This window comes from Thalassophryne amazonica, chromosome 10 (assembly GCF_902500255.1).
Source record: "Thalassophryne amazonica chromosome 10, fThaAma1.1, whole genome shotgun sequence".
NCBI classification, from domain to species: domain Eukaryota; kingdom Metazoa; phylum Chordata; class Actinopteri; order Batrachoidiformes; family Batrachoididae; genus Thalassophryne; species Thalassophryne amazonica.
Window position 1 is genome coordinate 16622145 of NC_047112.1, and position 72089 is coordinate 16694233.

Sequence of the window (72089 nt, forward strand, 5' to 3'; positions counted from 1 at the left end):
AGAATTTTGAGGGGAAAAAAATTGATCAATTTTGGAATAAGGCTGTAACATAAGAAAGTGAAAAAAGTGAAGCGCTGTGAGTAGTTTCTGGGTTCACTACATGCACATTATTGAACTCTGAAGCAGGTAGCAGCAAAGCACATCTTCCTTATTTTAGAGATGCGGAGACAAACTGACAGATTGATGGGATAGCCATGAATCTGGCACAGCCAGGTAGAGCACTCCCCTTGGCCTTCTCCAGCTGCTGAGGACCTCAGAAATCAGTCACCTATGCACTGGAATAAGCACAAATGGCTCAAATATCAAAGCTGATGCTCGATCACAATGCAAGTGATACTCTTCATCACAGTCGCCCTGTGTAAACCATTCTTTCGACCAAGTCTTTCCAGTGGTGCCCAAGGATCCACTGAACACACCTAGTATCAAAGGCATCCAATCCACGCCTTAGATTGCTAGTTTGCATCAAGGAATTTAATAATTTTGTAACAAGATAAGAGCATTCAGGGTTTTTCCATTTACGCAAGCTGGTAGGAATGAATGAATCCAGCTACTCGCTGTAAAAAAAAAAAAAAAAAAAAAAAACTACAGTTAGCAGCAAAAGGAATTTAAATCCCATTGAAGTTCTGGAACATGACTCAATGCATAACTCAGAGCAATTTATCCCTTTATTAGTCAGTTGTTCAAGAAAGAAGGAAAATATTTTGTTAAAAATACCTCAAAATAACTCTGAAGGTTTATTAACAGTTGTGACAGGAAAATACAGAACATTTAAGCAGGGATCCATTGCTTGCTTACATACAGTATATACACACACATTAGCACAGTTTCAACTGCCGTTGTCTCTAAGAGTCTGACGTCTTCTGTGTAACATCACTGTCGTGTCGTTTTGTAAGTAGACTGGTTAGACAGTTTTTACTCCAGTGCTGCTGTTGCAGGACTGAGTTCACTTTCTGTATGGACATCATCAGTTATAGCAGATTACTGTATAAAAGGTTAACTCCTGATGGTGGCAATCATATTGGAAAAAGCTTTTTTTTGGGGGGGGGGGGGGGTACTTTCTGAAATGAACAGGTATAAAGTGAACTTGTCCTCAAGATATGAACAGAATACTAAAACATAAACACAGTTCTAACTTTGATTCCCTTCGGCATTGGATTCCTTTTGTGATGTTGGGTGGGGGTCCGTTTTTAGGCGTTGCTCCTCTCCTCCACTGTAAAAGTCTCCATGGGGGTTTTGCTCAAAGCCTTAATGTCCTCCAGGAGACTGTTGGGCGTCACAATGTGCGAAGACCCTGGAATCAAAGCACAAATGAAAACTCTGCTTACAAACTGACTGAAGAGCCTCCGGTAATGTCTGGGAGCACACGCAGGTGCCACCTCTTCCACCACACCACGGAACTGCCTTGGGCCCCTGGATGGCAGGCACACAGGCCAACCGGTCCATTCCACTACTACAAAGTAACCATATAAAACCCAAGGGGACTTTGGACTTGTCCCAGTGATACTCCTCATCTCCCCCTACTGAAATTCCACTTTGTGATTTCAGAATAGATCAACCTGTATCGCACTGATTGATCCATTTGAATTATTTAATCTATATGAAATCATTTGGATTATTTCATATAGTTTGGTAAACAGTGAGTTGGTAAATTCAATTCCACCCAAGTCAGTCTAGCAAGTGAACGGTTTTCCAGTCATGAAAAGCTTTTGCAGTTCTGAATATCTCCAGTAGGGGGAGTAAAGTCACACTGAATTTTAAAACAGTGAATCTGTCAAAATATGCATAACAAACTCGGCAAGACTCCCAACTCAGTCTGAAGTCAAAAATTGTTAAAGCTGCTAATACGTGAACACAGTAGGTTTTTCAACCTGTGGGGCATGGTCCCTCCTGAGGGATGTAGACTGCGGACATGTTAGAGTGCAAAGACAAAAAATGGGAAATAGAAATTAAGCTTATTGCTATGGAACAACACTATAAACACTCTTTATCTCATTGTGGGGATGGACTGGTTTGCCTGGGTGGTTGCCATCAAGGGCCCAAGGCAGTTTCGTGGTGTTGTGGACGCAGCAAGGCGTGGCACTAGTACATGTTTCCATTGATTCCCAGTGATTAAATGTGAATGGCCACCACGTGATAATGTTTGAAAAAAGAAATACATGAAGATCTTCAAGCTACTATTTTCCTTTACATTACTAATATTTAATGAAAAACAATCCCATCCATTAGGGAAGAGAGGCTCTAAAGTGGACGGGGGAACCAAATATTTGTGTAAAGAGTAATTTGTCAGAAACTGTATTAAAACCCACCAATAATGACTTCACAGGATTTCACAGCCTTGGTGACCTCATAGGCGCAGCGCATCTCAGAGTAGCACATCCCACCGATGACAAAGATAATAAGGCGCGAGCCGCTCCGCCGTTCGTCTTGAGCGCTCGCTTTGTGCTTCTGACGGGCACTACAGAGGAGAAGATGGAAACAGAAACTCTTAACACAGAATTCAAATTTGGAGGTTGGCCAGCTGGAAGTCTAAGATTCTAAAATAAAAAACGTGGCACCCCAACAAGAAACAAAGAGAGTGGCACAGTTAAACTCAACAACTAACCATGTTAACTCCTCACTCTGAAGACATTTTCTTGAATGACCTCTGATGCAGTGCTGTCATTCTCATCAGTCTCAAACAGTAAAATGCCACAACTCAAAGCAACCCACAGTCTGCATTAACCAGGCTTGATGTAGCACCCCAAAGGTCATCACGAGGGGGAGCTCAACAACAGTCATACTTTTTACCTGGTTTTGAAATAAACTGAGGGTAAATAATGTTAGTTTACTATGACTGCAACTAATGACCATTTTTGTTACACCCCAATATCTTTATTATTAAGGACACATTTTTTTTTGACAAATGTAACTTATGGTCAGAAAGCACATTACTTTTTAAATCACTTGACACTGTGAGAGGCAGAGCTTCAGTTCTATGGCCATTATGGAGCCTCTGCTGTTGTTCAACTGCATTATATTTCAAGATTTCTCATAGTGTGGTTGCTTCAATGTAAAAACAGTGTGAGAAAATATGAGGCACACATCCATCACAACACATCAATCTCAGTTAAAATGTTTCTGGATTCAGTATAGTCATGTCATATAACCCAGTTTAATGGGTTCAATCTCAAACCCACCTGACCGCGCCGGAGCCATTCCAGGCTGCAGGGCATTCAGACTGGTGTGGCCATTCCTTGGAGTCCAGTTTGTTCTCTACAGCATCCTGAAAGTACAAGATTATGACAATTCCAAGTCAAAATGTGGCTATTGTGAAGACCCAAATGAGAGAAATGACTGCTCGTGTGCTCAACGTCCCATTTATCAGTTAAACACTGCAGGTCAAAACCCAATTTCATTTAATTTCACTATATATACACACATATATATAAACAACAACAAAAAACCAAACAAAAAACTTTAAAGTAAAATGTACGTATGTGTAGATACACCCAAGAACCTCCGGTGGATCAGAGCAGCTCATCTCAAATCAAAAGCAATGCAAAAATAATTTGTTTAAAAGGCTACTGCCTCTACTAAGTAGGATGTATTTCAGGCCCCGTTTGTCTGTCTGCCAATAGGATCTCTCAAAAACAAATCAACATCACTTTTAATTCATATTTCTATTCTATAATGTTCCTTTGATTTCTTCATTATATGCACATTGGGTAAACACCGCCCACAACTGCGCGTCAGGTCAGTTGAGGACAGAAAAAAAAAAAGGATTGGACCATGATGGAGATATGTTCTTTGTGAGTGCCCTCTGGTTATTAAAGTGTGAAAAGTGTGTCATAATAAAAACACTGCCTTGGAGCTAAAAAACTGGCCCTGTGGGTGTTGTTTTGTGATTCAACACATGAACTTTTTACTTTGTATGACAAATAAAACAACAGCAGAGAAAGAGTCACCAGCAAAAACTAAAGGTCATGTAGAGCTGCGTGACAAGACTCCAACTCAGCATCATTATCGTTTCAAACTTTGATCTGAGTTCTCATTAAGTTTTTTTTGGGGGGGGGGGGGGGGGGGGCACTGCCTCACTATAGTTCTCTATAATGTCTAAACCTTGGATTTTTTGGGGGGGGGATTTATGTTTTTGAATGGAGAAGTGTATGTCTTATCTTTATTTACGGCTACTGAGTTGAACATTTTAAAGTATTAATTCCCCCATTTATATTTAACTTCAACATAAATTTAAGAGATAAAGGCATACTGGGATTAGTGCCAAAGAAGTTGAGGGACAAAACTAAAAACAGAGTATCAACTCAGCAAATTAATCATTATGATTGAGATTAAATCAAAGGTTTTGTAGATTTTTATACTTTTTTGGGTGTCATTTCTTGATGTAAATCTGAAAACTATTTGTTTTGTCAATATATCACAAATAAATAGCCAACCAACCATAAACCAGTTAGAAATTCGATCAATTGAGTTACATTATGATGAAATATTATACAAGAGGAAAAAGGTGAATCTGGTTGCAAAGACGACATCTCCTGTGCAGTCAAATATCACAAACACAAAGGATTTCGCTCAGTGGAATACTTCTGAAATGATATTGTAGGATGGCGCCATCTGTCAATATTATAAAGTAATATTGTAGTAACTGTAGTTGTTGTAATATTTCTGGAAAATTCACTCAATTAATAAAGATGCAACATTTTTCAGGTGCAGCAAAAATGTTGCAGATTTCACCTGAAAATAGAGACATAAAATGGATTTTACAAAAGATAAATGCAAAACTGTTTGGGATCATTTTGAAAAAGTTGGGACACTTTTTTTTAATTTGGTACACATGATTGTAGAAAAAGCACATGGAACCATGAAATCGGTCAGGTCTGGAAGCATGCATTGGTGCCATTGTCTCTACATCCAGTACACTATGGAACAGTCTTGGATGAACTGGCTGTCCATTGCCACCTCTCCAAAGTTACCATTAGCAAGTTATTCCAGTGGTACCCAAGGATCCTCCAAGACCTAGCACCAAGTACATCCAGTTATCATAGGTCACTGGTTAGTGCCTAAAATTCACAACCACACTAAGAGAAGAAGCACCAGGACAGTAAAGACTTGGAATTGGTATTGCCAAATACCTCTGTCCAGGAAGCTCAAGTTTTCATAAGCTCTTCCCAGGTGTCTCTCAATCTCAAAGATCCAGAGACAAGAATGTCACTACAAAAGTAACTGAATCTCTCCACAACTTCCAACACTTTCATCATGCACAGATACACTTTTAATGGTCAAGTACTGCCAAGTTGATCTAGGACAATCGCAAACCCGGTCAGTCTGATTCCTCGCTCAACTTCTCAAGTGCTGCAATCAGGGTGTCCATTGATTCCGCAAAGATCACAGCATCATTCACGAAGTCCAGGTTAGTAAATTGCTCAACATGAAACGACCACTCAAAGCACAAACTACAGAGAACATGATGGTAAACTAAAGCATCATTTCTTCAAACTACATGTATTGTTTGATGTGACAACTCAATTTACAGCAAAGCAAACAGTCATCTCACACTTATCAAGCAGTGTTTTTTATTTTTTAGCAACAGACATTTTAAGAGATTTAAACCAGTATTTCTTCTTCTTTTTAATGTTATTTTGGGCAGATATGGCTGTGGTTTGATGCTCCTATGCACAAACCACATCCTCATTCCTGCTGTAAAAGGAAAGCACAGTTTACAGGAAATGACACCTTCAGGTTTTGAGAACAGCTCAGAAAATGCTTCAGGCAACAACAGAAAAACAAAAAACATGAAACAGTTTACCTAAACTGAATTAGGCCGTTATTTCAGAGTGCTACCTGATTTTTATTAATCAACTCTTACTATATTTTACAGAGGTCTTATTGTGATTTTTCTCATAAACTGTTTAGATATTTCCTCAGTGTTTACTAGCAGCTGCGATGTGCCACCCAGAATACTGAGATCCAATCAACTTCTGAGTTTAGAAGCATTGCTTTTAAGGCCTTTCGGAAATTAAGTAATTTTCAGTTCAACACCCACTTCTCAGAAGTGGGCTCAGTGGCAGGGCCTTAAACTGATGTTTTAATTTCTTTCTCACTTGTATTATTTACTTGCCTCAGAAGAAACAGCTAAAACTGAAAAGTGAAACGGTAAATCAGGAAACCATGTGTGTTACATGCCACAAAGAAATCCACAAAAAACAGTGAAGTTAATGGTTCAGCCTCAGGGATCAGTGGATGAATGTCACATTATTTTGTCAGAGAACTTATGGCACTTTGTTTGGCAAATAGAAAGTGTTGCCAAAAACAGAAGCTCGCAAACAATCTGATACCGGATGACCTGAAACTGATATCTTTCTTTTGTGATGCTTTTAGTCTTATTCATCTTGTACCTTATGAACACCAGAGAAGGTTAGAACAGCACAGTGACCTGGAACGAGCTCCACGTGGTGTTTTCAGTGATTTATAATCCAATGTTACCATGTGTCCTCTGAGCATCTGTACCTATTTTCTCAGATTTTTTTTTTTTTAAAGTGATGCTCCACTGCAGGAACCAGATCTGGACTACTGTACATCTGCCCAGCAACAAACCCAGCAGGCTTGCTTCTCTTTCTACCAGACTAAAAACTGACCTTTTAATAACAGCATAGCTGTGACACACAACTGACAGACTGTGCAACTTTCAGCTGCTTACAACTTCATTTGTAGTCATTATGCGCTTAATAATCACTTACAGTGGCACCAACCTAACAATTTACTTCTGCTTCTCTATTACGTCTTCTTGTTCTCTTGACAAACAATAAATACTGTATGTTCTAAAGCAGGGGTCACCAACCCTGTTCCTGGAGGGCACCTGCCTTGCATGTTTTCTAACTCTCCCTGATCCACTCCCAGGCAAATAACTATCAGGTGTGCTCAGCCAATCAAGAGCTGGAAGACACCACTTAAAAAAAAAACAAAACAGGTGTGACTTGAGTAGGTTGACGTGGAAAACATATACAGGGTAGGGGCTCTCGAGGAACAGGGCTGGTGACCCCTGCTCTGTAAGCAACTCTGTAATAAGTTGCATTTTTTTTTTTTTTTTACTTGTTTGGGAGGTCCTGCAACTTACATACTGAAAAATCAAACATTCTTTATTGGTAATAAAAATAAGTATTCATATGGGATTTTCACAGGAATCAAACCACTAAACAAAGTAAACTAAAAATAAAGGACTATATGCCAATAATAAAAAATACACTATAACAATGCATAAAATCCCAAATTAAAGAGCTGATAATACAGAAAAAAAGGTGCATCCTATACTCTTGTGTGGCATATATGGGTTTTTCCTCTTCAAGAGGCATTTCTGAACAAGTGTGACTTATAATCCAGAAACTATACAGTAATACATACATACACACACACATATATATCCATCCATTTTCTTCCACTTTATCTGGAGTCGGGTCGCAGGGGCAGCAGCCCAAGCAAAGCTGCCCAGACCTCCCGATCCACACACACCTCCCCCAGCTGCTCAGAGGGAACCCCAAGGCGTTCCCAAGCCAGCCGAGAGACGTAGTCCCTCCAGCGTGTCCTGGGTCTTCCCCGGGGCCTCCTCCCGATGGTGTCCTGTCTTGGTTGTACCCCGCCTCGCGCTCGATGACTGCTGGCATAGGCTCCAGCCCCCTGCAACCCTTGATTGGACTAGGCGGTTGAAGATGATTTTTTGTGTGTGTGTGTGTGTGTGTATATATATAATACATTCAACTGTTTCCAAACCTTTAAACAGTGATTTACAGTAATAGTCCCATCCTGTCTATGGCTGATGCTGAGACCCTGATTCATGCGTTTGTTTCCTCTAGATTGGGCTACTACGATATTCTATTTTCTGGTTTACCACAGTCCAGCATTAGAGGTCGCCAATTGGTTCAAAATGCTGCTGCCAGACTTTTGACAGGAAGCAGAAAATTTGACCACATTACACCCATTTTGGTGTCTCTTCACTGGCTTCCTGTCCCAGTGAGATCAGATTTTAATGTTCTGCTACTAACCTATAAAACTGTTCACAGACTAGCACCTCCCTACTTAGCTGACCTACTTAAACCCTACGTACCGGCCCGGGCTCTGCGTTCTCAGGTGCAGGACTACTTTGTGTCCCTAGGGTGAATAAAAAGTCTGCGGGTCACAGAGCTTTCTCTTACCGTGCCCCTGTTCTGTGGAATGATCTCCCTGCATCAATAAAACAGTCAGATTCTGTAGAGACTTTCAAGTCCAGACTTAAGACACACTTATTTTCCCTTTCGTATGGCTAGCATATCGGCATAATATGTTACTATGCTTTATACCCTTTCAAATTCATGTTATTAGCAAACGGAGCGGCCGCGGCCTCAACTTTATCTAAAGTCTGGGTCTTTTAGTGAAACTTTCGGCTAGTGGCCGGTGATCACCTTAGTATGTGTTGTTGCTTAATGCTGACAAATTATACTGTATTTAATGTATTTCCGATGCCTGATTCTGTTTTTTCTCTTTGTTTGAGGGGCGGCTCCATCCGGAGATGGGTGTAGTGTCTTCTGCAACCTTCTCATCCTGTGCACCGACAAAATTTCATGGATATTCGTTTCGTAAATGGTTTTGACAGCAGTATGGGCTAAGCAGAGGGTCACCCCTTTGAGTTTGGTCTGCTTGAGGTTTCTTCCTCAAATCATCAGAGGGAATTTTTCCTTACCACTGTCACCGGTGTGCTTGCTCTAGGGGTTGGTAAGGTTAGACCTTACTTGTGTGAAGTATCTTGAGGCAACTTTGTTGTCATTTGGCACTATATAAATTGAACTGAATAGTTTATCGCTAATAAATTTTGTTAGCCAAGTGCAGTTGTGTATAATCACTATTTTGAACATAAAAGCAACACTCACATTCCACCTAGAAACAATACCCCTTCCCCATTTCTGCCCATCACTAACTCACTGAACTTCCACTCACAGTCACTGGATCTAGTTAAACTGCCACTGTTGACCTCAACCTGCTCAGAGTCAAGCCATTAAACATAAACTTTTACTCTAACAGTGTTACAGAAAGTTACCATTTTATAAAAAAAACAGTTAAATATTTCCTTTTGGCTGCTTCCGTTTAGCACAAGGTCGCCACACCAGATGTGGTATGGGCCCACGTTAATTTGGCACAAATTTTACACTGGATGTTCTTTGTTATATAGTATGTGGCCACTGGGGAACAGGTACCCCTGACCCAGAAGCTTTCTTTTTGTTGAGGCAATTGCACTATCTGCTTGTGCCACTGTGCAACAATAAACATTCTGACACGGGTCAAATTTCCAGTAAATCAGCTTAATCTGAAGTAAGCAAGCAGACAACCAGAATTGATTGCAACACAGTTTTTCTTGCCCTAGAGGTGGGGTGAGGACAAAGAACAGAACATCACAACACAATGAAGGATGATCTCAAGTCACTGACCTCCATTACATCTTTGATGACAGGAGTCCACCTGGAAACATTATACGTCTCTTCCTCAGAACGATCCCGCCTTGTAGGCTTGCAAGAGAAGAAACTGGGCTACAGACAAAAGTACAACTAGGATTCAGCTGGGACTGATAACTGAAATCAACAGGACAGTCAACTTTACTTTATTATTGGAATCTGAACATCACTGTGCTTTTTACAACCATCTTTATGACAATCAGTTCATAAAATACCCCACATACCGACGTGATGATCGACACCCCCAGGTATTTCCAGTTCAGGATGAACTCTCTTTGGTCCTCGATCTTTACATGCTGGATGAGTTTGTTCAAGTTCTCGTCTGTTGTTCCTGTTTACAACATGTGCATACACAAAGCATTACCAAACACAAGCATGCAAAAATCTCCTATATTCACTTTTTCCCTAAAGAATCATGCCGTTGTTCAGACATGTGTTGCGGCTCCAACTCTGTTCAATGCTTGCATGGACTAAGTGTTGGGCCAGATTGTGGAAACCACTGACTTAGTTGCCTATGTCAGCAAGGAGAGGTTTACCGACCTAGGCTTCAGGGATAATGCTGTGATCCTATCAGTGGATACCCTGATTGCAGCTCTTGAAGAGCTGCGGGAGGAGTCGAAGTGTCTGGGCTTGTGATTGTCCTGGATCAAGACTAAATTTCATCTTTTCAATGACTTGCTGGATTCAGCCATCAAACGTGTATCTGCATGCTGTGAAAGTGATAAACTTGTCAAGCCACTCATTCATCTCAGCAGTGACAATCATGTCTCTGGCCTTTAAGCTCAAGACAGAGCTGGGAAGACCTTCTGGACACAGGTGGTTGGTGATACTGACACATTTACAGGAGAAACAAATTCCAAGAGTTTTGGCTTTGGAATGACTGTCAAACTAATTATTACTTGGAAAAACGTAGTGGCACTGTGAGGGAACATGATGTACCCTCACAGTAGGATATTTTAGCCATGTGGGGTGCTTCTCTGTCCATGATCCAGCATGCAGGTGTCTCAGTGCTGAGGATCCTAGCAAATAGAAAAGGCCAAAGGAACACTGATGTTTCACCTGACTGCATTCAATAGATGCTACTTTTGAGAAGTGGAGATGGACCACTTGTCTGCCTTAGCTAAGAGACAATTGGTCCACCTCCACTTCTTGAAGGCCAAGAAGATTTTTATAGTTTGAAGGATGTGGTGATTTGTAGCATCAGCACACACTCACTGACTCAGTTTTATCAGCTGAATAATTGGTTGTTATGGTCTTAATTAGGAGTTTAGTAGATAAACATCTGTATGGTCTTATGAATTATTCTGCACTTTTGTGAAATGATAATCACATCCTGGCATCATATCAACATTAACATATACTTTGTATTGACTCAAATTAAATTATACACCATTTGCTGCTTTTGTAGCCCATACAGATGCTCAAAGTGCTTTACAATGATGCCTCATCACCCATTCATACACATCGATGTTAGCGTGCTGCCATACAAGGTGATCATCTGCGAACCTGGGAGTGATTGTGTAAGTTAAGTTAAAATGTCTGTTAACCCTAAAAAAAAAATAAGAGGCACACCATTGATGCTGAAGATGTAGAGCAAGACAGCCCTGATCTTATCATGGATGGTATATGGGTGAAGCAGCACAGGAAGCAAGGTCCTCATGCGATCCTTCACCTTCACCCCTTCCACATCCAAACCCATAGCCAGATCCTACACAGCAAGAAATAAAATGTTCTTCATCTATGAAAAACTAAGTGGTTAAAAACTCAGGTGCTTGCTGGGGGGGGGGGGGGGGGGGGGGGGGGAATCACAGCAGACCTGCTCCGCTTTGCACAGTTTCTCCACGTTGTTGGAGTAATGCTTCATACATTCTTCAGTCAAGTTCAGATGGACAGTTTTCTACAATTCAGAGAGACACACAGACAAAGGGCAGGAGAGAAAACAACTCAGCATAAAATTATTATGAACACTTTTATTTGTATTATTCATCACTGCAAAGATGAGACCGATTCATCCTGACACCAAGACACAGACAGACACAGGGAAGCCTGAATAAGATTCTCTCTTAGCTCTATTATTAGTTGTAGACAAAGCAGGTAACTTTAAGGTAAGGCTAAAAATACCTGTTAGTACTTCTGAGGTGCAGCAACCTCATATTAATAATCATGTGGCACGTCATACCTCAGCCAACTGTTTACGGACGGAGGGCATTTTCTTCATCAGTTGGGCCAAACCGCTAATTGTTGTCTGCCAAAATGGAAACAAACGCACAACTTTAAGGAGGATATGAGATGCAAACCTAAAATAAAGAACTTTGGTATTCAACACAATGGTATATGAGCGACAGAGTTATGTGAAAATATTAAAATAGAAAATTCAGTATAAGGAGGTACCACCTGTGTCCATATAGCACCCCCCCAAAAAACCTCTAGCAGAAAAGCACTGGCAGGGTGCTGGAGTACAATTCACTTTTTTTTCCATTCTAAAATTAAAAGCTATGTGGGCTTTTTTTCTATGACAATACATGCACAGACAGACACAGGCAGATTTCTCAATACACATAACAGCAAGCTTATAATGTGTATGGTGATTAAAAGCATTTAGAGTCCATCAAATCTGCTCCCACAGATGAGTTTTTCTGTTTCTATTGTCATATTTTTTGTGTGACATTTCATACAGAAGTACATGGTGATGGCCAAAACAAGCCTCCACTTTGTTTAATGTCAGAGTGAAAAGCATCGCCTTTTCTAAAAATGCAGTGATTATACCAGGGCCTTTTTAAAAAATTCATATTGTTAACTCAAAGTGCTCAGATTCACCCAAGGGGAAACGTCAAATGTCCAAAATACACAACTCAGATGATGAGGAAACATACAAGAAACCAGAACACTGTACCTTTCCATCTGGCTGCTTCTTGCTAGCAGATATTTCTTTTACCAGTTTGGGAATTTGTCTGTTTTAACAGAGAGGGGGGAAAGGTGTCTGTGATGAGTAAGAAAGACAGACATGAGAGACGTGTGACAACTGTCTGAACACGAATGTCTGATGTACTTACTCTGTCACCTCTGCGATGTGTTTGTGCCTCAGTTTAACCCACAGCATGTCTTCTTCATTCAGCAGAGCCTCCTTATCTGAGCCGTCTTTAGACTTGTACCTGGCATAAAAAAAACAAACAAACATACAAAAAAAAAAACAAAAAAAAAAAAAACAAGCCAACACAATCTTTATACTTTATGTGGCTCCTATTAGCTTCCACTGAGTGGTTACCAGTCATACCAGGGTCCAGAGTGGAAAAATACACACAATTAAAAACAAACAAAACGAAAATATATCGCAAACAACAAACACGGGAGAAAAACACAAAACAAAATCCACTACTAAGAATTATTATTCAGCACAGCCTGTCAAAAGAGTACAACTTTCATAAACAATGGTAACTACTTCAATATCTAAATATGACTCTCAAAATATATCTGTAATGACCTCTTGTGAGAGAATTGGCTATTTTGTTTTCTAATAACCATAGGCAACTTGCAAAAGAAGCTCTATAGAAACAGTTCTTAACATGAAATTGGCATCCCCTTGAGATCAGTGCTAATCTGACATGTTGCATACTTTTTTTGCTTTTGCTAATGAAGTGTGGCGTTTTGTTCCAAAACACACAATGCATGAATTGTAGAAGTTGACAGTCATAATCATTTATGCATCTCTGAAACAGTGCAAACAGGACTTTTAACAGGTACTCGAGCACACGTTTGGTTCCACATAAAAATCTATTGTTGGAATCTGGCAACTGGTTATTTGCCAGTATGCTTAGAAATGATTCAAGAAAATAAATTGGGTTAAAATGTTTTGATTACTTGTAGGTGTCACTGTGGATGTCGATGAGATCATAGGCCATTGCCTGATAGGTCAGCTCGTGCAGGATGGGGCTGACAGGATCAAAGCCTCTTTCCACTATCAGCAGCTGAGCCTGGGTTTTTCCCTGATGAAAGGCAGGAACAAATTACATCAAATTCCACATTTTCAGATTTTATCCAGTCTTGCTGAGCAGACACCAAGCAGGCACTGCTTTCCAGTGAAGCATAAAAATAGTTTAATCTGGCCATGAAATTCCACTGCACTTTGGAACTTCAATGTAGCATATTTATTCCTGCAGATAACACTGTCAGGTTCCCATATACACCCAATGCTCAGGTAATGTTTACTCTGACAACATTCCATACTCACTTTTTTCTTGCCATTGTCATCCAGCTCATAGTATGTTTGCAGTTTTTTGTCCACCAGCTCTGCTAAGATTTTTGCATTCACCATGTTGCTGTCTCTAATAAAGATATAGATCATTCATGAATGATCACAAAGTCAAGTTAATACATCTTATCTACAGCCACATTACCACAAGGTCAGGTTCTTGCCGAAAATAAAGATGAAATTTCAGCAAAGGATTTGGCAAATAATTACATTTTCAACCCAATCTGGACCAAATGTGGCACACACTTTGGTGGATTCAAGAACGGCCCTAGCAAGCTCAGACACAGGTCAAATGTCATTGGGCTCAAATGCCAGCTTGCCACAGCCCTTACTGTGTGCATACTCACAGGTGCCATTACCCAGTCACTTCCATGTATGGAATGCCACATTCCCTTCTAAAAGGTAATCCAGAATTAGGTGAATCTAAAAATTAATGCACATCAATTCAAGTCTGGGAGCATGTGTTGGCGCTGTGCTTGGCCACATCTATGATATCACGGAACCGACTTGGGCTATGGATTACAACCACCAAAGAAGGCAACCAGTCCATCCCCACATCTCTACAATATCCAACTGCCATAATCCAGTGAAGTATGGACATCCCCTTAGCCTTCTCCATCCACTGCGCTCCTCAACCCTCAAACACCTACGTATGTGCTAGATCACGCATAGAGAAACACATCAACAACCAAAAAGTATCTGCTCATTTGTCATTACAGCAGTACCCAAGGATTCTCCAAACAGACCTGGCTGGTACTAAAAACATCTAGTCTTTGCCTTAGGTCACTGGTTAGTGTCAAACTCTCACAAGCACACAGTAAAACAGGAAGCACAAGCAGAACTAGACCTTAATTCTCCTGCAATGATATCGGCATCGCCAAACACCTCTGTCCAGCAACCTCAAGACTCCAGAACTCTTTCCCAGGCTTCTCTTGCTCTCAATCGCTCAAGACCCAGAGACATGAATGCTACTGCAGAGATAAGCAAATGTCTTTAAAAACTCAACATTTTCAAGTGCTCCAATCAGGGTATCCATTGATTCCACAAAGATCACATCATCATCTGTCAATGTCAGTAAACATTTTCTCACCAACAAAAGCACCCAGGGCACCGGTTCTGCAACCCTACTGAACACCCGGACCAACCAAGCATTGCTAAAAATGGTAAACAGACTGCATTTATATAGCACTTTTTCATCTATATCAGAAGCTCAAAGCACTTTACAATGATGCCTCACTTTCACCCATTCTCTGTCACACACCGATGCCAGGGTGCTGCCATGCAAGGTGCTCACCACACACCGGGAGCAACTTGGGGGATTATGGACCTTGCCCAAGGGCCCTTAGTGATTTTCCGGCCAGTTTGAACCAAGGCTCCTCCAGTCTCAAGCCCACTCCTTAACCACTAGACCATGACCTCTCGACATTGAATAATGTAGGAGCCAAAACACATTCCTAATAAACACCAGTTTTGACTGGAGAAAAACTCAGTCTTTGCCACCGTTCCATGCACTTGCCCATCAATCAATATTTTATATATACACTCAACAAAAATATAAACGCAACACTTTTGGTTTTGCTCCCATTTTGTATGAGATAAACTCAAAAGATCTAAAACTTTTTCCACATACACAATATCACCATTTCCCTCAAATATTGTTCACAAACCAGTCTAAATCTGTGATAGTGAGCACTTCTTTGCTGAGATAATCCATCCCACCTCACAGGTGTGCCATACCAAGATGGTGATTAAACACCATGATTAGTGCACAGGTGTGCCTTAGACTGCCCACAATAAAAGGCCACTGAAAGGTGCAGTTTTGTTTTATTGGGGGGGGATACCAGTCAGTATCTGGTGTGACCACCATTTGCCTCATGCAGTGCAACACATCTCCTTCGCATAGAGTTGATCAGGTTATCAATTGTGGCCTGTGGAATGTTGGTCCACTCCTCTTCAATGGCTGTGCGAAGTTGCTGGATATTGGCAGGAACTGGTACACGCTGTCGTATACGCCGGTCCAGAGCATCCCAAACATGCTCAATGGGTGACATGTCCGGTGAGTATGCCAGCCATGCAAGAACTGGGACATTTTCAGCTTCCAAGAATTGTGTACAGATCCTTGCAACATGGGGCCGTGCATTATCCTGCTGCAACATGAGGTGATGTTCTTGGATGTATGGCACAACAATGGGCCTCAGGATCTCGTCACAGTATCTCTGTGCATTCAAAATGCCATCAATAAAATGCACCTGTGTTCTTCGTCCATAACAGACGCCTGCCCATACCATAACCCCACCGCCACCATGGGCCACTCGATCCACAACACTGACATCAGAAAACCGCTCACCCACATGACGCCACACACGCTGTCTGCCATCTGCCCTGGACAGTGTGAACCGGGATTCATCCGTGAAGAGAACACCTCTCCAACGTGCCAAATGCAAGCAAATGTGAGCATTTGCCCACTCAAGTCGGTTACGACGACGAACATGCTGGATGTGGAGGTCCTGGGCTGGTGTGGTTACACGTGGTCTGTGGTTGTGAGGCTGGTTGGATGTACTGCCAAATTCTCTGAAACGCCTTTGGAGTCGGCTTATGGTAGAGAAATGAACATTCAATACACGAGCAACAGCTCTGGTTGACATTCCTGCTGTCAGCATGCCAATTGCACGCTCCCTCAAATCTTGCAACATCTGTGGCATTGTGCTGTGTGATAAAACTGCACCTTTCAGAGTGGCCTTTTATTGTGGGCAGTCTAAGGCACACCTGTGCACTAATCATGGTGTCTAATCAGCATCTTGATATGGCACACCTGTGAGGTGGGATGGATTATCTCAGCAAAGGAGAAGTGCTCACTATCACAGATTTAGACTGGTTTGTGAACAATATTCGAGGGAAACGGTGATATTGTGTATGTGGAAAAAGTTTTAGATCTTTGAGTTCATCTCATACAAAATGGGAGCAAAACCAAAAGTGTTGCATTTATATTTTTGTTGAGTGTATATCCATTTACATTGTTATTGTTTGTTTTTAATGTTTGGCCATCTGGGATGCTAAGCAAAGTGAGTTCCGTTTCCAAATGTCCTTTTCAACCATGACAACTAAACACAAGCAAGACTCCATTTCAGGAAAAGTTGTGCAACATTTTATTTATTTATTTTTTATCATTCCAGCTCTTCCCATAAAACCTTCAGGTGTACTTTGGGGCTGGCATGCAATGTAAAATGAGTAACCAAATCTTCTGTGACTTACTTCCTATACCTGACCCCCGGGTACTCATCCAATGTGGCACAGAGTGTCACAATCTGGTCTGCAATTGTCTCCATTGTCTCCCTTTTGTCACGTCTCTGGGGACTGTAGATGCTTTGAAAAGCATCCGGACGCTCACATGTGAATACCTGAAACATATTTGACATACTGGTGCCAAAAATCTCACATTCTGGAAATATTAGCATCCATGTCCTGGAATTTAACAAGTAAACAATGACAATAAAAGAGGGAAAAGGAGGAACATTACAGAACAGCTTCTAGTCATTTTTACTTTTTTAAGCATGAAATAAACAGAAAACGTTGCATTTTTATTTTAGATGCGAGTCTTCAATTTTACGCTACGTGATTACTTTAACTCTTGAAGAGTGGCTTGTTACACTAACTCTGCTTAAAGAAAGTGGGGAAAAAAGAAAGAAAAAAAACTTACTTGGGCCTCTTGTGGCATAAAGGATATGTTTATCTCTTTACAGACACGTATGTACTTTGCACAATACAGCTTCATATTGTTGAAGAGGTCATCAGGGCAATCTGTGGGACCGAAAACTTAGTCTGCATTTTTTTTTTTAAAAACAGACAACATCTTGATCATATTATTAAAAAAAATATCTTTTGTCTATCATTATGTTAGTACAATACAAAGGTGGTTACTAAATTACTTACAGTCAGTGAAATAAACATATGCTGCCTTATACTTTGGTTTGGGCTTGAAGTCAGCGATGAAGGCATCAACACACTACAGTGAAATTTATGACATCAAAAAAGAGTTTTCAGAATGATTGAAAAGAACTGAAAGAAAAATACAGATATAAAGAGTATAATCCTAATAATAAGAGATTACAGAGTTTACAGTTAAAATATCACACCTTAGCAGCTGGTGACATGAAGTAGATGGCTTTCATTTCAAGGACAGGTTCTCTCTTTTTGTACAGGTCCTCCACAACTAAGAAAGAATTCATTGTCACAGAGCAGCTACAGGAGGTTCACAGTACTGCATATGCAAAATGTTCCAGCTTCAGCAAACACAAAATGCTTTTGCAAACACCCCAAGTTTCACACTACACCTTAAAACAGTGAAAATTAATTTGGCGACTTGGATTCTGCAAGTTGATATTTTCTTGTGAAAAAGCAGCCTACTTGTTATTTTCTCCGACATTAGATTGGACATTTTGCAGCATGATGAGAGGAGCTTGGTGGTGAAGGGGTCCAGAATCAGTATCTATGAAGAAGACAAATGGGGAATATCAATCACCCAACATCTCACACAAATTAAAAATGAAAATTCCTGCTTCAACTCACAATATAAAACTGTGATCAATTGCTTGTTGTTCACATGCAGGTTAACTCAATTTTCATTGGATTTTATTGTGTACTTTTAGGGTAGACTGACCTTCCATACTTCAGATTTTCTGCAGTCTGCAATAATGGTTTCTTGTATTCCTAAAAAAAAAAAAAAAAAGTTTTTAAAAGTTATGAAAAAAGCATCAAACAAGAGGGAAAAGGCTTTAAGTAACCACACTATTTGAGTTACAACACTTCTGGAGGACAATCTCGCAGTCTGAGTTTAATTACAATTAAACTTTTACTTACAACTGAACTTGGACTGCGAGATTGTTTTGTATATTTGAATGCACTCGTGCATTCAGACATACAATACTTAATTAGCTACTGATCAGGATAAACTTGTAGCCATGTGCAAATCATCACAACCATTAGTTGTATTAGTCGTATGTTGCTGTGTATACTGTCAAGATGTAAGTATAGTATTTAGACAGTGAGTTTTGAAATTTTGCCTCTGAACACCACTACAATGGCATTAACATTAAAGAATAAAGACATTCTTGTTGGGTACATGGACTTTTAACTTTATTTAAAGGGGTTTAATACAAATATCACAATAACCATTTTGGATTTACAGACATTTTTATGCACAATCCCTTCATTTTCAGAGGCCATAAGACAAACTATGTGTCTCCTTGTCTTCTGTCCAGATGTCACACCTAGGACCCTCCTAGCTGTCTCCCATACCACATCTACAGTACTTTTTTAGTTGTCCAAAATTTCTTGCCCTCCATCCAGTGCCTCTCTCACCTGCTCACTGAATTTCACACAACAGTCTTCCTCCTTCAGCTTCCACCATCTGATCCTTTGTTGAGCTCTCACTCTGTTCTTCACCTCTCAAGTCATGCTACAAACCACCATCCTGTGCTGTCTAGCTACACTCTCTCCTGCCACCATCTTACAGTCTCCAATTTCTTTTAGCTCGGATCTCCTACAAAGAATGTAGTCCACCGTTGTGCACCACTCTTCTGAACTTAAGATTCAGAATTGATTATTTCGATTCAATTTGGGTTAGTGTTATTGAAAGCGTTTTTCAGCTGTTACCTGATTGTCTAGTTATGCAACATATTAATACTACTTCACAAAATTTGGTCCTCAAAATGCAAGCAATAGTGTTTCAGAGAGTTAATAATTTAAAAATTTTCAGGGGGAAAATGGCCCCAGTCCCCCTACAAAACTCACGCCTGGAGCGCTTGCTGCTACAGGAAAACTTTTCTCCTGCAGCAGCAGAATCCGGCTATGAGAACCTTCGTGTGCTGTCCAACGGAAATGGTACGCTATGAGGAACAAAAAACAAACAAACAAAAGAACTACTGTGTAAAATAAACGGCAAACTATTCTCTTTTCTCGACAGCAGCAACAGACAATTAGAGTGCTGGTTGTCATGACTGACATCTTTAAATGACTCTCACAGAGGCTGACAAATAAATTGTGGACCCGCTGCTTCTAAATCAGAACAAGAGCGTCCACAAATTAACGTAGAGAAATTATCATTTTCTATTACACACCCTTGGAAACAGCGTAGCGGCCAAACTGCAGCATAATTTATTCAGGCACTCTGTTATAGCGCTGGCGAGAAGTGCACACACACACACACACATATATATATATACACAAGGTCTGTTAGAAAAGTATCCGACCTTATTATTTTTTTAAAAAACCATATGGATTTGAATCATGTGTGATTACATCAGCCAAGCCTGAACCCTCGTGGGCATGCGAGAGTTCTTTCACGCCTGTTGGTGACGTCATTCGCCTGTGAGCACGCCTTGTGGAAGGAGTGGTCCAGCCCCCTCGTCGGATTTTCATTGTCTGAGAAGTTGCTGAGAGACTGGCGCTGTGCTTGATCAAAATTTTTTCAAAAACTGTGAGGCACATCCGAGGACACCATTCGAGAAAGTCAGCTGGTTTTCGGTGAAAATTTTAACGGCTGATGAGAGATTTTGGATTGTTTCTATCGCTGTAAGGACTTCCCACGGAGCGGGACGTCGCGCAGCGCTCCGAGGCAATGTCGTCATCCTGTTTCAAGCTGAAAACCTCCAAATTTAAGCCTCTGTTGACCCAGGACGTCGTGAGAGAACAGAGAACTTTCAGAAGAGGTCGGAATCAGCAGTTTATCCGGACATTCCACTGTTAAAGGAGATTTTTTTAATGAAAGACGTGCGGACGGATTGGTGCGTTGGCTCGCAGCCGGCGCGGCCGGCCCGCCCGCCACAGGAAAAACACCTCCGTGTTGATAACCATTTATAAAATCCAGGCGGCTTTTGGTGGCTTTCAGTTGAGTGAGTATCTGAGAAATTGTTTAACAGCAGGGCATGTTCCAACTTGTCCTTAAGGCTTCCAACGGCTTCAAGCACAGCGCCAGTCTCTCAGCAATTTCTGAGACAATGAAAATCCAACGAGGGGGCTGGACCACTCCTTCCACAAGGCGTGCTCACAGGCGAATGACGTCACCGACAGGCGTGAAAAAACTCACATGCGCACGAGGGTTCAAGCTTGGCTGATGTAATCACACATGATTCAAATCCATATAGTTTTTAAAAAAAATAAAACTGTCGGTTTCTTTTCTCGCAGACCTCGTGTATATATATATATATATATATATATATATATATATATATTTTTTTTTTTTTTTTTTTCCCCTTGCTGCTGGGGGTAGCCATATTGGATGGTGAACTAGGAATTCCAACTCCAGGAGCATTCCTGGGCGGACATAACTAGGAAATTCTAATCTCCAAGTACAAATGGAACACACCATAAGTATGGCCATTTCGGGCTACTGTATCAACATGGCGGCCTCCATGAGAGGGGCCCTCATCCATCTAGATATAAAAGCTTTATTCTGAGCTCATAAAAATGCATTTATTCGTTGTTTGCAGGAATGATATATTCCATTAATGCTAATAAAGCTCTCTAAATCCTACACACTGTAGCTTTAAAGTGTTGTAAGTGGCAGCAGCAGAGGAGGGGCTACTGATAAAAAGAAACACCTTCAAACAGACACTTGTTCTTCAACAAACAACAGTACTAAGCACAGCTCAAATGCATGTCTGACCCTTATGTCTAAACTTGCAAACTTAGCCAGGAGGAAAAACAACAACAAAAACTACATTCAAATTTACAGAACTTTCACTTCGCAATGGAAACTTAGAGGCGTTAACGTTGACACTAATGACATCGTTAAAACAACCCCAAACTGAACTAACTCTTAACACTGAACGTTAAGCTGTCATAAAACTTAAATAAATGTATAACGGGGGCAAACTTACTTCTCCAAACTATTTTTCTCAGTCCGTAGTCGGAGCCAGATGCCATTTTGTCTTGTTTCCTCCTTCCCCTTATTCCTGTCCTGTTTGTCGCCGGCTAGTGACGCCATCAGGTCAACGACAGAGTTCACTTGTAGTTTTTATACACACACGCCGTCAGGACCATAAGTATTTGGACAACGATACGATTGTTGTAATATTTGCCTTTGCTCAACAAGTTTAAAAGAAGCAATCAGGACGTGCTTGTAGTGCAGAACTTTAGCTGTAATTCGAAGGGTCTAACAAAAATATTACATTAACCATTTAGAAATTTCAGCCTTTTTAAAATAGTACCTCCATTTTTGGAAAACAGTATTATTTGTTATTAGAAATTGTGACTTTTACAGCCGTTTTTTAGCATCGTGCAAATCAGATAGCTCACTGGGAAAAAATGTTGAGAGAACAATATGTAGGCTGTAGATCAGTCTGTCCAGCTGCATAAGCACCAGTGCAGACCAAACGCCCCCCCCCCCCCAAAAAAAATTGGTCCACCCTGCGTTCACTGCGCATGCGTCATTTGGAACCACAGCAGCTCGTCTAATACTGAGTCTCTCCACCCAAAGCGATCAATGGGAATGATGTGATTATTAACCCATCAGATGAAAATGTAAAACCTCTTAAAGCATTCAAAAGTCAGTTTTAAGCAGAAATGAGGCCGTGTTAATCAGAAACAAGGTGATAATCGGTGAGTCGTTGCTGATGCTTTGAAATGATGGAGGCACAGTGAACACAGCATCAGCAGTTCATCTGGCTGCTGTGCTCTGATCGCTTCCATCTTTTATTTTGAAATAATGCTGAATTTATGTGGAAATGATTGTTGTACAAAGGCTTCAGATATCTGTCACTGAGCTAGATGATGACTGGAGTGCAGTTTTAAACAAAAAAGATGTGAACTGCGGCTGAGGCACAGAAATGACGGCTGCGCAGTGAAAGAAGCCAGCTGAGGTGGTTTGAGTATCCAGTGAGGATGCTCCCAGGTCGTCTCCCTAGGGAGGTCTTCCAGACATGTGCAACTGGGAGGAGGTCTGGGGAAGACCCAGGACAAGCTGGAGGGATTATATTTACCAGCTGTCTTGTGAATGCCTCAGGATCTCCCTGGAAGAGTTAAAGGACTTGGTCGTGAATAGGCAAGTGTGGGTTGGGCTGCTTGGTTTAGTGTCACTGCGACCCATACCTGGATAAGCAGCAGTAAATGAATGAATGAATGAAGCAGTGTGGTACAGTATGGTATATTTGTCTGAAGAAGGCAACTCTCAAATCTGAGTGATCTTCCAAGAAGAAAACTAGCGAGGGAAGCCAACAAGATACCCTTAACTACTCAGAAAAAGTTATGGGCTTCTGTGGATGTGATTAAAAAAAACTGCATAGTGCAACTTTGAGCCTATTAATGCATGGTTAGGTAAACTGTGTGTAAACAGTTCTCTCATATCTTAAATGTCAAGTACAGTGAATCCGGAAAATATTCACAGCACGTCACTTTTTCCACATTGTTATATTACAGCCTTATTCCAAAATGGATGAAATTCATTTTTGTCCCTCGAAATTCTACACACAACACCCCATAATGAGAACATGAAAAAGTTGTGGGGTTTTTTTTTGCAAGTTCGTTAAAAATAAAAAGTGAAGAAATCACATGTACATAAGTATTCACAGCCTTTGCCATGATTACTTTGTTGATGCACCTTTGGCAGCAATTACAGCCTCAAGTGTTCTTGAATGTGATGCCACAAGCTTGGTGCACCTATCTTTTGGGCAGTTTTGTGCATTCCTCTTTGCAGAACCTCTAAAGCTCCATCAGGTTGGATGGGGAGCGTTGGTGCACAGCCATTTTCAGATCTCTCCAGAGATGTTCAATCAGATTCAGGTCCCGGCTCTGGCTGGGCCACTCAAGGACATTCACAGAGTTTTCCTGAAGCTACGCTTTTGATATCTTGGCTGTGTGTTTAGGGTAATTTTTTCTGCTGAAAGATGAACCGTTGCCCCAGTCTGAGGTCAAGAGCGCTCTGGAGCAGGTTTTCATCCAGGATGTCTCTGTACATTGTTGCATTCATCTTTCCCTCAAACCTGACTAGTCTCCCAGTTCCTGCTGCTGAAAAACATCCCCACAGCATGATGCTGCCACCACCATGCACTTAAACAAATGACTCATTGGATGAACTCAATTCAATTATGGGCAGGATTTCCATCTAATAAATATATGTAGTCCCAACTAAATTAAATGAAATTATCTCGCATGGATGCACAGGGATGGTGGCCAGGTGGTTAGTGCACTTGGTTTCGGTAAGGCAGGTTTCCGGTTTGAATCCCACCCCTGCCACATTTCCCCATATAATGTGGAGATGAATCAGGAAGAGCATCCGGACAACACGTTTATACATAAAAAGAGACAAACAGTGATTTAGATTTGACCTTTGATCAGTTTTACCAGACAGTCCAAAAGCCTGCCCAGGAAGTCACTAGTCACCAATCCAGCTTGGATTCCTCACCCAATTGGTGTTTTTTTGTCCCATGTCCACTAGTGCTGATAAGCAATGCCAAGGGACAACAGAATCTTTGAACAGGGAAACGTGTGGTGGCCCGCTTTGTTTGTACAAATGCATCACAGCGTCCGATAACTGTTCCACTCCGCACGCCGCGTTGGAGATCCCATCACTGTAGATATAGGTCACCAACGGTCGTGGAGTAGGAAGAGTGCGTAAGGTGGTTTCATATTGCAAGTCGGGACCTGGCGTATTTTTGTACCACATAGTTATGTGGAGTTGTTCTGCTGACATTTCGTCCTGGACCTGTGTTAGGGTGTCCCTTCCCCAATTTAGGAGTAAAGAAGCAAAGTTTTGCGGTTCAACATTTGGAATATCCAATGTGTAATAAAACTTATCAGTTGCATCAGTGGTCAGGACATTAAGATCTGTAGGTTGTAAATCATTTTTTCGCTTCACAATCATATTATTCCCCTGAGGCACCAGTGCTAGTCTCAGTTGACAAAGTCCATCTCTGCCCAACAGATTAACTGGACATTCAGGCATCAGTAAAATAGGCATGTAACATGATTGTCCCTCAGGGTCCCGCAGCCATATTGGGTCAGACAGTGGGACTGGTGTAATTTTCCCATTTGCTGATCGAACCCAATATATTTCGCTTCCGCGATGGACACCAGGAATCTTCACATTACAGGTTGTCTTACAGGCACCTGAATCGCACAAGAAGGACACAGAGTGTCCATTCACCAAAAGCGTTATTTCTGGTCGGACACTTTCAACTGACATGAGTTCCTGCAGATCAAGATCAACAGGCATGTCTGGACCTAATTTTGGTGATTGGTCGGTTAGTCATTTACTCTGATGTGTGTTTTGTCCTCTGCGAGGACAGTCCCGAGAGATGTGTCCTTCCTCATTACAGATCCAACACTGTCGCGGCCCTGTTGGTGGTGGAAAGTCCTGTCTCTTCTGATTTCCCCTGTCATTGAATCTGTCGCTATTTTGACTCCAACGTGGAGGTCCACCTCTCTGTTCTATGTGTCGGCGTCCTTCCTGAAATCTTCCCTTGAAATTCCCTCGGCCTTGTTGACCACGATCCGGGTATCCTCTTTGATAATAGAGGTCCTCGTTTGGATCATCGGTCAGGTCAGCCAGGAAAACAGCAGGTGTTTTCCCTGTATTTTTCTTCTGACTTTGGACCTTATCAGCATGCATAGCATGGTCAACATAGTTATCTAACGTGGATGTGGGAAAATTTATCATGTGTTTTTCAATCCAATGTTTAACTCCCTGTTTGCTGTTTTGATGGAGGGCGTTTTTGAGTTGTTGTTCGTATACTCCTTCTTCCTGCTCTGGTACTAGACCACTGTTTGCACGGAAAACCTTTTCCATTCTTAACTTGTAATCTTCAAAAGGTTCATCGTCTTTTTGTTTAGTACGATTAATATCAGCATAATTAGCTTGTTTTTTGAATTTTTCTTTGATTCGTTTTTGTAATGCTGTCACTCGCTGGGTCAGTATGTTGCTATTATGTGGTAAAGCTGTGCCGTCGCCACTTGCAGGTGACCAATCCCCTTTTACAACCCCCCAGTATTTCTTTAAAGCTCCCATATAAACCTGCTGGACCTCCGTACCATCTAAATTATATGAACCACGGAGGTTTTCTAAATCTCGACAGCACTGTTCAACATCTTCCTGAGGATCCGCCACCCGTTAATGCGGACTTTATGTCGTCCATTGTCCAAGTGCGGTAGACCAAAAGTGTAGGTCTTTGATCCACCGCCACATTTGGATTAGCTACTTGTATCATGGGGTACTGTTCTGTACCATCAAGTGAGTATACGGGTGGTGATTTTGAGCCCTTTAGTTTAACCCAATCCCACCCTGATGCTTCAGGTGCACTGGGAGGGGACAGAATTTCTCGAGATCGTGTCAAGGACCTTGTAACTGGTCTCTGGGGCGGCGGTGAGTGATATGCTGGTGGTTTGTCATCCGTTTGTTGCTCCAGGTCTGGATACAGACTTGGTTTTGTAGAATCAGTCATTTTTTCAGTTTGTTTTGATTCTGATTTGGTGTCATTTATCTGTTCCTTTTCTCCGCGTCTTTCTTCAACATACACTTGCACTCTTATGGGTGGACAGGTGGTTTCATCGTCCTCCTTTTTGTGCAAGAAAATTTCTGAATTTCCTCCTTCAGTCTTGTTTTGTTTTTCCCTGTCTTTCTCCCTACTCTTCCTCTCACCTTCTCGTCTTTGATCTGCAGCTTCCTCCCATGCAATAATTTTGTTCCATCCCTCCTTCATCATTTTCCACTCATCATTTTTGTTTTTCTTTTTAATAGATTCTCTTAATTTTGACAATGATGGTCTGTTTATTTGGCCGTCGAATCCATGTTTTGTAATCCATGTGTCTAAATATGAGACATGTGTAGGATCTTTTTGTTCCATAAATTTCCAATCTTTGTTACCTAGACGGTCCCGCGGATCCTGCCTTTGTGTCTTACTGTTTGACTTCCCCATTTTTACGTTATTTTTATCTTTTTTTTTTTTTTTTTTTTTTTTTTTATAAAGATAAAATTTAGACCAGTGGGGTTTCAACACCTACAGTGTTCTAAACACTGGTTATGTGCTTCTTACGGGACAGCGAATTTAATTTTCCACCAGCCAGTGAGTTCCCTTTCTCCTCCCCGAAGGAAGCGGGAAATCCTTGCCTCTGCCTCTGACCAGTGGTCGCTGTTTACTTTCCCGTAATTTTATATAGAGGAGGATCTAATGACCCGTCACTCTCATTCAGTCACCTTTATTACACTGTCACACTTTTTCACTGGTATTAATTTAGACGCCAGAGGAGCCCGTGCCTTCTAATACAGAGTTTAACTAGTTCGATACTAGAGGATTCTGTTCATCCTTACGGGGTTTAACTGCGTTTAACATTACCTGACATTGTCTAGAATTCTCAGGGTTTTAACATGACTTCCTGTCACTATTCACTGTCCTGTCCGTTTATGTGACTACCTGTCACCACACACACTTATAGTTTTTCAATTAAAATTCTACTCACTCGACCGCTGTCTTCCCCTCACGGATTAGTCTTCAACCTTCCGGATCCCAGCCGGCGGACCGAGCCAGTCCCGTCAAAGGGTCTCAGTACCTTGGCCAAGGATTTTCCTGGTGTCAGTCTCGTCCGCTGGAACCCTTCAGGTATGTTGACATCCGGCTCGAAGGACCAAAGTAATGTTAGGTTTAAAACCACCTAAACATCATAAAACTGTAACAGAGAAAGACACAACAGTCAAATAAGAGTCAGAGAGTAGAATTCAATTGTTAATGCTCGCGAGGAGTGCAGCACAGAGACAAACTCTTCTAACAATCTCCAAACTGCACTAAACTCTGGCTGCACTCTCGCTCTTTTTATTAGGACGTCATACAGGTGCGGCTGTCAGCATACGTGGCATAAGCAGTTGAGCAATCATAAACAGGTCTTGCAACTACAGTTGAGCAAGATTTGCGACTTCTGGTTTCTGCGACCTCAGGCTACTGGTTTGGGGAAGGTGCGGTCAGGACTTCTCTCCTGGGCTCCATTCTTCAGGCGTTATCTTCAGCCAGCACATGTCGGTTAACCTTTTGTTCTTTCCTGTGGTTGAAACCACATGCGTGCAGTAGAAACATCATTTGGCAACACAGCTTGTAACACAATTTGCAGTACAGCATACTTTCTTTTAGAATCATATTCAATCTTTCCATTACAACTCTCTTTTACACAAAAGCAATTAATATGATCATATACAAACATTTTAATTCCTTATTATTTATTTCATTCTTTTATTATATCTTTAATTGTTTGATCAGTTGTTTTGGACATCAACTCTTCTGACCTCGCTTTGCGACATCACTTAAGTTCCTCTTTCTCTCTAACTGCAAGGATAAAAACAACTCATGTAATCATTCATTTGTAACATACTTTATCAAGAGGTCATCAAGAAGTCAGCAACAGACTTCTAACAGATACAATGAGTTCATTTCTATTACTAAAGTATTAATAAAAGAATGTATAATAAAGGAATATAGAATAAAAGAATGTATAATAAAAGAATATAGAATAAAAGAATGTATAATAAAAGAATGTGTGATAACTAACATATCCATATATACATAAATCCAACACTTATCTCTCTGCTTTATATACTATATTGGATTCTGGATCTATTGGACTACTGTTGGATTAACCATGGAATTGATCAGCTGGTCTCTGAACGCTATTGACACCATTTTTTCTACAAGAAGGTCAGGACTGGGGGATCCTGCCTGCCCAGATGGAACGTATCCTGCGGGCTATGTCCTCGACTCCCGGAGTTCCTGGTGTGTGGCATGCTTGGCGCCTTTCTCCGTTGAGGATGTCGAGGATTTATTCATTTTTGGTTTCATGGTAGCAGGGCTGGTACTTTTTGGCTTATGTGCTGCCCTGATCTACCGGAAAACTGGCAAGACGGTGGCATCAAGAACCATGGGCCATCGCTTGTCCGTCATGATTAACGAGGTTGGCAAGGCAGTGCATTCTCAGACTGCGTTGACTCTTGAACTCAGACGCAAATTGGATGACACCTTGGAGATGATGTGTGCCTTGCAGTTGAAGCTGAAGGTTTTGGAGGCCAGTGAATATTCTTAATTCAATATTGGGAATACGAGGGCTGTCAATAAAGTATAGGTCCTTTTTATTTTTTTCAAAAACTATATGGATTTCATTTATATGTTTTTACGTCAGACATGCTTGAACCCTCGTGCGCATGCGTGAGTTTTCCCACGCCTGTCGGTGACGTCATTCGCCTGTGAGCACTCCTTGTGGGAGGAGTCGTCCAGCCCCTCGTCGGAATTCCTTTGTCTGAGAAGTTGCTGAGAGACTGGAGCTTTGTTTGATCAAAATTTTTTCTAAACCTGTGAGACACATCGAAGTGGACACGGTTCGAAAAATTAAGCTGGTTTTCAGTGAACATTTTAACGGCTGATGAGAGATTTTGAGGTGATACTGTCGCTTTAAGGACTTCCCACGGTGCGAGACGTCGTGCAGCGCTCCCAGGCGCCGTCGTCAGCCTGTTTTAAGCTGAAAACCTCCACATTTCAGGCTCTATTGATCCAGGACGTCGTGAGAGAACAGAGAAGTTTCAGAAGAAGTCGGTTTCAGCATTTTATCCAGATATTCCACTGTTAAAGGAGTTTTTTAATGAAAGTCGTGCAGACGGGTCCGCGCGTCGGGACGCAGCCGGCGCTGTGCGGCGGCACAGGAAAAACACCTCCGTGTTGATAACCATTTGTAAAATCCTGGCGGCTTTTGATGGCTTTCAGTGGAGTGAGTATATGAGAAATTGTTTAACAGCTGGACATGTTCCAACTTGTCCTTAAGGCTTCCAACGGAGGTGTTTTTCCTGTGGCGGAGCGTCGCGGCGGCTGCGAGCCGACGCTGCAATCCGGCCGCATGTCTTTCATTAAAAAAAAAATCTCCTTTAACAGTGGAATATCCGGATAAAATGCTGAAACCTACTTCTTCTGAAACTTCTCTGTTCTCTCACAACGTCCTGGATCAATAGAGCCTGAAATGTGGAGGTTTTCAGCTTGAAACAGGCTGACGACGGCGCCTGAGAGCGCTGCGCGACGTCTCGCACCGTGAGAAGTCCTTAAAGCGACAGTATCACCTCAAAATCTCTCATCAGCCATTAAAATTTTCACTGAAAACCAACTTAATTTTTCGAACCGTGTCCACTTCGATGTGTCTCACAGGTTTAGAAAAATTTTGATCAAACAAAGCGCCAGTCTCTCAGCAACTTCTCAGACAAAGGAATTCCGACGAGGGGCTGGACGACTCCTCCCACAAGGAGTGCTCACAGGCGAATGACGCCACCGACAGGCGTGGAAAAACTCATGCATGCGCACGAGGGTTCAAGCATGTCTGACGTAAAAACATATGAATGAAATCCATATAGTTTTTGAAAAAAATAAAAAGGACCTATACTTTATAGACAGACCTTGTATTCTTAATTCATAATTGGGATTTGGCTGTGCGGTGGAACTGTTAATAGTGTTTTTCACTGCTCGGATGCAACACTACAGGCTATCTAGCATCAAGGTCAATTGCCCACTCTTTACCTCCAGAGGAATTTATCCAGGCTGTGGTGAGATTATTCGGCTCCATTCTTATCTCAACCCACAAGGACAATAAACTGACAGACTTACACATGGACTGAAGCATGCCCCAGCTTTCTCCTCTTACCTCCCTTCCTGCCCCTCCCTCCCTGCGGCTGTCCTCCGTTCTTTCCCAAGCTGGCAGGCAGCGCAACTTGATAGTTGCAGTGGCTACCAACACACTCACATCGCCTCAATTGGAAAACGGACTGTTTCAAGTTTAGTGCACATAAACAATGTCAAATGTATATGTGTTGTCCTATTCTGATGTGTGCCATTATTACGGTAAACAAGTAATAATTGTAGATCAATTCAAATCTGAAATTTCCCCATTGAGGGATGAATAAAGGCTTATCTAATCTAATCCATAAGAAAATATAAAAGTACAAGTTAAAACACTAAAAGACGACAGAGGACCATACAGCTCACACAGAGCTAAAAGCCAGAGAACAAAAATGGGTCTTTAGGCGAGACTTAAAACACTCCACTGTGGAGGCAGTTCGGACGTGGAGGAGCAGAATGTTCTAAAGTCTGGGACCTGCCACAGAAAAGGCCATGTCCCCCCTGGTTTTAAGCCTGATCTTTGGCACCACAAGCTGAAACTGGCCCTCAGATCTCAGAGCGCGCGACGGAGAATAAATTTGTAGGAGGTCCAAATATTTAGATGTATCAAAGTGTGCGTACGCATGGATCCAAGCACGTTTCGTTTGTACATTCCACTGAACGTGGAATTGAGTGCACATGCACATGCATGTGCGCTTCTGCAATATTCTATTTTCTGGTTTACCGCAGTCCAGCATTAGGGCTAAGGTTCTGCTACTAGCCTATAAAATTCTTCATGGACTGGCACCTCCCTACCTAGCTGACCTAATTAAACCCTACGTACCAGCCCAGGCTTTGCATTCTCAAGGTGCAGGACTACTTAGTGTCCCTAGGGTGAATAAAAAGTCTACAGGTCACAGAGCTTTCTCTTATCGTGCCCCTGTTCTGTGGAATGATCTCCCTGCATCAATAAAACAGTCAGATTCTGTAGACACTTTCAAGTCCAGACTTAAGATGCACTTATTTTATGTTTAGCCGCATGTTCTCCTTGAATTGCTGGCTGTCTGAGTGGTGTCCAAAAAATGAGGTGGGCTTCATAGATAATTGGCAAACTTCTGGGAAGAACCTGGTCTTGTTAGGAGAGACGGCATCCATCCCACTTTGGATGGAGCAGCTCTCATTTCTAGAAATCTGGCCAATTTTCTTAAATCCTCCAAACCGTGACTATCCAGGGTTGGGACCAGGAAGCAGAGTTGTAGTCTTACACACCTCTCTGCAGCTTCTCTCCCCCTGCCATCCCCTCATTACCCCATCCCCGTAGAGACGGTGCCTGCTCCCAGACCACCAATAACCAATAAAAATCTATTTAAGCATAAAAATTCAAAAAGAAAAAATAATATAGCACCTTCAACTGCACCACAGACTAAAACAGTTAAATGTGGTCTATTAAACATTAGGTCTCTCTCTTCTAAGTCCCTGTTAGTAAATGATATAATAATTGATCAACATATTGATTTATTCTGCCTTACAGAAACGTGGTTACAGCAGGATGAATATGTTAGTTTAAATGAGTCAACACCCCCGAGTTACACTAACTGCCAGAATGCTCGTAGCACAGGCCGAGGCGGAGGATTAGCAGCAATCTTCCATTCTAGCTTATCAATTAATCAAAAACCCAGACAGAGCTTTAATTCATTTGAAAGCTTGACTCTTAGTCTTGTCCATCCAAATTGGAATTCCCAAAAACCAGTTTTATTTGTTATTATCTATCGTCCACCTGGTCGTTACTGTGAGTTTCTCTGTGAATTTTCAGACCTTTTGTCTGACTTAGTGCTTAGCTCAGATAAGATAATTATAGTGGGCGATTTTAACATCCACACAGATGCTGAGAATGACAGCCTCAACACTGCATTTAATCTATTATTAGACTCAATTGGCTTTGCTCAAAATGTAAATGAGTCCACCCACCACTTTAATCATATCTTCTTCTGACTTATGGTATGGAAATTGAAGACTTAACAGTATTCCCTGAAAACTCCCTTCTGTCTGATCATTTCTTAATAACATTTACATTTACTCTGATGGACTACCCAGCAGTGGGGAATAAGTTTCATTACACTAGAAGTCTTTCAGAAAGCGCTGTAACTAGGTTTAAGGATATGATTCCTTCTTTATGTTCTCTAATGCCATATACCAACACAGTGCAGAGTAGCTACCTAAACTCTGTAAGTGAGATAGAGTATCTCGTCAATAGTTTTACATCCTCATTTGGATGCTGTAGCTCCTCTGAAAAAGAGGGCTTTAAATCAGAAGTGCCTGACTCCATGGTATAACTCACAAACTCGCAGCTTAAAGCAGATAACCCGTAAGTTGGAGAGGAAATGGCGTCTCACTAATTTAGAAGATCTTCACTTAGCCTGGAAAAAGAGTCTGTTGCTCTATAAAAAAAGCCCTCCGTAAAGCTAGGACATCTTACTACTCATCACTAATTGAAGAAAATAAGAACAACCCCAGGTTTCTTTTCAGCACTGTAGCCAGGCTGACAAAGAGTCAGAGCTCTATTGAGCCGAGTATTCCTTTAAGTTTAACTAGTAATGACTTCATGACTTTCTTTGCTAATAAAATTTTAACTATTAGAGAAAAAATTACTCATAACCATCCCAAAGACGTATCGTTATCTTTGGCTGCTTTCAGTGATGCCGGTATTTGGTTAGACTCTTTCTCTCCGATTGTTCTGTCTGAGTTATTTTCATTAGTTACTTCCTCCAAACCATTAACACGTCTATTAGACCCCATTCCTACCAGGCTGCTCAAGGAAGCCCTACCATTAATTAATGCTTCGATCTTAAATATGATCAATCTATCTTTAAAGCCCTACCATTAATTAATGCTTCGATCTTAAATATGATAAATCTATCTTTATTAGTTGGCTATGTACCACAGGCTTTTAAGGTGGCAGTAATTAAACCATTACTTAAAAAGCCATCACTTGACCCAGCTGTCTTAGCTAATTATAGGCCAATCTCCAACCTTCCTTTTCTCTCAAAAATTCTTGAAAGAGTAGTTGTAAAACAGCTAACTGATCATCTGCAGAGGAATGGTCTATTTGAAGAGTTTCAGTCAGGTTTTAGAATTCATCATAGTACAGAAACAGCATTAGTGAAGGTTACAAATTATCTTCTTATGGCCTCAGACAGTGGACTCATCTGTGTGCTTGTTCTGTTAGACCTCAGTGCTGCTTTTGATACTGTTGACCATAAAATTTTATTACAGAGATTAGAGCATGCCATAGGTATTAAAGGCACTGCACTGCGGTAATTTGAATCATATTTATCTAATAGATTACAATTTGTTCATGTAAATGGAGAATCTTCTTCACAGACTAAGGTTAATTATGGAGTTCCACAAGGTTCTGTGCTAGGACCAATTTTATTCACTTTATACATGTTTCCCTTAGGCAGTATTATTAGATGGCATTGCTTAAATTTTCATTGTTACGCAGATGATACCCAGCTTTATCTATCCATGAAGCCAGAGGACACACACCAATTAGCTAAACTGCAGGATTGTCTTACAGACATAAAGACATGGATAACCTCTAATTTCCTGCTTTTAAATTCAGATAAAACTGAAGTTATTGTACTTGGCCCCACAAATCTTAGAAACATGGTGTCTAACCAGATCCTTACTCTGAGTGTTTCTTTCTCTTTTTGCTCTGTATGCACCACTCTGCATTTAATCATTAGTGATTGATCTCTGCTCCCCTCCACAGCATGTCTTTTTCCTGGTTCTCTCCCTCAGCCCCAACCAGTCCCAGCAGAAGACTGCCCCTCCCTGAGCCTGGTTCTGCTGGAGGTTTCTTCCTGTTAAAAGGGAGTTTTTCCTTCCCACTGTTGCCAAGTGCTTGCTCACAGGGGGTCGTTTTGACCGTTGGGGTTTTTCTGTAATTATTGTATGGCCTTGCCTTACAATATAAAGCGCCTTGGGGCAACTGTTTGTTGTGATTTGGCGCTATATAAATAAAATTGATTGATTGATTGATTATTTTCCCTTTCATATGGCTAGCATACTGGCATAGTACGTTTCTGTGCTTTTTGCTGTTTTAAATACATTTTATTAGGAAACAGAGCGGGCTGCAGCCTCAATTTTATCTAAATACTGGGTCTTTAGTGAAGTGTAGGGCTAGTGGACGGCGATCACTTTAGTATTTCTTCTGTTTTTCTTGTTGCTTAATGCCAAAAAATTACACTGTATTTGTTGTCTTTCTGATGCTTGATTCTGATTTTTTTCTTTTCTCTCTGTTTGAGGTGCAGCTCCATCCAGAGATGGATGTCTGTTTCAGAAACCGTCCTGTGCACCAGCAACATTTCATGTATCTTCATTTTGTGAATTGTTTTGTAATTTATGTTTGTAGCATGGCCCAATTGCTCATCAGTGTGTCTCTGCTGTGCACGTTGCTCTGATGACTTCTTGTTTTCACACTATTAATGGTTCCCAGCATCACCTCTACGTGTCGGCAGTGGAACGATAGCTGTAGAAACATGCGTACGCCGGTCAGGAGTTTTAAGTGATGCACCCCACATTTCCACAGTCATTTCACTTTTGATACATCTGAACGTTGGCATAGAGATGGATGTATGCCACATTTTGTGCATATGCACGCTTTGTACATGAGGCCCAGGTGTAGGACAAAATTCTATAAAATTTTGGCATTGCTACTTTGTGTGATTATTTTGGGCAACCCCCCCCCTTAACATTTTCCGGGAAGATGGCACATTTCTTCTTATTTTTCAGCCTGCAGCCCAAAAAGAATCTAATAGTGTATAACACACGTCATATACCTGTGAGGCAGAAACATAGTCAGGCAGTCACACAGAGGCACACATGTATCCACATTTGTGTTTGAGCTGGGGGCGGGGTGGCAAATCAGGGGACCCTGCTGCTTTAAATCCCTTGTGCATATTACTCACCTCTCTGTCCAAAAGTGTAAAAATAGCTAAATAAAGTGCAACGCTGAAGATATTAAAAATTATTTGGAAATTTGTAAAAATGAGTCATACTTCCAAGCATAAATATGAATTACACATCACACATTTTGGTTTCGTCTTGATAACTTGCTCACCTATAGAATTTCTTGCCCTATAGCAAGAAAATTGTTTTCTTGTCACGTTGCCTATGGTGCACCTCTCTTGTATGACTATGATTGGACACTCTTTCCAGTGGGAGGAGTCAGATTCAGGTATTTCAATAAACCCAGGCATAAGGGCTGTTGAATATAACTTTTTAAAACGCGACAACAAGCTGAGAATTGTGACAAACTGAGGAAAGAGGAGACAGACATCAGTAATGGACACGATGAGGTGTCTGGTGATTTTTGCCTTGCTCTGCATAGGCTCACAGGTATGATAATACCTTAACCTTTGCTATGAAAGATAATTCATTAATGATTAAAGCTGACTAAAATTAAGAGTTTTAATATTTCATGTAATAACATGCATATTCACGAACTATTAACTGTTTTTATTTGTATTTTCAGGCTGTGCTTGGAGGTATGTTCTCTTTTATGATATGTAATCAATGTTTTATTCCTGAAATTCAAATGTGTGTTCCCGGACGAAAATCGGGACTCTAACAGAACCGCTGCTCTCACCTCTCTCCTCAGCTATCGACATAACTCTGTTTTCGGGAACATCTAAAACCGTGTACCTCAAATGGAACAAGGTCTCTGGAGCTAAATCATACCAAATCTCTGCTGCCCTAAAAAATGACCCAAACAATGCCGTTGCTTTTGCCAGCTATGGCGAATACATCGTCATGGGCACAGTCAACAATCTCATCCCAAACACCGTCTACATCTTCACACTTAGAGCTCTGGATAATATGCAGTCTGTTCTTGACACTGGAACCCTTCAGACAATAACGGGTGAGTGGACTTCATGCCTAGTTGTTTAGACAGCAACAACATTTTAACAAGCAAATGAATGTGTTATTACAGTCAAAGATGTTTCATATAGTTTTGAAGAAAACTGTTTTGATGTACTTTCTTATGTTTAGTATAGTTTTATATGGGAATATTCAGATAGCCGACATAAATAACAGTTGAAGATCTACCAAAAGCTGTAGTAGAGCCAGGATAAGTGTTTTAAAATGCATATTTAAAATCATCAATGGTCTTTATAGACTTGAGGATCATCTGTAGAGGTTTTGAGCATAAGCAGGGGATTACAGAAAGGTTATCACCTTTCAGAGTAAATTTGGTAATAAAAGTAGGAGTAGGGGCTTTAATTCTGGCGAACTTCCCTCTCTGTGTCCTTGGACAAGACACTTAATCTGCATTAATCTGTGAGGGGCTGGCATTCTGTTTAAGGAGAGGTGTCCATTTTCACCTGCTTAACCCTACAGAATCTGGGGATAAACAGTAGCCCCAACGGGCCTCAGGGCCTATATAGGACCTTCTTCTTCTCTTCTCACTGTCTTGACACAGAGAGAGACCAACATATTATTCCTTACTGAAATACCACAATCATCTACAGCTGAATATATGGAGGCCATTTACTTGGATGGATCTAATACAAAAATACACTTGGCTTGCTGTTTAATGTTAGAAAACATCCTCTGATGTAATTTAATGTGTTGTTGTTTTTTAAGCACCTGAGATGATGGATCCCATTCAGACTGTGAAACCAAAGGACAGCAAGACCATGATTGTAGTCTTCGCAGAGAGGACAGGAGCTACTGAATATGTCGTAAGAGTCGAGAATGCTGATGGCTACTTTAAGGAAACCACAGTGCCTTCTTCTCCTGCTGAGGTTTCATACCTTGAACCATACACCGAATACTCCTTCAGCATCATGGCAAAGAACCGGGGTGGTGGCCGGACTCAGCCGTCCCTGAAAGTGCAGGGAAAGACAGGTACTATTGTCCTTTGTATTATTGTAGATGGAAGATTTCACATTTTCTGCTTTTGAGTTGTTCATTTTTGGTCACACAGATGGGAATTCATTGGGGGGGACTCCCACTCCCAAAGGATGGTTTTCATGTGGAAATGTGTCACTCAGAGAAACACAGTCTGCTTTTCTAATTGTTCCTTGTGCCCTAGAGAAGTCACTTGATCTTCCACATTGTTCCACAGCAAAGACAATATATACTGTAACTTAAGCCGTACATAATACCAAACAGAGCTTAGTTTCGGTGCAAATTCCAGGTTTGTCTCACCCAGTGCATGCACTGTCACCCCTCAGGGGCCCTTTTATGGTGATGGTAACTATACCTGAACATGCTGCACAAAGAGCTGACCTCGTCCCAGGAATACAACCCCCTTTAGGACAAAACCTGATCCACATTAGCGCCATCATAAACAAACAAAACCCTCAGGATGTAATTTCAACATTTCATATTCAGTGCTATTCAGTAGCAGAAACATCTTTGACACCATTTGACATTTAAGACACAAAGCCGCTGTTTTTACCCACTTTCAAATTGTACAAACAACTTGACCACATTGTTGTTTTATGACTCCCACTAAATAAATGAGTGTTGGAACAGAGTCGTTATTCATATCTTTCAATAGCAGGACTTATGGATGGACCTAAGATGATAATAGTAATATGACAACAAGATGATAAAACAATGAAGAGATTATGACACATAGTGTAACTATTGTTAGATTTTTAGAATGTTCCTGAACATTCTGACCAAATCATGAATTATGCAATTGACATTATAAAAAATGGGGGATTTGATCATTTTGTATTAAAACTTGAGTTAAATTAAATCTCACCCACAGCCTGAACAAACTTTGAGGGCATATTCATTAATTAATCAATTAATTACTCACTCATCACTCATCTTCAACTGCTTACCCAGGATTGTGTTGCGGGGCAACAGATCCAGCAGACTGAGACTTCCCTTTCCCAGGCTACATTGACCACCACTTACATGGTGGATCCTGAGGTGTTCCCAGGTCAGTGTGGAGATATAATCTCTCCACCTAGTCCTGGGTCTTCTCCGGGGTCTCCTCCCAGGGAGGCACCCAGGAGGCATCCTTACCAGATGTCCAAACCTCAGCTGGCTCCTTCCAACGCGAAGAGCAGTGGTTCTACTCTGAGCTGCTCACAGATGACTGAGCTTCTGGCCTTATCTCTAAGTGAGAAACCAACCACCCTCCTAAGGAAGCCCATTTCACCCGCTTGTACTCGCGAGCTAGTTCTTTTGGTCATGACCCAACCCTCATGACCATAGGTGAGAGTAGGAACGAAGATTGACCAGTAGATTGAGAATTTCGCCTTTTGGATCAGTTCCCTTTGCGCTCCCTGCTGTGCCAATTCTTTGGCCAATCTCACACTCCTTTGTCCCCTCACTCATAAACAAGACCCTGAGGTACTTGAACTCCTTCATTTGGGGCAAGACCGCATTCCCTACCCAGAGTAGGCAATCCATCGTTTTCCTGCTGAGAACCCTGGCCTCAGATTTAGAGGTGCTGATCCTCATCCCAGCCGCTTGACAACTGGCCGGAAACTGATCCAGTGAGTGTTGGAGATCACAGGCCGATGAAGCCAACAGGACCACATCATCTGCAAAAAGCAATGATGAGACCTTGAGCCCACCAAACTGGAAACCCTCCTCCTCACGAATATGCCTCGATAACCTGTCCATGAATATCACAAACAGGATTAGTGACAAGGCGCAGCCCTGGCGAAGGCCAACCCCCACCGGAAATGAGACGGATTTACTCCCGAGTACCTGAACTGACAGCTCGCTTTGTGAGTACAGAGATTGGATGGCCCTGAGAAGGGACCCCTCACGCCAAAATCCCGCAGCACTTCCCACAGTATCTCCCAGGGTACCTGATCATACGCCTTGTCCAAGGCCACAAAACACATGTAGACTGGATGGGCATACTCCCAGGCCCCCTCCAGGATCCTTGTGAGAGTGAAGAGCTAGTCAGTTGTTCCATGACCAGGACAGAACCTGCATTGTTCCTCTTCAATCAGAGGATTGACTGTTGCCTGAACCCTCCTTTTCAGCACCCTGGAGTAGACTTTACCAGGGAGGCTGAGTAGTGTGATGCCCCTGTAATTGGCACACACTCTCTGGTCCCCCTTTTTAAGTATGGGGACCAACACCCCAGTTTGCCACTCCTTAGGTACTGTCCCAGACCTCAACGCAATGTTGAAGAGACATCTCATCCAAGAAAGTCCCTCCACACCCACAGCCTTCAACATTTCTGGACAGATCTCATCAACCCCCGGGGCCTTGCCACTGCGGAGTTGTTTGAATACCTCAGTGACTTCCACCAGGGAAATTGATGAAAATCCTCCATCAGCCTATAAAGGGCGCTCCGGTCTGATGCAGGCCTACCTCACCATCAAATTCATGTCATCAATTCAGATTCAAAGATTTTAAATTTTTTCACCACTTTCGGAATTTTTTTTTTGCTGTTACAGAGTTTGTACAGTTCAACTTTAAAAAAAAAAAACCTCTATCTTTGTTCTCCATCCACAGTGTTAGCTCCTCCTCAGCTCAGCACCTCCTCTCCTAGCAATGACAGCATCATTGTGTCCTGGCCCGCCATGGCGCACGCTGTCCAGTACACCCTGAACATTATAAATGTTGACTCAAACGAGAAGCAGACCATAAACACCACAGACACCAGTGAGACCATCTCTGGTCTTAAAGCTGGTACGCTGTACCAGATCTACGCTTACGGCTGGGATCCCGAGGGAAGGAAGGGAGAGGCCAGTTTGTACGTCAACCAGACAACACGTAAGGAGACCATGTTATACTTACGCTGCATATGGTGCTACAACCATCTCTGTGAATTATGTTAGGTTTTGTGAATCAAAAACAAATGAACAGTGTTTTTCCCACCCTTATAAGATGCCCTTGAGCAAGGGCCTTAATCCCTAAATGCTCCAGTATAGCTGCTCAGACTGGGGTTGTACTGGACAACCTCCAGGCTAAAGGTTAATAAATGCAAAAAGCTAAGGTCAGCCTGTATGAATTTTGTCTGTGTGCTCCAACAGGACCTCCAGCACCAGCTTATTTCAACGTAACCATAGTGATGACTGTAAATGCGGCTGAACTGTTTGTAACCTGGAAAACAGATCCAAGCACCGATGGACTTGTTCAGTACAACGTGACGAGTGATCAGAATCTGACATGCACCTCCGTATCCAACTCATGCACGCTTTCTCCAGTGACATGTGGCAAGGTGTACAATATCTACGTCACTGCCTTGAACGATGCTGGTCCCAGTTACCCAGCAGGCCCTGAAATATTCACCACATGTGAGCAGCAGAACCTTGGTTTCACTCAGATCCAGACAACTCTGTCAGATCATTTATTTGTTTTCTCCAAGTGTAATTGAAATCAGTTACCCAGGTGTCTGCATTTTCTTCTGTCAGACTAACCACCTGCATGTTCTCCCTCAGCACATCCATAAGCCTCCTCTTTGTCCTCCCTCTTCTCCTCCTGTCCAACTCTGTACCACACCCTCTGTAACTTTGAGCATCTGATCCCAAGTATTTCAAGTTGTCTACTATACCACAAATTCTCATGCAACTTCACTATTCCACAGGGCTCCCTCTCACTCACACACATGTACTCTGTCTTGTTGCTACTGACTTTCATTCCCCTTCTCTCCAGAGCATATCTCCACCTCTCCAGGCTCATCTAAGCTTGCTCCCTACTGTCACCACAGATCACAGTCTCATTTGCATGTCAATAATATTTCATGGTATCTATTTAGCTCAGAGCTAATCTTACCATTTTTCTGAAAATTGGTTAAATTGGAGTAAAAATTGAATTGTAACTTTAGCGAGGATGCCACCTTGGTCCCCAATGAAGAAGGTGCAACTTAAAGTACTTTCAGTATATGTAACTCTAAATCCTCTGTTGTCCTGTATCCTCAGTCCCCTGTCCACCAGAGTCTTTGTCCTTTGAGAAGATGGAAGAACACTGCATGCTGACGTGGAGCCCTGCACTTTATGCTGACAACTACACAGCCTTCATTAAGAGAGCTGATGGCAGCGAGGAGACATGCAACACCACTGGCACCAACTGTACCTTCACCTGTGAATGTGGCTACACATATCTGATGTCTGTGTCAGCGCACAACAAGGCCGGCTGCAGCCCTCCAGGAAAGACTCTAAACTACACCACCTGTGAGTACCAGCAGATGTGACACAGTTCAAGATTTCAGCTATTCATAGTAAATATCTGGTTATACAGCCCAAATGCTATTGGTCGTATAGTCAGGAAGGTCAGGCTATCTGGAAACTTTGACACAATGAGGCTTATTTTTTGTTTTCTTGGTAATTTACGTTGAACTCTTTATCTGCTGTTCCTCAGTGCCCTGTTGTCCAGAGGATGTGTCCGTGTCCGTGGTGAGCACAGACACGCTGGAGATCATGTGGATGTCCTCACGGGGGGCTGAGGTGTATGAGACTCGGGCCACAGACAATTCAGAGGTCATCCTGTGTAATGACACGGCACCGGTGTGTGCCCTCTCTGACCTCAGCTGCGACAGTTCCTACAGTGTGGTGGTGACACCCTGCAATGACATCAGTGGCTGCAACCTTTCCTGCAAACATCACACCAAAGACACGGGTAGAACTCAACAAACAGACACAACTTTGTGGGTTGCAAATGTGCATGTATAAGCTAAAATATCTTATTTATTTCATACTTGGTTTGAATCAGAAACTGAATCCAGAAGCATGAATGCACATACAGGATCAACTGAAAGGGGGGTTATACAGGGACTCAGGGTAGTGAGGAGGTTTAGCGTGAGGAGATTTAACTGACACGACATGAAGAGTGATGACTAGACCGACCCGAAGTGAGTGCTTTAGACCAAACAGTCCAACAAAGACAGATAGTAACTGTGAACTATTGTAGTTTGCAATCACAGGTATGTGATTGCAAACATGATGCAGGTGTGGACACAAACATGACGAGAAACCAAATGGCTGCACATACACAGGAAAACCCAGAAGATCAGCCAGTTGCAGAAACTAAAGCAGAACTTGAAATGTGGTGAAAATATAACACAAAGACATGTATAACTAATCAAAAATGACACAAATAAGCAATAAATAAATAAAAAAAAATCACTGAGGCCAAACAATGATTTTACATGAGGTAGATTTCTTATGCACTTCGGGGGGGAAGAAAAATGCGAACAACTGTGTTTAAAAAAAGAGAAAGGAAGGGTGGGTGAGGTGCAAATTCAAAACTTTGCAAATTGTTTTATAAATTAATTTAAATTTATTTATAGTCAAACATTCAGTAATTATGAAATATCAATAAACACACATTTTCACAAGCAAATGAAAAAGTCAGATTTGAATTCCTTGATTTGTCTTCCGCCCAGTTCCCTGCATGCCAGAGAATCTGTTGGTAAACCTGAAAAATTCCTCCTGCGCCACTGCGAGCTGGACAGCAAACAACCGCGCCGCCAACTACACCGTGACTGCTGCCATGGGAGATGACACGCACACCTGCACCACCAGCGGAAACAGCTGTGACCTCTGCGACCTTCACTGCGGTCACACGTATGATGTCGGCGTGATTGCGACAAGCGCGGCTGGAAAAAGCTTACCAAGCTACTCCGAGGTCATGGAAATAGGTGAGCCGCTAAAAGTAATGAAAAGTAACACTACATATCCTCAAGTACTGTATTTTAGTACATTTTTTTGTGAAATTTGCAACTGAGAATTTCAGTTTTAAGCTACTTTTACTTCACATTCCAGAGGGAAATATATATTTATACGTATTACATCACAACCTTTATTTGATCACTGCTTTGCAAAAGCTGCATTTACATACTTAACAAAAGCAGGTTCATAAAATATGATGCATTTTATAGTTTAAACCACACAAAGGTATTAATTTAGTAATTTTTAAGTTTTCAGTCCATTGCATTTTTGTAAAAAAAACAAAAAACAAAACAACAACAAAAAACAGGCAAAAATCCCCTTAAAGCTACAGTTTTGTGGGGGGGGTGCTGTAGTGAATTTGAACTATAAAGAACTAGAGGATCTTCTTTTACTTATGTCAAATATTCTACAAATGGAATTTTAAAGTCTGTACTAAACTAGCTGTCATCTGATTATAAAAATGCATAATTTATATTGTGCATTGTTTAATATAGTACTAGAACATCTTTATCTCATTATCTGTGTGTAAAAATGAGCCTCAGAACATTTTAATGTCACACTATGCTGCACGTGCTTATGTCAGCTGTGATCATTTTATTCTCCAATATGGAAATGAATGTTGTTTTTTTTTTTACCCATTCCCAATTCCACTACGAGCCGTAATAAATATCCATCAGATAACCAAAACACTGTGAAGCCTCATTTTACCAACAGCTGTTGACAATAATTGAAATATCACAGTATTTAGATATTATTTATTAAATATCAGATTCTACTCTCCCCTTCAGATGGTGATAATCTGCATCTTCTCTTTCAGATCCCTGCTGTCCTGTCAACCTAACAGTTGAACAAGTGACTCAGGCAATGTCCAACGTCTCCTGGTCTTACGCCAAAGGGGCAAATACGTTCATCACCTCTGTGACATCATCACGTGGCCACGCACGGTGTCAAACCCAGAACTCCCACTGCCTCATGGGTTGCATCACCTGTGGCACAAACTACACCGTCAACATGGAGGCTGTCAGCCACACGGGAAGGAAGTCCAACTGCACCTATCAGGGCTTCTCGTCCAGTGAGTAACAGACCAGTGATGAGAGGTTATGAAAGACCTGCACGGTGTCAAATGCAAATAATGCAAAGAATGTATCTGATATTTGTGTGTAATATTCGAGCTTTGATTTATCCAAGTATCTGGTATGATTCTGGTTTTTGGTAAATGCTCATTTCCCTCTGACTTAAGAACATTCCTTGTGAGACAAAACATATGCTACAATAAATGTACCAGCAGTCTTCTCAATTATAGAAGGCTTGTAAACTTTATAACAGGGAAGCAGCCAGTTTCATTCATTAAATTTTTTCTGTAAACCCAAATAAGTTGTCAGAAAGAAAGAAACAAAGATAAAAATGGGGGAACCAATTATACTGGTACAGGTACTGATTTGAGTTGAAGCAATTATGCCTTGAATATCGTGTTTTTGTGATTAAAATCAGCATGGTTTAATAACTAGAAGTTCATACAACTGAAAATATGAGATAATTTAATCAGTAATTTTTATGTAGCTGCAATCAAAATGATATGTAACACTAACATAATAGTTTAGTTTTAATAAGTTGCCATTTTTGAGTATACATACTTAAAAAAATTGAAGTAATCAATTGCCTACATTTTATTTAGTTCCAACTTATTCGTGTTTATGGTGTTATTATCAACATAAATATTCATTTTTCATTTAGCTGCAATCAAAAATATATGTAACACTAACTTCTAATTGTTTCGTTTTTAGAAAGTTGCCATTTCTGAGTATACATACTTTAAAAAATTGAAGTAATCAATTGCCTACATTTTTTTTTAGTTCCTCCAACTTATTCAGGTTTATGGTGTTATTACCAACACAAATATTGTTTTCTTTTATTTAGCTGCAATCAAAAATATATGTATCACTAACTTCTAATAGTTTCGTTTTAGAAAGTTGCCATTTCTGAGTATACATACTTAAAAAATTGAAGTAATCAATTACCTACATTTTTTTTAGTTCTTCCAACTTATTCAGGTTTATGGTGTTATTACCAACACAAATACTGACATTTTCGAGTCTACAAAAGAGAAGCTGAACACCACTAAAGAGCTGAACCATTATGACCTTTTGATTAAAGGGACTTTCTCAGGTCATGACAGTTGATTAGTTACATTTTTTTTAAATGAAAATATCACCTGAATACTGTCAATTTTCTCTTCCTTGCTGTTACTGTGGTTTGATCCTCCTCTGAGATCAGTTGTATCTGGCTTGGACCCAGCTTAGAATGACTCTCACTGCCATGAAAATTTGGCATAAAGAATCAGATAAAGATTCCTCATGTTGATCCTTCTTCAAGGTAGGGAATATCTCATTAGACATCTTTCTAGAATCTTTCAAAAACATCATCATCATGCTGAGATGGGGCATTCTGGTCTCTCGAGTGTTCATATTACTACTCAGACTGAATTTAAATGTTCCCCTCAATGGAAGGGTGTCACTCTGACTTAGGTCTTTTGTAAGATCAGCAGATCTTGATCATTATCTGGCTTCTCCATTGTTATGGAAGTCTTTACCATCAGGAGGATGAAGTACAGTCAACATTTTAGTATTTTAGTACCTGGTTCTAGACCTCTGGCTGATTCTCACATTGATTCAAGTAGGATAAGTCATGAAGTGTCTTCATTGGTGTCTCTCTGTTGTAGGTGCCTGCTGTCCATCAGGTGTCAGGCTTTACAGACTGGCAAATAACTCTCTGCAGGTGTACTGGCGAACTGCCAGCAGTAGCCATATATACAGAGCAGATTTAGTAGGCAACAGCAACTACAACTGCACTTCATCTCCTGGACAGAACAGCTGTGATGTTCACAACGTTCAGTGCGGAGGTGTCTATCATGTAGTTGTTGCTCCACTCACACCAGATGGCAGCACAGTCCAGTTCTGTCCTCAGAGACTGTACTCAGGTATGGTGATTTTCTGCAAATGTGAAATGTTGTTTGAATATTATTTCAGTGTGTTTATATATTTTTCATGATAATAATTTTAAAAATTGTTGTTGACAACACTTTTTAAAATCACAAAAATTCACACACATATTATGAATTTAATGACCGTAAACATAGAGTATAAGTGAGTACCATTGGCACAGCATTAAGACAAAAAAGAACTGGACCAGGTATAGAGACCTGTGGGATACCAAATGATATTTGTAAGGTAAGGTCTGGATTGAGATCCACAAAGGATGGTTACAGGTCCATCCCCACCTCCCAATTTAGCCATCTCCGTATATGCCATAGCCAGGTGGTACGTAGGTATCCCCTCGTCCTTTTCTAGTTATTGGGATCCTCAACACTGAGGGACGTGTGCACTGGATCTTGTTCCCTCATAATGCAAGTACATGCCTCATCTCGGTCTCCCGAAGGCACTGTTCATTTATATCACCAAGTCATACCAGCTGTATCCACGGATTCTCTGGAGAGACGTTGTACCAAACACTTTCAATCAAACCTTGAAGTTATCTCATAACCATAGAGTAAGAGTCCAAGCATCAGGACCCTAACTACGTAGATATTCATTCTTATGCAAAAATATCAGTGTAACAAGTTGAAGTCCAGATTGAAAAGATATTCCTACTGGCTTGGCTAGTGGTAAACTCCAGTTTGGCTAACCTGGTAGGGCTTTGTTCTCCAATAAGAGCAACCTGGTGTTCAAAGTCCACTATTGCCACAAAAGATATGTCATTTGGTCACAACAGTATTAACAAACACCTCTGTCCACCAGCCTCATGAGTCTGTAATCTCTTCCCTGACTGCTCTTGGTCTCATAGCCCTCGGCCTGCTGAGATGTATTTCTTTTAGCATGTTTAGAATTTTCACTACATAAAGACACACTACTGGTGGCCGAATCTAGCAAGTTAATGAAAGCTTGGAGCCAAGACAACTGCAAACCCATCCACACTGACTCCTCACTCAACTTCTCAAGACTTGCACTCAAGGTATCCATTGATTCTACAAAAATCATACCATCATCCCCAAAGTCAAGCTCAGTGAACATTTTCTCACGAACAAAGGCACCCAAGTTGCTGGAGTCCATGTGTCATGTTTCAACACATAGTCAATGCAAGCACTACAGACTAGGAGCCAGAACAGACCTCTGAGTGAACATGATCTGTCAACACTCCCCACATCATGGACAGTGCCAGTGTACAGTCTGGCTATGATGTCCACAAACTCACCATTGGGAATCCCACAAACTATCAAGATATCCCACAAAGCAACTTGGTCTTAAACAACTCTCACATTCTTGACCACAAAGGCAGAGAAAAAAAAAATACACAAAATGGCAAAACAACAACAACAAAACCAGTTATGACATCTTACACTAATGCACCTGGCACTGCATGTAGCCACTGCACAAATTCTATAATTTGTGTGTAATTTTGAAATATTTTTAAATTAAAAGAAAAAGGCATAGCAGATAATGAATAAAATGAACCACATTCAATAAATTAGGATCCCCAAAATTGGAAAAAAAAATGTGTAAATGTGTTAGAGTTGAAATGCTATTGATGTCAAATTGTCTGAATTATATTTTCATTTGTTTTCAGTCACATGCACAGGGAGCAGCGTTGGCATGGGTAAGTAGGAATCTGCAAACCCCATTTAAACCATCATCTGTTATTGGATGCAGTAAAGCTCAGTGACTTCAGCCTGTATTTTCAAATATGCTGTAAAATGTTGATGATGAATTTTCTGACATCACTTCCTCCTGTTGTGCTTTAGTGGTTTACAGAGGGAAGAGAAGTGTGGACTAGTACACGGTGAGTAAATATAGACATTACTCATACAGCAGTGTTCAGAATAATAGTAGTGCTATGTGACTAAAAAGATTAATCCATGTTTTGAGTATATTTCTTATTGTTACATGGGAAACAACGTACCAGTAGATTCAGTAGATTCTTACAAATCCAACAAGACCAAGCATTCATGATATGCACACTCTTAAGGCTATGAAATTGAGCTATTAGTAAAAAAAAAAAAAGTAGAAAAGGGGGTGTTCACAATAATAGTAGTGTGGCATTCAGTCAGTGAGTTCGTCAATTTTGTGGAACAAACAGGTGTGAATCAGGTGTCCCTTATTTAAGGATGAAGCTGTTGAACATGCTTTTCTCTTTGAAAGCCTGAGGAAAATGGGACGTTCAAGACATTGTTCAGAAGAACAGCGTAGTTTGATTAAAAAGTTGATTGGAGAGGGGAAAACCTATATGCAGGTGCAAAAAGTATAGGCTGTTCATCTACAATGATCTCCAATGCTTTAAAATTGACAAAAACACCAGAGACGCGTGGAAGAAAACGGAAAACAACCATCAAAATGGATAGAAGAATAACCAGAATGGGAAATGCTCACCACTGATCAGCTCCAGGATGATCAAAGACAGTCTGGAGTTACCTGTAAGTGCTGTGACAGTTAGAAGATGCCTGTGTGAAGCTAATTTATTTGCAAGAATCCCCCGCAAAGTCCCTCTGTTAAATAAAAGACATGTGCAGAAGAGGTTACAATTTGCCAAAGAACACATCAACTGGCCTAAAGAGAAAAGGTGGAATATTTTGTGGACTGATGAGAGTAAAATTGTTCTTTTTGGGTCCAAGGGCCGCAGACAGTTTGTGAGACGACCCCCAAACTCTGAATTCAAGCCACAGTTCACAGTGAAGACAGTGAAGCATGGTGGTGCAAGCATCATGATATGGGAATGTTTCTCCTACTATGGTGTTCAATACAATTCAATACAAATTTATTTACAAATATTAAAAAAAAAAGACATTTCATTTACATTTCAAGAAGTATACATTTGAGGAAGCTTTCTTGAAATTTTTAAAAAGGATCTCCCAAAAAGCTTATAAAAGGAGTCCTAAGCACAAAATATATTACAATACAATTACAACAGTAAAAAATCACCCACCACCCCACCCCCTATGGATGCATTAAGCACTCCCACACACACACATTCATACAGTCCCACATTATCTAGAAATAATATTGCACTTATCCCATCAACTAATCTCATACTGATTTTTGCAGTCATATTCACAAAAGTACGTCAAACACATTAGATTATTTGCGGCAGCAATTTTTCTTACATTTACAGTTGTGACAGAGGCATTAATAAAAAAAAAAAACAAGGTACAAAGACATTTAATTATAATACATTTAAATTTCATTGTTGTGTACATTATATATACATTGTTTTGTATTATTTACTATTAGTATCTAGCCTGAGTATAATGTAGCAACAAGTCATTTTTCAACAGTTTCTTAAATATATTTAACGATACTGAGTTTTGTATTATATCGTCAATTGCATTCCAGATCTGTGGACCTTTGCATGTAATGCCAAATTTAGTACATTTCAGTTTACGCTTTTTACCCTTCACCTGATTTTTCCTTCTTGTGGTATAGTCATGAGATGGATAAGTAATTGGGATTATTTGGCAAAGTCTTTCATTTCGCTTATATACTACATTATACATCATGCATGCATTCTGAAATATGTTGCTCTCAGTTAGCTTCAGAAGCCTAACCCTATAAAAGAGAGGATCAGAGGGAGCATTATGTTCAGACCAAGTTATAACCTGGTCTGACCAGGTGTTGGGCCTATATATCGCATACCAGGTATCATGGATCAGTTTGGATATGTCAAAATACTTGAAGAGGTCATGTTGTCTTATGCTGAAGAGGACATGCCCTTGAAATGGGTGTTTCAACAAGACAATGACCCCAAGTACACTAGTAAATGAGTAAAATCTTGGTTCTAAATTAACAAAATTAATGCCTCGCAGATGTGAAGAAATCATGAAAAACTGTGGTTATACAACTAGTTTAGTGAGTCACAGGATTGCTAAAAAAGCAGTTTGAACATAATAGTTTTGAGTTTGTAGCGTCAACAGCAGATGCTACTATTATTGTGAACACCCCCTTTTCTACTTTTTTTTTTACTAATAGCCCAATTTCATAGCCTTAAGAGTGTGCATATCATGAATGCTTGGTCTTGTTAGATTTGTGAGAATCTACTGAATCTACTGGTACCTTGTTTCCCATGTAACAATAAGAAATATACTCAAAACCTGGATTAATCTTTTTAGTCACATAGCACTACAATTATTATGAACACTACTGTAACTGTGGACACTGTGCAAGGTGGACTGCTCAAGTAAAATATACATTTTGAAATAGTTCATGAGACATTTTGTATGTTAATATCTTGACATTTTTTGATTCATGATATTCAGTATTATTTTTTAAAAATTGCTGATGAGGAAAATGAATCTCCTACTTTGAAAAAAAAAAAGGAAAAAAAAAGCAAAAATAAAAACCTGAACATCATTCTTTTATTTTGGCAGCATCATTTACTTGGACACACAGCAAAGATCTTCTTAACCCCCAATCTTGTGCTTCATCACCCCGGCACCTTTTCCTGCATCACCCTGCACCTCCAGAAAGAAGCAAGCTCAAGAACATCAAACAGAAACAAAGACATCAGAGGAGCAAACGTCACAAAGTTTTGATGAACTGGAGACACATCCTTATAAAAGATGCTTATCTGCAAGAAAATAAAAAACAAACAAAATAACCGCTGTGCTCCCGGAACACTTACATGTGACTAGAATACAACAAATATCATGTGCAGGCTTTGCAAAATATTCACAAGACATAATTTCGCTCCAGGTACATAATAATAAAAAAAATAACTGAGTGATATGTTATATTGAGAACACCAGCCACTAAATGAATGTCATTGAAAAATACGGTTATTGATTACAATCAAAAAGACATAATGATACAACTATGACTCTGTGGGCCCTATCTTCCATCTGGCACAAAGCAGCACTCAGCTGCTACACAAATGTTACTGCTAGTGTTTAACTGATGCAGTTGCCATTTTTATGGTCACACTTTAAATTACAAATTCACATGTGCCCATTTTTGCAGCCATGAGTATGTTTGTCTAAAATACAGGTGAGGCACATTTATATTGTCCGTTGATGCCTTAGACCAAAAACCTGATTGAAATTCCAGAGTGTTTTATCTATTAAAAAAAACAAAATAGTCAGAAAGCCTCATATGATGGACTCATGATTCACATGCACTCTGCACAACGTGATGTACAATAAAACTACATGAAACTTAAAAAAAATGAAATTATAACCAATGGAAAAAAACCACAACTTTGATAACTCTGGTTTGCTACCATATTATTTGATCAAAACAGACACATTACAAACACTAATCACACACTTGCAGTGGTGGGCACAGCTAACCAAAATGTTAGCTTCGATGACCATTAATCAGATAAATGAAAAGTTGCCTTTTATGACGCAAAACCGATAAACTGCTAAAAAAATGTATCTTTATTACAGATAACTGATAAGTTTTATTTGGACGTGGCCACATCAGATTACACTGTCGGCTTCTGATGAACTAGTTTCACTTTAAGCGCCGCAGGGGCTGCTGGGTCAATTCAAGGATCACAAACACAAAAAGAACGCATGAAAAATGAATGAATAAACAAAACACAGTATTAGAAGTCAGTTTATCTCGGTATTATATACACCATCATTTACAAACTAAAAGTTGCTTCTTTTTTCACACACTTTGAACCCTGTGGCTTAAACAACTGAAATACGTCCATTAATGCATTGATTATCAGAGTAAAAGACAAGTAGTAAATAAAAATTATTACCTGTTAGTTTCAGTGGGATTCATTAAATTCTGAAGAAAATAGTCCACATAAAGCGTCCTGATTATCCAAAATGGTGTGTAAACGGTGAGGAAAAGTCCCTGCCGCTGCACCGTGAGATCTCCTCTCTCCCACTGAGTCTTGGCAATTAAATTATCCCATACCACAAAGAAATAAAATAATGTTAAAATTAGTCTGTTTGTGTCAAGCGGACAGTAACAGTGTAACGTCCAAAGTGAACATGAATTACACTACCCACAATGCTGGCTGCATCGACTGGCCAATCACGTCTTGTGCTTAATGATGATGTCATCAACAAGCGACAGCCAGTCTGCCATAAACCACTGATCAACACACGACAGTGATTAAAATGTTTGATTTTAGGGTTTACAAATGTTTTTTTGACTGTTAAACTTTGCTCACTTTACCAGCAAAAAAAAATGTTAGCAGACTGAAAGTTATCAGAACTAAATTTATCGGAAGATAATTGGTCCAATGAAGGTTTTAAAACTTATCTGAATAGCTAATCTGCTGACAAAAACATGAGCTTCGATAATTATCGGTTATCAGATTAGCTGAACAGTGCCCACCACTGCACACTTGTGCACCAAAGACACAGCATGCACAACAGTGCGGATGACAACAAATGGCCAGTTAAAGATATAGTGTACAGTTTTTAACTTACCTTAAAAGGAACTGCAGCCAGCAGGTTTCAGTACTTCCAATCATTCTGGAATTTGGCAGGAACAACCATCTCAAAGACTAGCTGATAGAGCGCCGCACGTGCATGGCTCATGCACGGTGGTAACTGAACAATCTTAAAACATTGCTACAACAGCTGTCAAAGGTCACAATAAGCATGTATGTGTAAATCCAACTTCTATTTGCAGCCTCTTATGTCTCTTTTGCATGCTGATTCAACCAGAAAAAGTCTCACTTGAATTTTTTTGCAAAGCCACAGCACTGTGCACTGTAATAAAAGGTGACACTCTGATTGGTTGATATGAGGTAATAGTGCCCATGGACATGAAAATATGAGCGACGACAATATAAAATTTGTCCCCAGTGACCTTGACCATCACCCAAATGATTGACCTCTGGCTGAGCTGAGCCCCACTGATTGACTGTTGGCAAATTTGACAGAACTCACCTCCACATGAGTTCTGGAACTGCACCAATATGTGAACCAAGCTTGTTGAAAATCTGAGTGAAAAACATGAAATCTGTTAGTTGACCCCAATGACTGATCTTTTGTAAATTTGACATCATCTGGGCAATTCCAGAACCTACCTCCATATGTGTGGCAAGTTTGGTGTACATAGGATTGAAAAATTTAAATTTTCTCCATTTGTGACCGAGGCCAGCAGGTGCTGCTGTGCAGCAGATGTTAGTAAACATCACTCCCAAAGGCCAAAAGATGATCTAGCAACAGACGCTGGAGCCCACGGGTTTTTGCCTTGTGGTTAGAGTGCCTGCCTTCCATCCCACAGACCGTGTGTTTGAGCCCAGAGTAGGATGAAGCAACAAATGCAATGACCTTGACTCCAGTAATTGACCTTTGGTAAATTTGATGTCATGCAGGTACTTGCATAATTATATGTACTCCAAGTTTGGTGCAAACCAGAGTGAGAAATTTAAAATTTGGTTTTCGATCCCAATGATTGATCTTTAGTGAATTTGACCTCACCAGGACAATTCAAGAACCAAGTTCTGTATGTGTGCCAAGTTTGGTGCACATTGGAGTAAAAAACATAAATTTCAGCTTTTTGACCCAATGACCTTGGCCGCCAACTATTGACCTTTGGTAAATGTAATCTAATTTGGGCAGTTACAGAACTCTAAACCATATGTGTGCCAAATGTAGCACTATTTTTGTGAAAATCCGAATTTGATCTTTGACCCCGTGACCTTGACCTTGCCTTTAAGGGTAATTCTGGGGTTGACCATCATCCAGATAATTTTGGTGGAAATCTGTAAAACGACCTGGAAGGAGAAAAGGAACAAACAAACGGTGCACAAATTATCGTATGATTATGTTCAGCCTACAACATGCCCATGAGTAATAAACTGCATGAAACAAACACCTTTGGGTCTAGTGTGTAGCTCTATGCTCAAGTTATGTACCATATAAATCGAAATTTGTGGCCGAACATGCCCGTAAAAAGATATGAATTCTGCATTTGAGACTGTGCAACATAGGTTGTCAAAATGTGAATCAATTATATACTTGAGCATAAAATAAAAATCTATTACAAAACAAATTAATCAGTAACATTGCCTCATAGTTCACAAAAGCAACTCGAGCACATGTCAGACTTTTTGCTCACTTGCTTTCAGTGACTCTTAATTGGACATATGACTAAATCTGAATAAATGCTGTAGGTTTTACCAAAGTAGGAAACCTTCTTGAGGACACGTGATGTTTGTCATCCTGTCACTCTGACTCCATCAAAGTCCTGGTGTTTGTTCTCAGGATGATATTAACTTCAAATATGTGTCTTCTCAGTTGTGAACCAGATACATGTTTTGGTTAATAAAAACATTCCAGCATCATTTTTGAGCATCACTCTTTGAGTTTCATAAACTGTTGAACATGTTTCGTTGTTCATTTCATTCTGTATTTTGTTGGTTTCGTCTCATGTGGAATCAATCAGATGGTTCGTTTTTAATCTGGAATACAGATTATGAAGAAATGTTTCATGACAGCAAAACAGAGACATTAAAAAAGAGAAGATTTTTATTCCTGTAAAAGTTGAGTCATGACATCGCATAGAAAAAAAGCTACTTCGTCAGGTGATAGTGAGTGTCAGTCTGCACCTCACTTTCCAATATGAGAGTGATTGGAGCATGTTTGATTAAGATATAATGTAAAATATGCATTAAATGGGGTTTTCAATGTCAAATTTAAATGGCCACAAAATCTGTAATCTGGATCAGATCAGGATCAAACTTTGTCACTCGATAAAGGATACCATCCCACATAATACTCTCAAATATATAAGAAATTGATATTTTTTGACAGTTGTGAATTTTTGATAATTAATTCAATGTTAAACAATAGGGATTTTTCCAATTTTCCAAGATTTTCCCATGACTTTCCCCTTTGACCCATGACCTTGAAAATTTAATCAGTTCTTGCCTGTCAGAATATGAATCTTCAGTAAAAATTTCATAATGATACATGAAAAATTGTGGGCTCCAGGCTGTTCAAAAACAAACAAACAAACTGGGGTTTAAACATAACCTCCTCCAACTTCGTTGGCTGAGATAATTAGAATTACATACGAGTACATCAGAACAATTGAGAATATGGAAGCAAGAAACACAAACATGCACAAGAAGGGAAACTCAGCGAGTGAATCATGAGTTCATTTACATAAGAGTGTCGGCCTCATAAACCGAAGGTTGTGGGCTCAAGTCCTGCACTACGGAACAAGACTTCAGCTCTGACAGTTAATATGAAGAAGACAATAATAGTCACCTTCCAAAAAAAACCCCAAAACAACTCTTATATAATACTTTACAGAACAAAACACAATAAAAACAACACATACACCAGTTAATAGAACTAAAATGAAAACACATAATAAAAGTACATAAAAGCAGAAATAAACAAACAATAAAATAATTCCCACCATCAACAATTGCAGGTGGCCAAAAAAAAAAAAAAACCCCAGCATTTTCAGGTCAGATTCAAAGGTTTTTCTCTCGTATATGACAACAACAAGACAAAACAAGAAATAACACAACTTATCAAATTATATAATCACTTCATCTGCCCTGTCAGCCGTCTGTCTGTGTTTGTGCATCAGACACAGAAAATACACTGAATGTTCTAAAATGAAATCAAACAGTTCAAATAAAACAAAAAAGTGGGTTTGGAGTGACTATTATGCTACCATTAAAAGAAAAGAAGAGTTTTTTTAATTGATTTGTTCAGTAAACTTATTTTACCTGCAACTTCAGCTTCTCACCAGCAGGAGCTGCTGCAGCGTCCTCAGCACCCCCACATTCAGCGTCTCTGACTTTCAAAGACAAATGAAATGGAAACTTTACACTGACCGTAGGTGAGAGTGTTTGTGTCTCTGTGGCCCTGTGGCAGACTGGCGTCCTGTCCAGGCTGCACGTCGCCTTTCACCCAGTGAACGCTGTCACAGGCTGCAGCTCCCTGTGACCCCTAAATGGAGTAAACAGGTAGAGAAAATGAAAGAACGGACTCAGAATGCAAAGGATTATTTTCATTGTTATTATAATATGATTTTTTGTTTGTTTGTTTGTTTTGTCCACAAGTTTGTAAAAAAAACAAAAAACAAAAAAAAGACTGGACCAGTGTCTGACACCATTTCCATGTCTTTTTAGTTAGGATCAATTCTGAATTTACTATAAAATGAACGAACAGCAAAATCTCAAGATGGTGTAACAGTTTTTAGTTTTTTTTGCTCAGTATAAATTGTCATTTAAAGGATTTTAAGTTTCTAAAATTAAATATTATCCAAGTCTGTCTGCATGTTTGTTAAAACCATAAAAACATACATTTTGTTGCTCTAATCAGTGTCGCAAACTAGGGCCCAATTGTTATGTGGGCCGCTGAAGAGGAGGTACTGCTGGCCCATCACCACCAGAGGGCGCCCTGCTTGGAGTGCGGGCTCCAAGCACGAGAGGGCGCCAGACCCAGAAGAAGTGACAGCTGTCACTCATCCTCAGCTCCAGCTGTCACTCATTCCTCATCATCACCATCACCATAAAGGCCGGACTGCAACTCCACCTCCTCGCCGAGAAATCAACTACCGAAGAGGTAATTTCTCTGCTGACTCATATCGTTGAGTGATAATCTGAACTTCTTTTGGAGCCGTTATCCTGTGGTGTTCGTCCTTATCTGTGGGATTGGCGTTTGGTGTGATCAGCGACAGCTTCGCCTCACACCCCAAACCAAGATAAGTGGTTAAACAGGAGCTGCACGAGTGTGTGATTGGAGGTGGAGGTGCTCCCTCCTAACTGAGTGCAGACTGTGGAATACTGAGTGTGCGGATTCACACTCATTCATCTTGTCTTTGTTTTCTGCCAGCAGTACCAGGGTCGACAGCCGAAGACAGAGGCCACCTGGGGATTCGGGACTTGGCGGCTCCGGTGTTCTTCAGACCGTTGGTGGTGGAAGCCGTGTGGGACGCGGCTCCTCTCTCGTCGGGGGTCTTCTATCTTCGAGCCTGCCCACACGTCACCTGGTGTTAATTGACTTTACTGATTTTGTGTGTTTAGTTGTGTGTTGTCACAACATTAAATTGTTACTTTTTGGCTTATTCATTGTCTGTTCTTTAGCGCCCCCTGTTGTGGGTCCGTGCTACGACACCTTCCCAACACCAATACAGTAAATATGATAAATAAATCACTGGCAAACTATCTGTATTAGTACCAGATTCAGCTTTATTATTCTTTCTTAAATAATTTAATGATTTCATGCTAAAATCAGCAAGTAAACTGTCAAGACCTCCACTCTTATTCATCGTATTGTTCCTTTGGAATAATGACTGAAACGCAAATAAATAAATAATAAATAAATAAATAAATAATTTTAAAAAATAAAAAAGACTGAATTAATAATTGATCTTTGCAATTATTGACCATTATTTTTCAAACAACATTCCTATGCATCAACCACCCCACCCCCCAAAAGATTGGTGACATCAAAAAGTGCTTTATGCACTTGGTGTTGTCACAAAGTAACTGTAACCATGGCAATAATGATTTACATGCTTGCAGCATTAAGATGTCACAAAGGAGGAAAACGACCACAAAGAGAATAACTGCACAAAGACCAGACTGTCACTGTTCTCACTACAACAAGCAGAGAAGTATTATATTAGAAACTCAGGACACATTTGTATCCAATTAATCAGCTTTAATCACTTTAATCAGCTTCAGACAAAATGTTGAGCAGAAGACAGAAAAAGGTAAGTTCTCCTCAATTCATCATTTAATTTCCTGTTTTGTCTTTTGTGATCTGTATTTTTTTTTTTCCTAAGTGTCCATTTTTAGCCAAATGTTACCTTCAAATCATTTAAAAGTTAGTTCATACAGGATCCCATTCTGGAGTTCCAGGACTACATGTGGGTCTCCAACCTGGAGAAAATACATTTTGGGGGTTGGTGGTGGGATTAGTACTCCATCCACATGTGTGCAGTAGGCTCGGGTACCCCCCTGTCCTACCACAGTGCCCCCCAAAAATGTGACCACTGGCACTGGAACATAAATGTCAGATGAATATTTGATCAAGATTATAAAGACATCAGGCTGATTATTTGTTTCTGTTTGCAGCACTGAAGCACTTCATGTTGGTATCATCCCCCCTCCACCCTCACCCCTTCTTTTTTCTCCACAGGGCAAAGAGATGAAGCAGCTGGCGTCGAGCTCAACTCTGGACCCACAGGGCGAGTGGACTGTGGTCAAGAAGGGAAAGAATGGAGGTGTTACTGGACATCTTCAACCTTCCATACCACCCATCAAAACGTCACACCGCTTTGATGTTTTAAGTGAAGAGAAGGTCCCTCCCTTGATGGTGACTTCAGACTGTGGTGTCTCACCTAAGGAGAGGTGGTCACCTCATTCTGGAGAGGAAGAACCGGCCTTCAAGCTCCAGTTGAAGACAATGTCCAACTCTCCAAAGCCTGGTGCTCCAAAGGCACCAGAGAAACGTCAGCAAAGTGTGACGTTTCTCGACTTCAGTGGTGGAGATCATCATCAAGAAAAGGAAGCTGTTGTTCATCAAAGCAAGGTCAGCAAGGTCATGATGCCATGTGACGACCTCTCAGACGCTGTTCTCTATGACCTAATGAAGATGAAAGAACAACAAGCTCAAATGAAGGAGGAGCTGGAAGCTGCAAAAGACCTGTTACAAAAAGAGTGTGCAGCAATGAGGGAGGAATATGAAAAAGCCCTCCAAGCAAAAGAGACAAAGTACCAGCAGCAGCTGGAAGCCCAGAAGGCCAGCTTTGGAGAGCAGCTGAAGGACCAACAAGTTAGATACCAGCAGATGATGGAAGACCAGAAGGCCACTGCTGAACAACAGCAGAAAGAACAGGAGGCCAAATTCCGACGGAAACTGGAAGACCAGGAAGCCAGCTTCCGGAAGGAAATGGAATCCAAGACGAAGAAGTCTTGGGTTTGCGTTGTTGGTGGCGCTTGTGTCCTCGTCGGGTTCTTGTCAGCAAAGTTTCTGGCAAAGTAAGAACCTGATCTGAGTGACAGAGTGCCGGAATACCAGGCAAAGAAGATCAAGAGAAGAACAAGAGAAGACTGCAGCTGGAATCATTATCAATAAATTTATAAAATGTGAACCACATTTCAAACTGACTATTTTTTGGGTGTGATAAGAATGTTTATAATGTATTTTAGGAGCTTTTCTTTCATTTATAAGCACGTAAGTTTGCTTTTGATCAGGATTTTACAATCATTTTGTGACTGACAGATTATCAGCAGCTGTTTGTGACCAACAGTTCACCTGAACAGAATCATTTCTTAAAAAAAAAAAAAACTTCATAATTTAATAGTTTCATTGATAAAACAGAAAAACAAAAACTATATTGCTGTTGTTTTTAAATGAAATATTTGTATTTTCCTAAAATTATATTTCCTGATGACCCAGTGAGAATGAAAATCAAATCAAATCATACAGATTAATGTCTCATGTTTTTACATTAGTGTACACACACACACACACACACACACACACACACACACACACACACACACACACACACACACACACACACACACACACACACACACACACAAACAAACAAACGGGTTTAAACATAACCTCCTCCAACTTCATTGGCTGAGATAATTATAATTACATATATCAGAACAACTGAGAATATGGAAGGAAAAAACACAAACACACACAAGAAGGGAAACTCAGCGAGTGTGTTGTGTGGACCGCCAGAAGAGGAGGTACTGCTGGCCCACCACCAGAGGGCGCCCTGCCAGCGAGTGAATCATGAGTTCATTTACATAAGAGTGTCGGCTTCATAATCCAAAGGTTGTGGGCTCAAGTTCTCCATGACGGAACAAGACTTCAGCTCTGACAGTTAATATGAAGAAGACATTAATGGTCACCTTACAAAAAAAAAAAAACTTTTATATAGTACTTTAAAGAACAAACACAATAAAAACAACACATACATCAGTTAATAGAACTAAAATGAAAACAAATAATAAAAGTACATAAAAGCAGAAATAAACATTAAACAAAAAACTAATTCTCACCATCAACAATTACAGGCAGCCAAGAAAAACAACAGCATTTTCAAGTCGGATTCAAAGGTTTTTCTCTTGTTTATGACAACAACAAGACAAAACAAGAAATAACACAACTTATCAAATTATATAATCAGTTCATCTGCAATATGTGCACCAAGATTGTTGAAAATCTGAGTGAAAAACATGAAATCTGTTAGTTGACCCCAATGACTGATCTTTTGTAAATTTGACATCATCTGGGCAATTCCAGAACCTACCTCCATATGTGTGGCAAGTTTGGTGTACATAGGATTGAAAAATTTAAATTTTCTCCATTTGTGACCGAGGCCAGCAGGTGCTGCTGTGCAGCAGATGTTAGTAAACATCACTCCCAAAGGCCAAAAGATGATCTAGCAACAGACGCTGGAGCCCACGGGTTTTTGCCTTGTGGTTAGAGTGCCTGCCTTCCATCCCACAGACCGTGTGTTTGAGCCCAGAGTAGGATGAAGCAACAAATGCAATGACCTTGACTCCAGTAATTGACCTTTGGTAAATTTGATGTCATGCAGGTACTTGCATAATTATATGTACTCCAAGTTTGGTGCAAACCAGAGTGAGAAATTTAAAATTTGGTTTTCGATCCCAATGATTGATCTTTAGTGAATTTGACCTCACCAGGACAATTCAAGAACCAAGTTCTGTATGTGTGCCAAGTTTGGTGCACATTGGAGTAAAAAACATAAATTTCAGCTTTTTGACCCAATGACCTTGGCCGCCAACTATTGACCTTTGGTAAATGTAATCTAATTTGGGCAGTTACAGAACTCTAAACCATATGTGTGCCAAATGTAGCACTATTTTTGTGAAAATCCGAATTTGATCTTTGACCCCGTGACCTTGACCTTGCCTTTAAGGGTAATTCTGGGGTTGACCATCATCCAGATAATTTTGGTGGAAATCTGTAAAACGACCTGGAAGGAGAAAAGGAACAAACAAACGGTGCACAAATTATCGTATGATTATGTTCAGCCTACAACATGCCCATGAGTAATAAACTGCATGAAACAAACACCTTTGGGTCTAGTGTGTAGCTCTATGCTCAAGTTATGTACCATATAAATCGAAATTTGTGGCCGAACATGCCCGTAAAAAGATATGAATTCTGCATTTGAGACTGTGCAACATAGGTTGTCAAAATGTGAATCAATTATATACTTGAGCATAAAATAAAAATCTATTACAAAACAAATTAATCAGTAACATTGCCTCATAGTTCACAAAAGCAACTCGAGCACATGTCAGACTTTTTGCTCACTTGCTTTCAGTGACTCTTAATTGGACATATGACTACATCTGAATAAATGCTGTAGGTTTTACCAAAGTAGGAAACCTTCTTGAGGACACGTGATGTTTGTCATCCTGTCACTCTGACTCCATCAAAGTCCTGGTGTTTGTTCTCAGGATGATATTAACTTCAAATATGTGTCTTCTCAGTTGTGAACCAGATACATGTTTTGGTTAATAAAAACATTCCAGCATCATTTTTGAGCATCACTCTTTGAGTTTCATAAACTGTTGAACATGTTTCGTTGTTCATTTCATTCTGTATTTTGTTGGTTTCGTCTCATGTGGAATCAATCAGATGGTTCGTTTTAATCTGGAATACAGATTATGAAGAAATGTTTCATGACAGCAAAACAGAGACATTAAAAAAGAGAAGATTTTTATTCCTGTAAAAGTTGAGTCATGACATCGCATAGAAAAAAAGCTACTTCGTCAGGTGATAGTGAGTGTCAGTCTGCACCTCACTTTCCAATATGAGAGTGATTGGAGCATGTTTGATTAAGATATAATGTAAAATATGCATTAAATGGGGTTTTCAATGTCAAATTTAAATGGCCACAAAATCTGTAATCTGGATCAGATCAGGATCAAACTTTGTCACTCGATAAAGGATACCATCCCACATAATACTCTCAAATATATAAGAAATTGATATTTTTTGACAGTTGTGAATTTTTGATAATTAATTCAATGTTAAACAATAGGGATTTTTCCAATTTTCCAAGATTTTCCCATGACTTTCCCCTTTGACCCATGACCTTGAAAATTTAATCAGTTCTTGCCTGTCAGAATATGAATCTTCAGTAAAAATTTCATAATGATACATGAAAAATTGTGGGCTCCAGGCTGTTCAAAAACAAACAAACAAACTGGGGTTTAAACATAACCTCCTCCAACTTCGTTGGCTGAGATAATTAGAATTACATACGAGTACATCAGAACAATTGAGAATATGGAAGCAAGAAACACAAACATGCACAAGAAGGGAAACTCAGCGAGTGAATCATGAGTTCATTTACATAAGAGTGTCGGCCTCATAAACCGAAGGTTGTGGGCTCAAGTCCTGCACTACGGAACAAGACTTCAGCTCTGACAGTTAATATGAAGAAGACAATAATAGTCACCTTCCAAAAAACCCCCAAAACAACTCTTATATAATACTTTACAGAACAAAACACAATAAAAACAACACATACACCAGTTAATAGAACTAAAATGAAAACACATAATAAAAGTACATAAAAGCAGAAATAAACAAACAATAAAATAATTCCCACCATCAACAATTGCAGGTGGCCAAAAAAAAAAAAAACCCCCAGCATTTTCAGGTCAGATTCAAAGGTTTTTCTCTCGTATATGACAACAACAAGACAAAACAAGAAATAACACAACTTATCAAATTATATAATCACTTCATCTGCCCTGTCAGCCGTCTGTCTGTGTTTGTGCATCAGACACAGAAAATACACTGAATGTTCTAAAATGAAATCAAACAGTTCAAATAAAACAAAAAAGTGGGTTTGGAGTGACTATTATGCTACCATTAAAAGAAAAGAAGAGTTTTTTTAATTGATTTGTTCAGTAAACTTATTTTACCTGCAACTTCAGCTTCTCACCAGCAGGAGCTGCTGCAGCGTCCTCAGCACCCCCACATTCAGCGTCTCTGACTTTCAAAGACAAATGAAATGGAAACTTTACACTGACCGTAGGTGAGAGTGTTTGTGTCTCTGTGGCCCTGTGGCAGACTGGCGTCCTGTCCAGGCTGCACGTCGCCTTTCACCCAGTGAACGCTGTCACAGGCTGCAGCTCCCTGTGACCCCTAAATGGAGTAAACAGGTAGAGAAAATGAAAGAACGGACTCAGAATGCAAAGGATTATTTTCATTGTTATTATAATATGATTTTTTGTTTGTTTGTTTGTTTTGTCCACAAGTTTGTAAAAAAAACAAAAAACAAAAAAAAGACTGGACCAGTGTCTGACACCATTTCCATGTCTTTTTAGTTAGGATCAATTCTGAATTTACTATAAAATGAACGAACAGCAAAATCTCAAGATGGTGTAACAGTTTTTAGTTTTTTTTGCTCAGTATAAATTGTCATTTAAAGGATTTTAAGTTTCTAAAATTAAATATTATCCAAGTCTGTCTGCATGTTTGTTAAAACCATAAAAACATACATTTTGTTGCTCTAATCAGTGTCGCAAACTAGGGCCCAATTGTTATGTGGGCCGCTGAAGAGGAGGTACTGCTGGCCCATCACCACCAGAGGGCGCCCTGCTTGGAGTGCGGGCTCCAAGCACGAGAGGGCGCCAGACCCAGAAGAAGTGACAGCTGTCACTCATCCTCAGCTCCAGCTGTCACTCATTCCTCATCATCACCATCACCATAAAGGCCGGACTGCAACTCCACCTCCTCGCCGAGAAATCAACTACCGAAGAGGTAATTTCTCTGCTGACTCATATCGTTGAGTGATAATCTGAACTTCTTTTGGAGCCGTTATCCTGTGGTGTTCGTCCTTATCTGTGGGATTGGCGTTTGGTGTGATCAGCGACAGCTTCGCCTCACACCCCAAACCAAGATAAGTGGTTAAACAGGAGCTGCACGAGTGTGTGATTGGAGGTGGAGGTGCTCCCTCCTAACTGAGTGCAGACTGTGGAATACTGAGTGTGCGGATTCACACTCATTCATCTTGTCTTTGTTTTCTGCCAGCAGTACCAGGGTCGACAGCCGAAGACAGAGGCCACCTGGGGATTCGGGACTTGGCGGCTCCGGTGTTCTTCAGACCGTTGGTGGTGGAAGCCGTGTGGGACGCGGCTCCTCTCTCGTCGGGGGTCTTCTATCTTCGAGCCTGCCCACACGTCACCTGGTGTTAATTGACTTTACTGATTTTGTGTGTTTAGTTGTGTGTTGTCACAACATTAAATTGTTACTTTTTGGCTTATTCATTGTCTGTTCTTTAGCGCCCCCTGTTGTGGGTCCGTGCTACGACACCTTCCCAACACCAATACAGTAAATATGATAAATAAATCACTGGCAAACTATCTGTATTAGTACCAGATTCAGCTTTATTATTCTTTCTTAAATAATTTAATGATTTCATGCTAAAATCAGCAAGTAAACTGTCAAGACCTCCACTCTTATTCATCGTATTGTTCCTTTGGAATAATGACTGAAACGCAAATAAATAAATAATAAATAAATAAATAAATAATTTTAAAAAATAAAAAGACTGAATTAATAATTGATCTTTGCAATTATTGACCATTATTTTTCAAACAACATTCCTATGCATCAACCACCCCACCCCCCAAAAGATTGGTGACATCAAAAAGTGCTTTATGCACTTGGTGTTGTCACAAAGTAACTGTAACCATGGCAATAATGATTTACATGCTTGCAGCATTAAGATGTCACAAAGGAGGAAAACGACCACAAAGAGAATAACTGCACAAAGACCAGACTGTCACTGTTCTCACTACAACAAGCAGAGAAGTATTATATTAGAAACTCAGGACACATTTGTATCCAATTAATCAGCTTTAATCACTTTAATCAGCTTCAGACAAAATGTTGAGCAGAAGACAGAAAAAGGTAAGTTCTCCTCAATTCATCATTTAATTTCCTGTTTTGTCTTTTGTGATCTGTATTTTTTTTTTTCCTAAGTGTCCATTTTTAGCCAAATGTTACCTTCAAATCATTTAAAAGTTAGTTCATACAGGATCCCATTCTGGAGTTCCAGGACTACATGTGGGTCTCCAACCTGGAGAAAATACATTTGGGGGTTGGTGGTGGGATTAGTACTCCATCCACATGTGTGCAGTAGGCTCGGGTACCCCCCTGTCCTACCACAGTGCCCCCCAAAAATGTGACCACTGGCACTGGAACATAAATGTCAGATGAATATTTGATCAAGATTATAAAGACATCAGGCTGATTATTTGTTTCTGTTTGCAGCACTGAAGCACTTCATGTTGGTATCATCCCCCCTCCACCCTCACCCCTTCTTTTTTCTCCACAGGGCAAAGAGATGAAGCAGCTGGCGTCGAGCTCAACTCTGGACCCACAGGGCGAGTGGACTGTGGTCAAGAAGGGAAAGAATGGAGGTGTTACTGGACATCTTCAACCTTCCATACCACCCATCAAAACGTCACACCGCTTTGATGTTTTAAGTGAAGAGAAGGTCCCTCCCTTGATGGTGACTTCAGACTGTGGTGTCTCACCTAAGGAGAGGTGGTCACCTCATTCTGGAGAGGAAGAACCGGCCTTCAAGCTCCAGTTGAAGACAATGTCCAACTCTCCAAAGCCTGGTGCTCCAAAGGCACCAGAGAAACGTCAGCAAAGTGTGACGTTTCTCGACTTCAGTGGTGGAGATCATCATCAAGAAAAGGAAGCTGTTGTTCATCAAAGCAAGGTCAGCAAGGTCATGATGCCATGTGACGACCTCTCAGACGCTGTTCTCTATGACCTAATGAAGATGAAAGAACAACAAGCTCAAATGAAGGAGGAGCTGGAAGCTGCAAAAGACCTGTTACAAAAAGAGTGTGCAGCAATGAGGGAGGAATATGAAAAAGCCCTCCAAGCAAAAGAGACAAAGTACCAGCAGCAGCTGGAAGCCCAGAAGGCCAGCTTTGGAGAGCAGCTGAAGGACCAACAAGTTAGATACCAGCAGATGATGGAAGACCAGAAGGCCACTGCTGAACAACAGCAGAAAGAACAGGAGGCCAAATTCCGACGGAAACTGGAAGACCAGGAAGCCAGCTTCCGGAAGGAAATGGAATCCAAGACGAAGAAGTCTTGGGTTTGCGTTGTTGGTGGCGCTTGTGTCCTCGTCGGGTTCTTGTCAGCAAAGTTTCTGGCAAAGTAAGAACCTGATCTGAGTGACAGAGTGCCGGAATACCAGGCAAAGAAGATCAAGAGAAGAACAAGAGAAGACTGCAGCTGGAATCATTATCAATAAATTTATAAAATGTGAACCACATTTCAAACTGACTATTTTTTGGGTGTGATAAGAATGTTTATAATGTATTTTAGGAGCTTTTCTTTCATTTATAAGCACGTAAGTTTGCTTTTGATCAGGATTTTACAATCATTTTGTGACTGACAGATTATCAGCAGCTGTTTGTGACCAACAGTTCACCTGAACAGAATCATTTCTTAAAAAAAAAAAAAACTTCATAATTTAATAGTTTCATTGATAAAACAGAAAAACAAAAACTATATTGCTGTTGTTTTTAAATGAAATATTTGTATTTTCCTAAAATTATATTTCCTGATGACCCAGTGAGAATGAAAATCAAATCAAATCATACAGATTAATGTCTCATGTTTTTACATTAGTGTACACACACACACACACACACACACACACACACACACACACACACACACACACACACACACACACACACACACACACACACACACAAACAAACAAACGGGTTTAAACATAACCTCCTCCAACTTCATTGGCTGAGATAATTATAATTACATATATCAGAACAACTGAGAATATGGAAGGAAAAAACACAAACACACACAAGAAGGGAAACTCAGCGAGTGTGTTGTGTGGACCGCCAGAAGAGGAGGTACTGCTGGCCCACCACCAGAGGGCGCCCTGCCAGCGAGTGAATCATGAGTTCATTTACATAAGAGTGTCGGCTTCATAATCCAAAGGTTGTGGGCTCAAGTTCTCCATGACGGAACAAGACTTCAGCTCTGACAGTTAATATGAAGAAGACATTAATGGTCACCTTACAAAAAAAAAAAAACTTTTATATAGTACTTTAAAGAACAAACACAATAAAAACAACACATACATCAGTTAATAGAACTAAAATGAAAACAAATAATAAAAGTACATAAAAGCAGAAATAAACATTAAACAAAAAACTAATTCTCACCATCAACAATTACAGGCAGCCAAGAAAAACAACAGCATTTTCAAGTCGGATTCAAAGGTTTTTCTCTTGTTTATGACAACAACAAGACAAAACAAGAAATAACACAACTTATCAAATTATATAATCAGTTCATCTGCAATATGTGCACCAAGATTGTTGAAAATCTGAGTGAAAAACATGAAATCTGTTAGTTGACCCCAATGACTGATCTTTTGTAAATTTGACATCATCTGGGCAATTCCAGAATCTACCACCACATGTGTGGCAAGTTTGGTGTAAATTGGATTGAAAAACAAATTTTCTCCATTTGTGACCGAGGCCAGCAGGTGGTGTTGTGCAGCAGATGTTAGTAAACATCACTCCCAAAGGCCAAAAGATGATCTAGCAACAGACACTAGAGCCCACAGGTTTTTGCTTTGTGGTTAGAGTGCTTGTCTTCCATCCCACAGACCGTGTGTTTGAGCCCAGAGTAGGATGAAGCAACACATGCAATGACCTTGACTCCAATAATTGACCTTTGGTAAATTTGATGTCATCTAGGTACTTGCATAATTATATGTACTCCAAGTTTGGTGCAACCCAGAGTGAGAAATTTAAAATTTGGTTTTTGATCCCAATGATTGATCTTTGGTGAATTTGACCTCACCAGGACAATTCAAGAACCGAGTTCCATATGTGTGCCAAGTTTGGTGCACATTGAACTGAAAAAAGTAAATTTCAACTTTTTGACCCAATGACCTTGACCCCCAACTATTGACCTTTGGTAAATATGATCTCATTTGGGCAGTTACAGAACTCTAAACCATATGTGTACCAAATGTCACTATTTTTGTGAAAATCCAAATTTGATCTTTGACCCCATGACCTTGACCTTGCCTTTAAGGGTAATTCTGGGGTTGACCATCATCCAGATAATTTTGGTGGAAATCTGTAAAACGACCTGGAAGGAGAAAAGGAACAAACAAACGATGCACAAATTATTGTATGATTATGTTCAGCCTACAACATGCCCATGAGTAATAAACTGCATGAAACAAACACCTTTGGGTCTAGTGTGTAGCTCTATGCTCAAGTTATGTACCATATAAATCGAAATTTGTGGCCGAACATGCCCGTAAAAAGATATGAATTCTGCATTTGAGACTGTGCAACATAGGTTGTCAAAATGTGAATCAATTATATACTTGAGCATAAAATAAAAATCTATTACAAAACAAATTAATCAGTAACATTGCCTCATAGTTCACAAAAGCAACTCAAGCACGTCAGACTTTTTGCTCACTTGCTTTCAGTGACTCTTAATTGGACATATGACTAAATCTGAATAAATGCTGTAGGTTTTACCAAAGTAGGAAACCTTCTTGAGGACACGTGATGTTTGTCATCCTGTCATTCTGACTCCATCAAAGTCCTGGTGTTTGTTCTCAGGATGATATTAACTTCAAATTTGTGTCTTCTCGGTTGTGAACCAGATACATGTTTTGGTTAATAAAAACATTCCAGCATCATTTTTGAGCATCGCTCTTTGAGTTTCTGGGCGAAGATGATGAAGAAGAGGAGGAGAACATTTCAACAAACAGTGGGAGAAGAAGAAAACTAGAAGAGTGGAAATGAGAGTGGGGACTTTGAATGTTGGTAGTATGACTGGTAAAGGGAGAGAGCTGGCTGATATAATGAAGAGGAGAAAGGTAGACATATTGTGTGTGCAAGAGACCAAGTGGAAGGGAAGTAAGAGCAGGAGCATCGGCGGTGGGTACAAGTTGTTGTACCATGGTGAGGACAGGAAGAGAAATGGTGTTGGGGTCATTTTAAAGGAAGAGTATGTTAAAAGTGTGTTGGAGGTTAAGTGAGTGTCTGACAGGGTGATGAGTGTGAAGTTAGAAATTGAAGGGGTGATGATGAATATCATCAGTGCATATGCCCCACAGGTAGGTTGTGAGATGAAGGAGAAAGAAGATTTCTGGAGTGTGTTAGATGAGGTGGTGGAGAGTGTGCCCAAGCATGAAAGAGTGGTGATAGGAGCGGACTTCAATGGGCATCCAAAAAGGATGGAAATGGCTGTGGTGAATACCTACTTTAAGAAAAGGAAGGAGCACAGGGTAACATATAAGAGTGGAGGAAGGTGTACACAGGTGGACTACATTCTTTATAGGTGATGCAAGCTAAAAGAAATCAGAGACTGTAAGGTGGTGGCAGGAGAGAGTGTCGTTAGACAGTATAGGATGGTTGTTTGTAGGATGACTTTAGAGGTAAAGAAGAAAAGAGTGAGAGCTCAGCAAAGGGTCAGATGGTGGAAGCTGAAGGAGGAAGAGTGTTGTGTGAAATTTAGCGAGCAGGTGAGAGAAGCACTGGTTGGAGGGAAAGCAATTTTGGACAACTGGAAACAACTGGAAAAGTACTGCAGATGTGGTGAGGGAGACAACTAGGACAGTACTGGGTATGACATCTGGACAATGGAAGGAAGACAAGGAGACATGGTGGTGAAATGAAGAGGTCCAGGAAAGCATAAGGAGAAAGAGGTTGGAGAAAAAGTTTTGGAATAGTCGGAGAGATGAAGAAAGTAGACAGGAGTACAAGGAGATGTGGCGTAAGGTGAAAAGAGAAGTGGCAAAAGCGAAGGGAAAGACATATTGTGAGCTGTACAAGAAGTTGAATAGTAAGGAAGGAGAAAAGGACTTGTACCGATTGGCCAGACAAAGGGACAGAGCTGGAAAGGATGTGCAGCAGGTTAGGGTGGTAAAAGATGCACATGGTAATGTGCTGACAAGTGAGAAGTGTGTGCTGATAAGGTGGAGGGAATATTTTTAAGAGCTGATGAATAAAGAAAATGACCGAGAGAAAAGGCTGGATGATGTGGTGAGAGTAAATCAGAAAGTACAAGAGATGAGTAAGGAAGAAGTGAGGGCTGCTATGAAGAGGATGAAGAGTGGAAATGCAGTTGGTCCAGATGACATTCCAGTGGAGGCATGGAAATGTCTAGGAGAGATGGCAGTAGAGTTTCTAACCAGATTGTTTAATAAAATCTTGGAAAGTGAGAGGATGCCTGAGGAGTGGAGACAAAGTGTACTGGTTCCTATTTTCAAAAACAAGGGTGATGTGCAGAGTTGCAATAACTACAGAGGCATAAAGTTGATCAGCCACAGCATGAAGTTATGGGAAAGAGTAGTAGAAGCTAGGCTTAGAAAACAGGTGAAGATCTGTGAGCAGCAATATGGTTTCATGCCAAGAAAGAGCACTACAGATGCAATGTTTGCTCTGAGAATACTGTTGGAGAAGTACAGAGAAGGCCAGAAAGAGTTACATTGTGTGTTTGTGGACTTAGAAAAAGCTTATGATAGGGTGCCAAGAGAAGAGCTGTGGTATTGTATGAGGAAGTCTGGAGTGGCAGAGAAGTATGTTAGGGTAGTGCAGGACATGTACAAGAATAGTGTGACAGCAGTGAGATGCGCAGTCGGAATGACAGACTCATTCAAGGTGGAGGTGGGATTACACCAAGGATCAGCTCTGAGTCCGTTCTTGTTTGCAATGGTGACAGACAGGTTGACGAATGAGATCAGACAGGAGTCCCCATGGACTATGATGTTTGCAGATGACATTGTGATCTGTAGTGAGAGTAGAGAGCAAGTTGAGTCTAGTCTGGAGAGGTGGAGATATGCTTTGGAGAGAAGGGGAATGAAAGTCAGTAGAAGCAAGACTGAGTACATGTGTATGAATGGGAGGGAGCCCAGTGGAATAGTGCAGTTACAAGGAGTCAAAGTGGTGAAAGTAGATGAGTTTAAATATTTGGGGTCAACTGTTCAAAGTAATGGAGAGTGTGGTAGAGAGGTGAAGAAGAGAGTGCAGGCAGGGTGGAGTGGGTGGAGAAAGATGGCAGGAGTGATTTGTGACTGAAGAATATCAGCAAGAGTGAAGGGGAAAGTTTACAAGACAGTAGTGAGACCAGCTATGTTGTACGGCTTAGAGACGGTGGCACTAACAAAAAGACAGGAGGCAGAGGTGAAGATGTTGAGATTCTCTTTGGGAGTGACAAGAATGGACAAGATTAGGAATGAACATATCAGAGGGAAACAAAGACAGAGAGGCGAGATTGAGATGGTTTGGACATGTGCAGAGGAGGAACCCAGGGTATATAGGGAGAAGGATGCTGAGGATGGAGCCACCAGGCAGGAGGAGAAGAGGGAGGCCAAAGAGGAGGTTATTGGATGTGCTGAGGGAGAACATGCAGGTGGTTGGTGTGACAGAGGAAGACACAGAGGACAGGGTGAGATGGAAAAGATTGATCTGCTGTGGCGACCCCTAACGGGAACAGCCGAAAGACAAAGAAGAAGCTCTTTGAGTTTCATGCAACTGTTGAATTAATCACAGCGGTGAATGTTTCTTTGTTCATTTTATTCTGTTTTTTGTGGTTTTGTCTCATGGGGAAAAAGTCAGATGGTTCGTTTTTAATCTGGAATAGACATTATGAAGAGATGTTTCATGACAGCAAAACAGAGATATTAGAAAAGAGAAGATTTGTATTGGATCAAATCGGGATCAAACTTTGTCACTCGATAAAGGATACCATCCTGCATAACGCTTTCAAATATATAAGAAATTTGATATTTTTTGACAGAGTTGTGAATTTTTGATAATTCCTTCAATGTTAAAGGATAGGGATTTTTCCAATATTTTTCCCTGACTTTCCCCTTTGACCCATGACCTTGAAAATTTAATCATTTCTTGCCTGTCAGAATATGAATCTTCAGTAAAAATTTCATAATGATACATAAAAAATTGTGGGCTCCAGGCTGTTCAAAAACAAACAAACAAACAAACTGGGGTTTAAACACAACCTCCTCCAACTTCGTTGGCTGAGGTAATTATAATTACATATATCAGA

General features: G+C 40.5%; 2 protein-coding genes across 2 annotated transcripts; one reads left to right on the plus strand and one right to left on the minus strand.

Moving 5' to 3' along the window:
- Positions 1-721: 721 nt before the first annotated feature.
- stxbp3 (syntaxin binding protein 3) lies at positions 722-21734 on the minus strand. The gene is made up of 19 exons (XM_034179479.1): positions 21597-21734; positions 18377-18426; positions 18124-18205; positions 17853-17929; positions 17650-17722; positions 17417-17517; positions 16972-17117; positions 13699-13792; positions 13329-13453; positions 12524-12622; positions 12364-12421; positions 11650-11715; positions 11287-11367; positions 11043-11178; positions 9695-9801; positions 9447-9545; positions 3177-3262; positions 2307-2455; positions 722-1291 (listed from the first exon to the last, which is right to left on the minus strand). Exons 1-19 carry the CDS (start codon positions 21640-21642, stop codon positions 1188-1190), a joined length of 1779 nt encoding a protein of 592 aa, XP_034035370.1. The 5' UTR covers positions 21643-21734; the 3' UTR covers positions 722-1187.
- Positions 21735-35669: 13935 nt separating this feature from the next.
- LOC117519473 (fibronectin type III domain-containing protein 7-like) lies at positions 35670-47812 on the plus strand. The gene is made up of 12 exons (XM_034180809.1): positions 35670-35724; positions 35980-36246; positions 36972-37235; positions 39828-40088; positions 40349-40612; positions 41237-41488; positions 41676-41933; positions 42700-42954; positions 43803-44057; positions 45705-45962; positions 47606-47635; positions 47781-47812. Exons 1-12 carry the CDS (start codon positions 35670-35672, stop codon positions 47810-47812), a joined length of 2451 nt encoding a protein of 816 aa, XP_034036700.1.
- The last annotated feature ends 24277 nt before the right edge of the window (positions 47813-72089 follow it).

What these genes read in the sequence shown, in the direction of transcription:
- stxbp3 (XM_034179479.1), bottom strand. Translation starts at nt 21,642, where the DNA reads ATGGCATCTGGCTCCGACTACGGACTGAGAAAAATAGTTTGGAGAA. An exon ending in AATGTCGGAGAAAATAACAA is followed by an intron (nt 17,930 to 18,123) that starts GTAGGCTGCTTT and finishes ATTCTTTCTTAG; the next exon opens with TTGTGGAGGACCTGTACAAA. An exon ending in TCATCAAAGATGTAATGGAG is followed by an intron (nt 3,263 to 9,446) that starts GTCAGTGACTTG and finishes TTGTACTTTCAG; the next exon opens with GATGCTGTAGAGAACAAACT.
- LOC117519473 (XM_034180809.1), top strand. Translation starts at nt 35,670, where the DNA reads ATGGACACGATGAGGTGTCTGGTGATTTTTGCCTTGCTCTGCATAGGC. An exon ending in GCTCTGCATAGGCTCACAGG is followed by an intron (nt 35,725 to 35,979) that starts TATGATAATACC and finishes TCTCACCTCTCT; the next exon opens with CCTCAGCTATCGACATAACT. An exon ending in TCCTCAGAGACTGTACTCAG is followed by an intron (nt 45,963 to 47,605) that starts GTATGGTGATTT and finishes ATTTGTTTTCAG; the next exon opens with TCACATGCACAGGGAGCAGC.